Source organism: Brassica napus, chromosome C9 (genome assembly GCF_020379485.1).
Source record: "Brassica napus cultivar Da-Ae chromosome C9, Da-Ae, whole genome shotgun sequence".
NCBI classification, from domain to species: domain Eukaryota; kingdom Viridiplantae; phylum Streptophyta; class Magnoliopsida; order Brassicales; family Brassicaceae; genus Brassica; species Brassica napus.
Genome location: NC_063452.1, coordinates 18,069,398 through 18,139,124, shown reverse-complemented (window position 1 = coordinate 18,139,124; position 69,727 = coordinate 18,069,398). Strand labels below are relative to the sequence as shown.

The 69,727-nt window shown below is 34.9% G+C and overlaps 7 protein-coding genes, 1 long non-coding RNA gene, 1 other non-coding gene and 1 pseudogene across 17 annotated transcripts; 3 read left to right on the top strand and 7 right to left on the bottom strand.

Moving 5' to 3' along the window:
* Positions 1–5,981: 5,981 nt before the first annotated feature.
* Positions 5,982–6,659, bottom strand: LOC125592507. The gene is made up of 2 exons (XM_048767714.1): positions 6,257–6,659; positions 5,982–6,145 (listed from the first exon to the last, which is right to left on the bottom strand). The coding sequence occupies exons 1-2, from the start codon at positions 6,657–6,659 to the stop codon at positions 5,982–5,984; spliced, it is 567 nt and encodes a 188-aa protein (XP_048623671.1).
* Positions 6,660–8,993: 2,334 nt separating this feature from the next.
* On the bottom strand, positions 8,994–11,822 carry LOC125592387 (pectin acetylesterase 2-like). The gene is made up of 12 exons (XM_048767459.1): positions 11,299–11,822; positions 11,107–11,189; positions 10,907–11,036; positions 10,760–10,833; positions 10,589–10,675; positions 10,392–10,516; positions 10,247–10,307; positions 10,116–10,169; positions 9,952–10,029; positions 9,764–9,869; positions 9,527–9,672; positions 8,994–9,215 (listed from the first exon to the last, which is right to left on the bottom strand). Exons 1-12 carry the CDS (start codon positions 11,504–11,506, stop codon positions 9,105–9,107), a joined length of 1,263 nt encoding a protein of 420 aa, XP_048623416.1. The 5' UTR covers positions 11,507–11,822; the 3' UTR covers positions 8,994–9,104.
* A 7,689-nt stretch (positions 11,823–19,511) lies between these two features.
* Positions 19,512–24,764, bottom strand: LOC125574850 (membrane-bound O-acyltransferase gup1-like). 7 transcript variants are annotated; one of them, XM_048767455.1, is made up of 21 exons: positions 24,627–24,764; positions 24,403–24,448; positions 23,167–23,437; positions 23,038–23,082; positions 22,785–22,966; positions 22,648–22,696; positions 22,472–22,575; positions 22,320–22,384; positions 22,168–22,238; positions 21,866–21,925; positions 21,660–21,776; positions 21,448–21,572; positions 21,301–21,352; positions 21,083–21,145; positions 20,696–20,805; positions 20,510–20,602; positions 20,336–20,417; positions 20,112–20,189; positions 19,940–20,015; positions 19,815–19,864; positions 19,512–19,713 (listed from the first exon to the last, which is right to left on the bottom strand). In XM_048767455.1, exons 3-21 carry the CDS (start codon positions 23,296–23,298, stop codon positions 19,663–19,665), a joined length of 1,605 nt encoding a protein of 534 aa, XP_048623412.1. In that variant the 5' UTR covers positions 23,299–23,437; positions 24,403–24,448; positions 24,627–24,764; the 3' UTR covers positions 19,512–19,662. The 7 variants fall into 7 exon arrangements, with proteins under 7 accessions (XP_048623412.1, XP_048623411.1, XP_048623415.1 ...); XM_048767454.1 differs by lacking the exons at positions 24,403–24,448; positions 24,627–24,764 and adding an exon at positions 23,648–23,791; XM_048767458.1 differs by lacking the exons at positions 24,403–24,448; positions 24,627–24,764 and adding an exon at positions 23,648–23,790 and having other exon boundaries at positions 23,038–23,096.
* Positions 24,765–42,466: 17,702 nt separating this feature from the next.
* On the top strand, positions 42,467–44,241 carry LOC106390782 (transmembrane emp24 domain-containing protein p24delta4). The gene is made up of 4 exons (XM_013831318.3): positions 42,467–42,780; positions 43,468–43,680; positions 43,746–43,822; positions 43,914–44,241. Exons 1-4 carry the CDS (start codon positions 42,565–42,567, stop codon positions 44,056–44,058), a joined length of 651 nt encoding a protein of 216 aa, XP_013686772.1. The 5' UTR covers positions 42,467–42,564; the 3' UTR covers positions 44,059–44,241.
* A 1,245-nt stretch (positions 44,242–45,486) lies between these two features.
* On the top strand, positions 45,487–46,480 carry LOC106390300 (60S ribosomal protein L21-2). The gene is made up of 2 exons (XM_013830732.3): positions 45,487–45,930; positions 46,100–46,480. The coding sequence occupies exons 1-2, from the start codon at positions 45,694–45,696 to the stop codon at positions 46,355–46,357; spliced, it is 495 nt and encodes a 164-aa protein (XP_013686186.1). The 5' UTR covers positions 45,487–45,693; the 3' UTR covers positions 46,358–46,480.
* A 2,466-nt stretch (positions 46,481–48,946) lies between these two features.
* On the bottom strand, positions 48,947–50,643 carry LOC125592386. The gene is made up of 6 exons (XR_007328327.1): positions 50,437–50,643; positions 50,238–50,342; positions 50,010–50,161; positions 49,746–49,921; positions 49,230–49,288; positions 48,947–49,141 (listed from the first exon to the last, which is right to left on the bottom strand). It is a non-coding gene; the product is annotated as an uncharacterized LOC125592386 (long non-coding RNA).
* A 2,408-nt stretch (positions 50,644–53,051) lies between these two features.
* On the bottom strand, positions 53,052–53,155 carry LOC125593787. The gene has a single exon (XR_007329678.1). It is a non-coding gene; the product is annotated as a U6 spliceosomal RNA (small nuclear RNA).
* A 210-nt stretch (positions 53,156–53,365) lies between these two features.
* LOC106395647 lies at positions 53,366–55,858 on the bottom strand (annotated as a pseudogene).
* Positions 55,859–56,635: 777 nt separating this feature from the next.
* On the top strand, positions 56,636–59,600 carry LOC106396156 (GDP-mannose transporter GONST1). Of its 3 annotated transcripts, none has more exons than XM_013836478.3 (11): positions 56,636–56,780; positions 56,864–57,002; positions 57,323–57,446; positions 57,603–57,816; positions 57,901–58,040; positions 58,137–58,266; positions 58,375–58,473; positions 58,682–58,836; positions 58,910–59,026; positions 59,103–59,200; positions 59,279–59,600. In XM_013836478.3, the coding sequence occupies exons 4-11, from the start codon at positions 57,619–57,621 to the stop codon at positions 59,329–59,331; spliced, it is 990 nt and encodes a 329-aa protein (XP_013691932.1). In that variant the 5' UTR covers positions 56,636–56,780; positions 56,864–57,002; positions 57,323–57,446; positions 57,603–57,618; the 3' UTR covers positions 59,332–59,600. The 3 variants fall into 3 exon arrangements, with proteins under 3 accessions (XP_013691932.1, XP_048623408.1, XP_013691931.1); XM_048767451.1 differs by having other exon boundaries at positions 57,323–57,447; positions 57,607–57,816; XM_013836477.3 differs by having other exon boundaries at positions 56,644–56,780; positions 56,853–57,002.
* Positions 59,601–59,684: 84 nt separating this feature from the next.
* On the bottom strand, positions 59,685–62,977 carry LOC106396155 (prolycopene isomerase, chloroplastic-like). The gene is made up of 10 exons (XM_013836476.3): positions 62,674–62,977; positions 62,062–62,285; positions 61,883–61,993; positions 61,762–61,815; positions 61,593–61,684; positions 61,324–61,519; positions 61,066–61,257; positions 60,821–60,979; positions 60,498–60,740; positions 59,685–60,100 (listed from the first exon to the last, which is right to left on the bottom strand). Exons 1-10 carry the CDS (start codon positions 62,843–62,845, stop codon positions 59,786–59,788), a joined length of 1,758 nt encoding a protein of 585 aa, XP_013691930.1. The 5' UTR covers positions 62,846–62,977; the 3' UTR covers positions 59,685–59,785.
* Between the last annotated feature and the right edge of the window lie 6,750 nt (positions 62,978–69,727).

Genomic DNA, 69,727 nt, shown 5'->3' with positions numbered 1-69,727 from the left:
GTTATATCTGCGCAAATATTTTTTTTTATCATTGGAGACGATTTCAAAAGTTCGAGTACACTAGTTAGTAGGGGTGGAACGGATCCGAATATCCAGAAAATTTAGTGTCTGGATCCGGATCCGTGCCTTTTGGATGTTCAGGTTTCAGATATCCTCTAAATATTCTATTACCCGCAAATATCCGGATCTAGATTCGGATCCGTTAAAAAAAATATTTTTAAAAATATTCAAATTCTAAAATAATACTTAAATTAAATATTTATAAATATATATATATATATGATTATAAAAATTAAAATATAATTTAGTTTGCAATCAAGTTTTATGAAAATCTGATGATATCCTACATCTGCAAAACCAACTATGCCAAACTCGGGGTTTCTAAGATAAATCAATGTAAGAGTCAAAACTCGCACAACCAAAATTTATAAGTGAAAAAGCTTAACTTTTTCGGGAAATCGAATTTTCTTTGATAGCCAACAATAAGTAATCAGAAAAGATGTGGGATAAAAAATATATTAAAATAAATAAAAAACCTATATACTTTATTCTGAATTTATGCAAGAGCGTTCTAGAGACAAAACAAATTACAGGACGTTTGGTATCTTTGGTTTGGTTAGATAAACTATATATTGATATAAGTATACATCAAGTAAATAAAAATATAACACTAAGTTATACGCGATGTGATAATCATTGTCTTAGATATAGTGCTTTAGATGATTCTATAAGCCATGCTATTTTTAATGTCCACCAGTTCTACAAACATAGGCCTTGTTAACAACTCCATCTTACCCTTCGATTTTCCCAGTTTCAAGTGTTTGTACCAATATGAATTATTTTATTTTGGCGGAAAAGCGACACGGAAAAGCGACACTGAAGATTTAGACATGGATGGAGATCCTTTTCAGGGGCGGATGTACGATGAAGGTGGAGGGGACAGCTGTCCCCCATGAAATAACTACACCTAATGTAAATTGTTAAGGCAATTTAATATTGCTCACATTCATTATAACTATTTTGCCCCAGTCACTTTTATTCCGTTCACTGATTTAGTTAATTTAATTATTTTTATGTACAATTGGATTTGTCCGTTAAATACGATGGCTAATAAAATTATTTTTTCATTGTTTACTAAAATCACTCAATAGACATTTTATAATACTAAAAAGAAGATATCAAGCCCTCTAAACTATGCAACATCTGGTGGAAAAATCAATGCTGCCATGTCGTAACATCTTTGTTGACTGAAAAGGATACTGGGCCTTCCGTGTGGTCTTCATAAAATAAATCATGGCCCAGGTCAAGCCCAACTTCCCAGATCCTCATCTCATTCCGTCTCTTCCAGTTCGTCTTCAACAGTCTCTGTTATAGACCTGGGCATTTTACCCGGACCCGAAGACCTGAACCGGAATCGACCCGAAAATACAGATTCGGGTCCGGTCTGGGTCCATGCTAAGTACCTATTGGGTCTTTTTTTTTGGACCTGCGGATCTCGGTTCGGGTCCGGGTCCTACCCGAGACCCGTTCAGGTACCCGAGGTACCCGCAAATAATTGTATATACTAGGTATATTTGGGTGATTGAGTATATTTTTGGTATTTCGGATTTTTTTTTAAAGTTTCGGGTTTGGATTTTCGGGTATAATTGTAGGTTTTTGGTGAAATTTTAGATTTTTAGAAAATATAATTTGGGTATTCGGGTATGTTTTGGGTTTTCGGGTCTGATTTTGGATAAATTTTTGGGTATTTTTGCGGTTCTTCGGGTATTTTTAGAATTTTCGGGTCCAGTTCGGGTACTTCGGGTCTATTTCGGGTCCTAAATACTCGAACCGATCCGGATCCGAAATATATCCAAAAATTTTGGGTATTTTACGGGTATTGAAATTATAGACCTGAACCGACCCAGACCCGACAAGACCCGACCCGGAACCGACCCGAAAAGTTATAGGTACCTATATGGGTCTAAATTGCTAGGACCCGAAGGACCCGGACCCGACAATACCCGACCCGAAGATCCGGATGCCCAGGCCTACTCTGTTACCTTCACCCACTCCGCTTTTTTACTCTATAAAACGTATTTTCAATAAATCTCTTCTTTTTCTTGGCCAAGCAATGATTATATTAATCAGAACTTATTCCTTTCTGTGAATAATTTTCGTAGCAATCAAATTGAAAAAGACATTATATGTCTTTCTCTAGGTCAGTTTAATGTCTATTTTGTTTGTTTTGCAGAGACGAACTGCCTTCCAAACAAACGTAATAATTCAGCTTCTCCTTTCTACCCAACCTAGCTATATGAACCGATGGTGAGTCTGTTTTCATTTTTTAGTCGTGCATCTAAGCTACTTTGAACTATAAATTTTATTGGATCATGATTGGTGAAGAGCAAGAGAAGTTAGATCCTGGTCATCGTCATTTTCAGGATGATTATCCAGCCAGTGCTCAAACCTGGCCTCAAGCGTCTATTTGATCACCGGCCGTTTACTAATGTAGTTGTTCAATTTCCGAGAAACCTTTCCTCGATGCGATGGAGTTGGAGCCAATTTTCGTTTGTTTAGCGAAGATTGTTCAGAACTTCGTAGAGGAGAACACCCGGATAGGCAAACCAAATATGGCCGCTACCGCTGCAGTTGGTTCATCTCAAATATGATTTTCGACACTGGTACTCCCTGTGACGCATCCGATCATACCTTTTACTCTAGCCTCTTGCTCTCTCTCTCTCTTGGGCCTATCATGTGTGAATTAAAATCTATGTTTGTATTTTAAGTTTTCTGCTCCATCTATATTATTAAAAGAGAAGTACTCATTTGAAAATGTTTTTACTTCATTAATTAAACTCCTTTTTTTTCTTGTCTTTTTCAGTTGCATTTATAAAATATCCTAAAACGAATAAAACTGTCTAATTTATTACTTTTCTTTTCAGTTACATTAATGAAATATGTTTAAATGAATTTAAACTTTTTATTTTATTGTTTGTCTTTTTAAGTTACATTAATGAAATATCCTTAAATAAATTTGGACATAATGTCATTTTATCAACCAAAAAAACTCATGAGTTATCCTTACGTACATAATTTTAATAATGGAGATTTTTAAAAACGTGCATCATTAAAATGTTACCTAAAACATGCAGCACTAATATATAATATGCATCAATAAAACTAGAATTTGACTCACACAATTGTATGAATATTATTTTCAGTTGATTAAATTTAAAAATAATTATTTACTCAAAAATATTTAAGAATGGCTATGTTTTTAAAAATTATATGGTATTATTTGCTCATAACTCATTTGTCATTTGATAAATTGTTAGAAATAAAATTTTAGCATAATATAACTCAGTTGTCATTTAGCATAATATTTTTTATTATTTAATTATAATATTTTCATTTTATATTTGAAAGATAAATGAATTTTCTTTGAAACAATATTTTTGTAATATGTATTTTTAAAAAAATAATCAATTAAAATTGTTATTATCATTGAATATCATTATTTTTGACATAATTTGAGTTTTCGTTTACATCAAAACTTATCATATTTTAGGATAATTTTAATTTAAAATGTAATTTTCATATTTTTCAAACAAATTCTAAAAATATTTTTTAAATATTTTGTTATAATTGTTAAAAAAAATATTGAATTGCATTTCAAATAAAAAGGTAAAGATATTAAAAATATTCTAATTAAAATATGTAAAATTTAATATAGTTTTAAGGAAATGGTCAAAATAAAAAAAATTACACATAAAATAATCATGATTTTTGTTAACTGGGCGGATCATTATTTATATGATATCGCACACAAATTTTTTTTTCTGTTTTTACAATTATCTAATTGAATCTATATACTCATTTTTTTATATTTTTTATATGATATCACACATTCGTAAAAAAATAGATAGTTTAAGATGCAAAAAAAATATTTACTTAATGAATATAATATGAACGAATATTACAAATACATCATTTAATAAAATAAATAATTAAAAACTGAAAATTCATATCCGCGCGGGTCAGGGTCTAGTAAGTTTTTAATAGGTTTGTATCCTAAATAATTTTCACTGTGTCCAAAAGCTTCCAGAACATGTTGTTGTTTCTCTCATTTGCAGGGATCAATTCCTTATATCATGTTTTTGAACATTACTGTGAACGATTAGTTTTAGTTCGCTAAGAAGTTAATGGGGCTAGAAGTTAGTTTGACCTACGTCCATTAACTTCTTAGCAATCATGAATATGTCAGTATCCCCTGTTGTAGATATGGGCTTCCACTGAAGGTGGAAACTTGGGAGTGACATACACTTAAATGTTATCCTCTCATTGGGTTTTATATATATGCATAATGTAACTAACGAGTTTTCACCGGGTAATTGGATATAGGGTGCTAGCTCTCTGTTGCGTGCATGATGCAGAAGCCAAGCTGGTCCTGCTATGTTCCTGCTACGAAAACTGATAAACCATTCAGTACCTCACCTGGTTGGGAGGCAAAGAATCTGCGAAGCTGATAGAAAAGGAATTAACAAGAGTGTAAAACCAAGCTAATAAACTTAATTTACAGTTGACAAAAAAAAAAAAAAACTTAATTTACACAGTCATGACATCATTGTTTACAGTTATGTTTGTGTACTCATTGTTTTTTCTTTTATATTCATTTCTTTTAAGTTATTAAAACAATTAAGATAGATCCAGACCAGATCTTAACTAAAAGTATTGTTATACTGGTTTTAGATGACTCTAGCTTTCTACCTTTCCATTTGGTTGAGTGTTTTGTTCTGAGAACAACGACATTTGTTCAGAAGTTTTAATCATCACTTATTAAACCATTTACTGGATATTGTGTGAAAAGCAGGGAACATGTTTACAGTTTACTACTTCAAAGGCTCACGTTAATAGTTTATAGGATTGGCCTAGATAGTAAAGTTTTTATTTCTTTGGGCTATCATGATGACTGCTTTAAGCATCATGGCCAACATATGTAAAATCATAACTAATTTAGTGGAACATATCCTTCAATATACAGTAAATCCATTCGGTTATCAATCAACATGAGAAAGAAAAACCCATAAGTAGCTCAAAATATTTATGTTTGTTTTTGTTGCACCGTTCAGACTCGTCTTAATTTCCTAATAAATATTTCTTTTTATATTGACGAATAAGTTGAAATAAAAGTTATTTTTACCAGAATATGATTCATAAGAAAAAAAATTTAATAGGAGGATTTGTCAACGCAAATAAAATAATAAAAATTCATTAAAACAAATTCCAGTTGAACTTAGATTTGATGATGTCGTAGCAAATCTTAATACAATAATAAGTAAACAAACATTGTTCATTAAGTGATATTAATTAGAAAAAAATCATTTTAGAAGAATAACTTTGTGTACTATATAGTAAAACTTGAGACAATCTACAATAGTTTTTGATTAATGTTAGTGTTTCAGGATATTATTTTGGCACATTAGTTTTATGTACTTCATATCTAATTGTTATTATCATGTTATTAAAAATATGTTAGTTTCTCAGGACTTTTTATGAAAAGATATGTGGATGTGGATTATTAACTATACAATAAACAAACAAAATAACTTAATTAGCAATTAAATAATCTATATTATTTTTAATTTATACATTAAATATATTAATTTAATAACTACATAAATTTATTTGGTAAAACATAACTTTAATTTTAGTAAGGTAGGTTTTTAAAATACATGCTAAAAAAATTAATCTAAAACATATGTAAGAAAAGAACACAATAAGAAAAAAATACATAATATAAAAATAATCATAAATACATTACAATTCAGAACCGTATTAAAATAAAATATAAATATAATTCGCATGTAGCAAAAACGATGCCAAGGTTTCAAGTAGTGTATTCAACATCTATTTCGTTTTCCATGGTCTCATTTATAAATAAAACATTTTGGTATATCAAATAACTATATGCAATGTTATTTTACCAAAAAAATACAGACTCATACTGACTCTGTGAACCACTCCGGTAGATTTTGATCCATGTGAACGACAAACGACGGTTGTTTCCTGGCACTGCTTGCTAGGCTATCCGCTCTTGAATTTTGCGTCCTTGGTACATAGATAATCTCCGAACGTGTGAAAACCTCTTTCAGGGACTTAATATCTTCCAAATAACTTGCAAATGCGGGTCATTCTTCTGGTTCCGGAACCATTTTCACCAACTGAGAACAATCCGTTGCAAATGTAACCTGAAACTGGCGTAAATTTTTCATACATTCCATTGCCCAAAGTAGTGCTTCTATCTCCGCATGTAGAGGGGATAGACAAGCTCGGACATTCCTTGCTCCTAACAACCCATCAAAGCCTTCTAAAGTACTTAGCCAACCTTGCCCAGAGAAAACTTCATTCTCCTTCCAAGAACCATCTGTAAAACACCATCTCCCCGGAATTGATGGGATAGTCGTAACCTCAGCATGGGACCCTATCCTGGTCTCGGTCAATACATGTGCATCAGCCCAAAGTGTTGATTCTGTTTCTGCCAATTTGAGCGTGTCTTTTGGATCCATGTCCATATTACTGAACACTTTATTGTTCCTTCCTTTCCAAATATACCAAAGTATCCATGCAAATTGATGGTCCTCCATCGGTGGAGAGACTCTCCGGAAGAGATGATCCATATTTGTAAAAGGGAGCTCGTTGGGAACATAGTTGGATTTGATGGTATCTTGGAGAGAGCCCAAACCTGAAGTGCAGGAGGACCTTCAAAAAACACATGATTGATCGATTCCTCTTCCGTTCCGCAACGTGCACAGCAGGTGTCACCTTGTATTCCTTTCGCTTTCAGATTCTTCTTGACTGCTATACAACCTGTAACCAATTACCATAAGAAATGACCAAAAAAAAATTATATAACTATTAAGCGATGTTGGTGCCTTTTTACAAAAAAAAAACTATTTAGCGATGTCAAAAACAAAAAAAAAATAACTATTTTACAGAAAGGTTAGTTATCACCTTAAAATCAATCAATATTTTATTTCGGGTAAGTTAATAAAAGTTATTTGAAGCTTCAAGAATAATAGTATGAAACAACTTTATACGTATATGTTTGCCAACAAAAAAAAATATTTATAATAGATTTTGATTTGCCATTTCAGCAAGTTTATTTTTAGAATTTAAAAAATTATTATATGAATCTATATATAAAATATTGTGTAAATGTGGATACATTTGTTTAACTAAACGAAACAAAACCGAACCAAATTCATAAATAGTCAAATAAATCATATATTTCTAGAACCAAAAAATAAAAACTGAGCCGAAACCAAAACCAAAACTAAAATACAAACCAAATATTTATATACTTACAAATAATAAATATATTTAATTTATAAAACCATATATTAAAAATACTATTTACTAACCGAATTACCCGAATAATTTTATCCTAAAATTTTAAAATTATACGAAATTGAACGAGAACCAAATCGTGAATCGATTTTTAATAATCAATTTATTTATTAATAACCAAATAAAATAAACATACTATTTATTTAAAAAATTATCCAATTATTTGTCCAATCAAAACTTCAAAATGGTAACTAATCTAAATAAGAAATTTGAGACAAAAATTGTTTTAAATCAATAAAAAAAGCAAAAAAAAATATATACAAACACAAACTGCGCGTAGCGCGGTTCAAAAATCTAGTGCATATAGTAATCTAATATGGAGGTAAATCAGAACTAAACATAGTTAGGCTATTGCAAAGAGTGAGATTCTAAAACTATTGAAACTCATTTTTGCTTGATTTCCTATAAAGCTTAAATTATAAACAGTTTAATAATAATTGTTTCAATTTTATTTTATATGATATTATGAATATTGACTACAAATTAAAATTTTTTTGAACATAAGCTATAGTTTCATTTTCACTGGTCATGTCTGTATAAATATTTTACAGTTTTACAGTAAATATTTTCGATAAACTTTCAACAAATTTCCAATAAAATGTATATAACATGTTATATTTTTTGGGAAAATATTTTTTGGATAATATGAATAAAATTATGGTTTATATTTTGCCCCCCTTAAAATTTTTTTGAACATAAGCTATAGTTTCATTTTCACTGGTCATGTCTGTATAAATATTTTACAGTTTTACAGTAAATATTTTCGATAAACTTTCAACAAATTTCCAATAAAATGTATATAACATGTTATATTTTTTGGGAAAATATTTTTTGGATAATATGAATAAAATTATGGTTTATATTTTGCCCCCCTTAAAAATTTTTTCTGGCTCCGCCATTGATTTTTCTCATGGATAATCTGGTACATTCAGAAAACTTGTAATGATAAGCTTTTTAAGAACAAAGATCCTTTGGGGACTGTTAGGTTTTCGGATAGTGAGTGCCACACTTAGTAGGAGGTGAATGCCAAGCAAGATAAGAGACGAAGCATAAACACACTAAGATTCACAACCTACACAAGTTGTATTCTTTCAAACTATATGTATGGTGGTGGATCATGAATTTATACCTCATTCTCCGGTGGTTATGGCTGGATTTGGAAAGGCTTTATGGATAGAATTAAAATTATGGGTATAACGAACCAGAGAAGGAGAGTGGCATCATTACATTCTAAGATAGAAGCACTACTATAGACAATGGAGAGTATATTTGAATACTCAACATGTCAGCCATTTGGAACATATTGCAAGGAGCTCATAAAGATGATTGATGACCTAGCACTCTAGCAGTGTGGCAAAGATTTTTTTAACAAAACTGAGGAGATATCAATTTTAAAGAGAAGGTTGCAAGACTTCAAAATTGTTTACTAGCCCCGATCAGTAAACAAGTCGGTTGATTCATTAATTAAGATAGCAAGAATTTTTCATAAGGATATATATTTCATTGGTTGTTTTATTCCAGTCTGGTTATTCCAACCACGTTTGAGTTATAGATAGTCGTTTGATGTTAAAAACACACACACATGACTATTGATAGTTACAGCATTGTAGGGAAAATATATCAAATGAATTTATTTTCTTTCATTGTTTGCATAAATAAGGAATGCTCTTTAAAGAAGGAAAAATGATTTGAATGCCAAAAAAAGAGAGAGTAAGTTATCCTCTAAAGACTAAATTGTGGCAAGTTTTGTCACAAGGATAAGCACAGTCTATGAGCTTTGCTCCTCCTCTTTCGAAATACCAATCTCCCACAGCTACTGCAATCCCCTGTTTTCGTATGTACAACAAACAGCATTACTATTTGAAATTAAACCATAAATAACAAATTGTCACAACTAGCATAATGTAAGTAACGTGAATAAATCTAGCATGTGGCCAAAATATCATTATCTCCAAAATATTCATGTCAACCAATGAACAACTGCTAAATTGGACCAATACAAAATTCAAACAACAATTCTAGCTAAAATGTTAATTTGAAAATTTGCATAATGTTTGTAGCTTTTTAATGGGTTATAGTCGAAAGACCAAAGATATTTGAATCATGATTAATAGTAAAGACCAAAAATCTTCCTTGCCTTTTTGTTAACCGCAGGAGAGTTTTGGGAATACCATGTGTCATGCCTCTCTGTTTGGCAATGAGCAAAGCACGAGTTAAGAAACACTCCGTTCTTACTCGGCTTCGCGAAACCTTTGATTAAATTTACCATACGAGTCCTGAAACCTGTCACACATATGTCAAAAGTACGAGCAAAAAAACAAAATTGGCTTAGTTGATTATTCAAAATCAAAAACATTAATAGCTCATGTTCCACCTTGCAAGAACTGGATCTGAGTTGAATTGCACTTGGTGTAGTCAAGTCTACAATCATGCCAACTTCCACTTGGATCTGCAGATTTGGGAGCTAAACTCTCTTGGATCTGCACAAACAATATATCAAACTACACATTTTGCCTTTTTTGTAGATCAAACTGAGGATTAAAGAAGAGAATATAAACTAACCTGCCACGAATCGTATGCAGCATTTAGAATAAACAATGGAGTCTTGATTTGGTTGATTAGGTTTTGTGGGAAAAAACACTGCAATTTTGAATCATTAAGTATATTTATAAATATATCTACCATACCTAGTTTTGTTACAAAGATAGGAAGAAGATAAGACATACCGAAGTTGGATTAAGACGGTTTAGACAGTCCTTAGAGAGCTTTGTTTCCAGATTCTGTAGAAACATTACGCAGTTTTCAGTTACTATTCTCGAGACAAAGTGCAACACATTGCATATGTCAGTGTTCTTACCTGTAACTTCACCACACCAGCATATAAACGCCTAAGAGATCGACCTCCAGAGACATCGATGCTTCAGTTACATAACTTACAAACCAAGTCAATATATGTGCATATATATATATATCAAAGTAATGAATGAAACTAAATCACTCACGCGTCAAGGAAAAAGCCAGCATCACTCAAACATTTCACTCTAGTGGAAGGAGAAAACATATCCCCAAAATCATCACAGCGCAAAATCGCGGCAAGACCTCCAGCAGAACATCCAGAGAGCAGAGCCTAATGTGATAACCTAAAGGTCAAAACATAGCAACATATACCAAAATACACAAAAAGAAAAAGATGATATACCTGTTTACTTTGACGCATTCCCTTTGCCATCAAATCTTCCATAGCTGCTAACCATATTCTTTTTCCTCTAAACTGAAGTTGTGCAGCCTAAATGTACAGATAAGAATCAATGTTACACAAACAGTTATTAAATTTCTATTCATGTCTTAAGCTAAGCTAAGCTAAGCTAACCTTATTTTCGCTGTCTCCACTAAAGGATCCACCGTCACAGTACCTAACTTTTACTCTATTCCAGTTATAAAAGTCTGCAGACGAACATTTGTATTAGCAGCTTAAACAGAAATAAACATTACACAGAGTGATTTATTAGATACTAACCTGGATTCTCCGCGGCTTTGTCACTTAGGATTCCTGTAAAAGGCATATTTTTCTCCATATACTTAGACGATCCACGACGACTTGTTTTGCGGTATACGCAATTTCTAATGGTATCACACCATCCACCTCCCTATGAAAACATAAAACACGATCATGTTCATATCTATGTACATAGACACTATTTTTATGATGCAGCAAACCTCCAATTGAACTAGCCAATTTTTTGCTCCTGAACCAAACCCGCGATGCAAGTGGTATCCAGGAAGACTTCCATCTAGACACACTGCAAGACAAACAAAATGATGTTATGAATAATATTTGAAGAAGTGTGTAGCAAGTAACATATATTATCCAAATGAGATGGATAAGATCATATTATAGAAGATATTTACCTGCTCCTTTAGCAGCAGCAGATTGAATAAGAGTGAGTCCTACCATTGGAAACTTCGCTTCAGAATAAACATCACTTTCTGTCTTAAACACCTTTGTTCCATTGAAACTTGTAAACCATTCCATTTCATCAAACTCCATAATCCCATTTACGGGAAGGATTAGGAGAGTGAGACCAAACAGAGTCAAACTCAATAGAAGCTTCTTCATTTCACTGGAGACACAAGGCGTTTCGGAACTTGATCATAAACCTTGGTTTATAAGAGAATGAAAAGTTACTTTGATGAGAGAGAGAACTAGAGCATTTATTAAAAAACGTTTTATTTTATTTTAATTAAATTGAAAATAACATTAAATTACCGGACTGGTGACACTTAACAAGATAGTTAGTTGCATTTGACAAAAGATTCCAGATCAAGATCTAGCAAAAGTTAAATATAAATTTGGTTATGCAGAGATCGGATCGCAGAATGTTACAGACAGATTGCGATTGTTTCCGAGCTGACCTAAAGTCTTTTCCTTTCACATTCATATATAATTGCTGAACCTTTAAATTAAACCATTGTTTACAGAAAATTTAGGTTCAGATTCGTAGGAAGCTGCCACTTTTTTGTCCTTATTGGTAATTAATATGATTTGGTAACTTATGAAAATTACTCGTCATCCTGTGACAATCATATTCTATGTTTAGCATTGTCACTATCCTTGATGCAATTCCCTTACGTCTAAACAGAGAATTATGTTTGGAGCCACATAATCAAAAGGCAGAGGTGTCTCAACCTGTTATTGTTTGGTTGGGTAGGGACAAATGGTTTTCCTCAATGTCTTAATCAGTTTCTCTATTGGAAATCGGTAATTTAATCAATCATTAACGCTCTGTTCCCTAAACCATTTATTACCTTACATTTACACTGGACATGGGAGTTTGATGTTCCCCTTTGGATTGTGTTCGATTGATTCAGATTTTTGGTATTAAGTTCATAAGTTTCATTCGGATTTTACTAATTCTAGGTCGGATTCGAATCGGTTATAACCAGTGCCAAAAACCGCCCAAAAATCTAATGAAATCAACCAAAAAATATTCAAAACTATATAAATTATTTAAAAATCTAATTAAAATCTAGTTAAACTAGTCTGATAAAAAATTACGAAATAATAAAAAGAAAAACTACAAAAACCTCTAAAATAATCTAAATAAATTATCATAACATATGCTGACAAAAAAAAAAAAAAATTCCATACGATAGGCATTTTTAAGTTTTTGTCACAAAAATAGTTTTCAATAAGAAAAATAACCAAAATGTTATAAATCAAGTGATGAATGTCCATAACCGGTCCGGTCCATAACCGGCCCAAACCCTAGAAGAAAGAGACATAGCTGAAACCCTAGAGAGAGGAGAGAGAGGCGGCCGCATGCCTTAGAGGAGAGAGCGAGAGGCAGCCACAAGCTTTAGAGAAAAAGAAACCCTATTTCCTTTTTCCTTGTATATGTAATCTTTCCATTTATGTATTTAGTAGTTATCCTAAATCTAGTTGGATTAGGATTAGTACTCTTTCCTTTTATCTCAATCTTGTAACCCTTATATAAGGGATGTCTTATTCATTAATGAAATACACAGAACTATTCAGTTTTCAATCTTCTAATTACAACACGTTATCAGCACGATTGTTCTCTACAATCTAAGCTAAAATCGTCAATCCCTTAAACCTAACCTAGCCAGCAACTTTAACCTAATCCCGACGAACCCTAATTCGTCCTAGCTCGCGTTCCAGCTCGTCAGCAACCGATCAGCTCCATCCCTAAGGTGTTCCTGATCCTAGACGACCTCAGCTTCCGTTCGCAGCCAGCTCATGTTCCCGATCAACCAGCTCGCAATCCCGATCAGCCGCTTGCAAATCCGATAGGAAGCAGCTCGCGAACCCGATAGGAAGCAGGCGCGTCCCGTCCCGTTCAGCTCGCATCCGAGGACAGCCAGCTCGCGTCCGTCCGTGTGCAGCTCGAGGTTCATCCGTTGTCTTTGGTGGTCCGGTTTCAACCCTACAAACAAAGGTATACCGATTAATCTAAGAACATAATGATCAAACCCTAAAACCTAATCCATTATTATGGAAATCCAATGTTCTTGATAAACCCTAAAAATTGGTATAACCTAAAATTGAGCATCTTATAATCACTAGATTGAAATCGATTCCATTAGAACATGTTGATTGATTGTTCTGATCTGAATTATGAAAACTTTAAATCTTGGAATCGAAAACCCTAAAACCCTAAAGCTTGAAATCGATTTTAAATTGTTCTTGCTTGATTGAATGATTGATGATCTGAGTTTTAAGATTAATAGATTGATTGAATCTCGAAACTAAAATCTTAAGGCCTTGAAACCCTTAACCTCATGTTGATAAAATCGGCCACTTAAATGTTTAAAACCCTAAATCTCGTTTTAAATTCCTAAAGGCCTTGAAACCTTAAATCTCATATTGCTTAAAATTTGAATGATTGATTTGAGGTTTAGGATTGATTACATATTGCATGAGAGTTAGGTTGCTAGATTACTCTGATTCTGAAACCCTAAAATCTAGCAGCATATTACCAACCTTGAAATTTGTAAACCCTAATTGATATGCAACTGAATGATAAGATTGAATGCATCTAAATTGATTATCCTTGTTTGCATTATATTATGTTGTGACCGTGTGATTTTGCTATGAACCATACCGAACGGCCGTGTGGCCTAACCATTCCGATGCATTGTTCATACTCGCGGCCTTGTGCCCTTGATAGATCACATTGTTTGCATCATGTGATTGAAAGCCGTGTGGCTTAATGCATCATAGCTTGGCCGTGTGGCCTAGAGAGACACCATATCTGAATGGTCGTGTGACCTTGCTTGCATATCACATGAACCAATCTCTAGGATCGTTGTATCACATTACATGGCCGTGTGGCCTAAGCATCACATATAGACCTAGCATTCTCGACTTGTTTCGCACCATGATCGAGTAGTAAAGTGTTTTGGTCTAGAGACTTATGAAATCATATGCACTGATTATTTTGAATTGGTTGCATCCTAAATCATGAATTGATTGATAATATGGTTTCAGATGCCGAGATTTGAGCATTTGGATTATGCCATTCTAAATCCCTCTGGAGAAAATTATCTAGAATGGGCAATGAACACTTCAGTTGTGCTGAAATCAAGAGGACTCGGAAGGAGTATCATTCAGGGTGATTATGCAACTAGAAGTGAAAAGTTAAGAGCCATAACAATTATGCGCCATCATCTCACTGAGGATCTGAGAAATCAGTATCTATATATATTGAGAATCCTCGTGACCTTTGGATAAAATTAAAGTCCAGATACGCAATGGTATTATTACCAAAGGTCAGACATGAATGGATGAGTCTCAGATTCCAAGACTTTGAGTTTGTGGCCGAGTATCACTTCGCTTTGTCCGGAGTCGTTTACAAACTGAAACTATGTGGTGAAGTGGTAACAGATGAGGATTTACTCTTCAAGACATACTCCACATTCCATCCAGGAAATCTGTTGTCAAAACATATCTGTATAGAAAGAGGTTTCACCACCTATAATGACCTGATCTCTTGCCTAACGGTAATTGAGATGATAAGTTGCTAAAGAGAAGTAGTGAGATGAGATATCCGGAAGCAAATAAGATTGATATGGATCAGGATGAATCCAAGGCAGTCGTGTCCAATGTAACTGATGGTGTGGCCGGCATGTCTATTGACTAAAGAAAGATCTCGACATGCTAATTGTGTTTTAAGTCTTTGATTTGTGTTTTGCTTTAAACATAATTGTCATTCACGATTTTATATATAATAATAGAATTGATTTGAGTTCATTACTATTATATCTTGTCTGATCTTACTTGATAATGTGAATGATTGATAAAGAAATCGCCTAAAAGGCATTATGGTACGGTATAGTAGCCTAGTAAGAAATCTATGGCTAAGGCATTGCCTAAAGGGCATTATATACACCCAAGAATGTATGACCCATTGAGTTAATATGGTTTCCAAATAGAAACAATGGGCAAAAGGAAACAAGTTCCTTCAGATTTAAGAAAGAAAGAAAACGCCTAAGACCCTTTTAAGAAAGTGGTCAAGACTATACCTATGTAATCTACTGATCAAAACTATGCTACAGATCAGTATGATAAGAGACAAGAGCCGTGGTGATCATACTGATATATCCCACAAAAATTATACACTTTATGGCAAGACCGGATTAGCCATCCTAGTCTAAACTTGATGCAAAGATTGATATTGAGAAGGCACAAAGAGTTATCCCATAAGATCTCACGTTGTGAAACATGTACACAAAGGGAAACTCATTAGGCTTTATTGTCCTAAGCATCACGAAATTATAGTATGTTCATGAGGGGGAGAGAGGATAAACCCGTGATACATGATCAATACTACAAATTCGTGAACAAATTCGTGAACCATGGTCTATGACCATGATATAAACGGCTTGGCCGTGCAGTCCATTACCTATAAGGATTGGACATCCATCCTAAAGCTTAGGGACATCATGGATTTACATGTATATAAAGTAAAAATATATCAAGCCATATAAGTGAGCATAGATATTCCCATCTCAGATTGAATACGGGTCATAAATCAGACATACACCATCTTAAGAGACTTTGAATAAACCACCACAGACATATGTGCCGTCTAAGATGGAACCTCAGAAGAGGATTGGGAATATATGTTGGATAAGAGTATGACTTTCTCCAACGACTTCTAAGAGACCTTGAGCCAAATATGGGTGATCGGAAAGTGGCCAGGTACACGGATTGCATGATCAATGAATCCGACTATCCAACATTAAAAGGAGAAAGCTATAAGCTGGTAAAGAGTAAAGAATGATAAGAAACAGAATGGTATCAACCATCATTGTCTTGGCAAAGATCCTCGGATTAGAATTATAGACGTCCAAAGAAAGAAAAGATTATACATAGCTTGATAATCGAGATGCCATACACTGACCCGAAAAGAAAAGAAAAGAATGACTAAGTCATAACCAGCTTAGCACCAAACGAAATCTGATGTCCTAGAAAGAGACACAGTCAAGTTGCTACAGAGTCTATACAAGATAGACCAAAGTGTTCCATAAGATAAGGAACCTCGGAAAGAAAAAGAGAAAGGTGCATAGAATACAAATCCGAGGTCATAAGGAAACCAGACCAGACATTGAGAAAAGGCTGTGCAGCTAAACATCTAAGGTACCACACCATGTAGTTTGGGATGCCAAGCTACTAGGTAACAAAGGTCCTGGATAATGAAATCTCAAATCGATTAGATCATGTTTGGAACACAATGGAACCATATATAAGTGTCGACACATAAAGATATATTTGTACATAAGAGAGTTGCACTTGAACATAAAGATATAAACGAGGATCAGAACCCATGAAAGAGTACTCATAAGGAATAAAGATTAGATTGAAAAGATAAACTTGGGGTTTAAAGTATCTATAGAGAAAGATAGGCGTATTGGCCACATACATATATACAGAAACGCCATCTGATATAAACCAGTGAAATAGATGGGTCTTGTGAGGGAAAAGAAACCGTGAGATATGGTACATGATCACGAGGTCTAAAGGTGCTCATGTTTCCTACTAACAGCATTCTATCATAGCTTGTTACACAAGGATACTCACAGAGACCATGAAACAGATTATAAGGAGATAAACTCCTATGTGGTGGATGCTGCTACACAATTTCGAAATTGACAAAGGTCAGGTCATAAGAAAGAAATTAGATTGACATATAAAGATGTAGTAAGCAGCATATGGATCACTGGATAAAGGACAGCATTGTTCCTAAGCTGTTCATGGACTGAAACAAAGCAGCTGCATATAGTATGTAATACTAGTAAATGAGTTCTATAAGAACGATCAAATTCAGTCCATATGTAAACTAATAAAGAAATTCGAATTCCTTGTGTTTATACTAAACCAACCTAAAGAGAGGTTAAGAGGTTTATACAGATCTGTGACACTAGCATGGACCGACTAGATTGTAGTACGGGCTAATGGAAAAGAAAGATCAACCCAAAGAAAGGTAATTCGGATTGCCTCAGCTTGCTACCTCGGATAGCATGTTCTCCGGATAGGCCAATCCAACATCAAATCCCTTAGATAAGGATCCGGCATAGCAGAACAGTCTGCTGCTGTTGTGAGGCTGAGAGGAGACATTTAATCTATCCTTCTCGATCGGATACCAATAGGTTGCAGTCCAGAAGAATGTGTGATCGAAGTCCATGACCTAATGTATATTCAGTGTGTGATATGATCCACGGCAGAGAGGTCATGGGACGCCAACAAGATATGGATAAAGGACTGCAATGTCTGATATATATGGCATTACCGAATGCAAGAGAGATTGATAACCGAGGTCCACGAATGTATTTGGCCGCAGAGCCATAGTTTGATAAGACTGTAAAATCCTTGCAGCAATGATCTTGGACGCTCATGGAACGAGTTGCGGACATATATAGACAATGTCTATAATTCAAAACATGAATCGATCAGAATATAGTATGGTCGATGGTAGTCCGCACTTTATCATCATAACCAATCATAATAGCCAAGGTATTCGAGAGCTTATGTGGCTGAGATCTATGACTCAACATGATAATAGAGAAAGATCAATGGACAAGATATTGGTACACATCCGTGTAGAAGATACACCGGATCATAGGTTTACAACCCGAGATTATTAATTCATGGAACCATGCTCGGTATATTGTCCATATACACACGATTTGCAAAGACTCATGCACACATGAGTTTGCAAAGAACCGACAATGATCTTCGAGTACAATGCAATCCACATTGCTCAGCACATCTACTTTACTAAGACACACGATGTCAAAGGACATGAGAAAAGGCCAAAGAGGTCGAAGTGGTCCAATTACGGTTCAGTAATAACTTGACCGATTTGTTTACTTCCCACATGCACGTTCAGGAAGATCACGCATCAGATGCGTAGACTAAAGAACTTCCACTGAGGTTCACATCAGGGGGAGTAGTACGTGTTGTACTCTTTTTCCTTCATCATGGTTTTGTCCAACTGGGTTTTCCTGATAAGGTTTTAATGAGGCAACGTGAAGCGTATTACAATCATGTATGGTTATGTCATCCAAGGGGGAGTGTTATAAATCAAGTGATGAATGTCCATAACCGGCCTGGTCCATAACCGGCCCAAACCCTAGAAGAAAGAGACATAGCCGAAACCCTAGAGAGAGGAGAGAGAGGCGGCCGCATGTCTTAGAGGAGAGAGAGAGGCGGCCACAAGCTTTAGAGAAAAGGAAACTCTATTTCATTTTTCCTTTAATATGTAATCTTTCCATTTATGTATTTAGTAGTTATCATAAATCTAGTTGGATTATGATTTGTACTCTTTTCTTTTATCTCTATCTTGTAACCCTTATATAAGGGATGTCTTATTCATTAATGAAATACACAGAACTATTCAGTCTTCAATCTTCTAATTACAACACAAAAGAAATTTTATTAAATGGTAAAAGTACATTTTTACCCTAAACTTAACTAATGTAGACTTACGATTTATAGTTAAAGGGTGGGTTCTGTGGATAGGGTTTCAAATTAAAAAAAAAATATTAAAAATCTCAAAATAAAAATGTTATTTTGGTCATTTTCTTTTTTTAAGATTATTTTTGTGACAAAAACTTGTAAAAATACTATTTGAGAAAATTGCCAAAAAAAAAATTTATCATAACATATGTAAAAATTAATAGATTTAACTAATTTTGAATATTCGGATCCTAAACCTGAAAATATCTAGCTCTTTGACCCGATTGAATATTTTTTTTAATAATAGATAGCGTCCGATCATGAATTTTCGGTGATTTTGAATTTTCGATTTGGAATTGGTTCGGATTTCAGGTATGTTAAAAATGCCAATGCCTAATTTACGCCACCTCTCCTTCGAATTCAAAGGTTTCTCGAAACTACTTGTTATGGCGCCTAAGAAAATGTTTCAAAGAGACTTGGTGTCTTTCAATTGTCGTTTTGAGATCATGTGGGTGCCTTGGAGACAAAATTTCAGCTGCACAGAACTCCACCTACGTACACCCAATATGGCAAGTCTTGATGATTGTTTGTGATTGATGAATGTGGAGTTAGACGTGACAGCAAAAGAAAGAAAAAAGCCCTATGCAAAAGTTGATTTTGTTTTGCATCTTTCAGCAAGGAAAAACACAGTTTCTTACTCCAACCAAATTTTATTTTGTGCAACTTACTCCAACCAAAACTTGACACAAATTATACCTAACAATCAACAATGAAACTACAACTCCTTGCTTTGGCTACCTCGGGCGATGTACCCCACTTCTCAAGTCCTTGATGTGAAACATCAGCTGCAAAAAGAAACAAAAGTAACGTTGGCGCTTGGCAACTTTCAAACTATAATATCAAGCTCTATGAAACGAAGAAACAATCATTTATATGCATTAGTTACCTTTGTACCCACGTAAAAGCTAAAGAACACCCCGCCTAGAACAGGTAATCCTACGATATCAAGTGGATATACATTAACGCAAAGAACGTAAACAAGGAATGAAAACCGCTGGCCTTCATTCATACCTTCTTTACTAAGAAAGCTGGAGACAAACAAGCTTAGACCTGATGGTCCGATGACATAGCCAGCAAGATTTGCCATCTGCAAAATTGAGAAACTCAAATCTTATTTGTCAGCATCAATATAGAGCCAAACTACAACCAAATGGACTAAGAGTATTCAGAAAATGATATTTACCATGAGGCATGTGATTGTCACAGCGCCAGACAACGCCTTGAGTTCACGAAGGAGAAACTCTCCAAAAGCACTCTGAACCTGCAACAGCGCTTATCGAGTTTAACTACACTTTCCATGGAAAGGAACTCTAAACTTCAAAGGAATTAAGGAGGTTTTTATTCGCCTTTGGACACATAATGATAGGCTCCCAAGAGAGTGAATAAAACACTCGTTGTTTAACTGACCTTAATTGCATTGGATGCTGATTTCAGCAACATTTCTGGCATGAAGAATAAACATGTTAACCATGCCCATGAAAGAAGCTTCCTGGTTGCAAACGAAACAATCAACCACATGAGAAGTTAAATAGAATAGTTCATTCAACCCAAAGGAACCATACGAAGGCCACAGATAATTACCATTCTAAATCATGCCACACGGCAACAAATGTGAATACAACCCACACATTCAGAAACTTTCTTCGTGATCCACCCAGAGGAATATACATATACCTAAATGGAAGTTGTTAACGTACTCTTCACAAGATGACATTAAAAGAAAATGATGTAGCGATGCTCTGAGTTGAAAGGGTTAACTATTCTCACCTGATAAGCCACCTATTAAACGATGCATGCCAGGTTTTCCAGAATGTTTCCAGGCTATAGCAATTATTAATGCAATTCGGCATGTTCTCAACAGTTTCAATGCCATTCACCTAAAAGAAAATGGTTTACAGTTGTCACATATCAGAACCTTTTCAATCCTCTTTTATGTTCTTTGAGTTCCTTTTGATATATGATAATTTTGTATTCTGTGATGCCCGGAATTTCTAGCTTATAGTGGACAATTTGGCTATTGAAAATTCATTGAGCAGAACGTATACGTGATTTTTAACTAACCTACGACTACAGAACTATTGTTACCAACAACGATCTTAGAATAATAAAATGATATCTAGACTGGGTGTGCCTTTGAAATTTAGAGGAGCATACCAAAGACCAGAAGCGGAAATATCTCCATAAAAGAAGGAACTTGAGCCACATGAAGTTTAGCACCTATAGAAGCACAAAGAGCTATACAGATCAGTATTGTATTGAACATTGTTTTTCTCCACAAAACAAAGTTATCGCCTCTTGAGACGATATTAAATTGTCTAGTAAAAAGTAGTTTTGCTTTGCTAAACAAAAACATATTATCAATAATCTCTTACTCCGTATCCGATGATAAATATTTCCACAGGAGATAATTCTCTCCACAGACCACTGTCATAAGATGCAAAGATATTATCAGCTTGTAAAGCTAAGATATAAAAAAAAAAATATGTCTAATTTTGACGCTAATTCTGAAAGGGTTTCACCTGATCACAAAGGCATTGTAATAGAAGAATTGCGTCATAAGTTCCATCAGCAAAAAGCTGAATAACCAACGCAATCCATATCGTGCAACATCTTTCACTGAATGAGTATTCTGTGGCACATCTAGCTGTACAAAACACCGACTTGTAGTGAGAGCTCATGAAGACAATACTTATGAAAAAAAATACAGTGAAGGCATAACAAAGCCACATACCTGAGAGGCAAAGGCATTGAAGCTTATGATTGGCCCCGCAAGGTACAAGGGGGCATAGACCAAATAACAAAGGTATAAAGAAAAACTGCAGCTGCTGTCACTTGCTATATCTTTCTCCTATCAAATTTTACCACGTAAGAGATTAGTAGTGCAATAGCAAAAGAACATAAATGATAGAACTGAAAGGCTGGTGCCATGTAGCCAACCTGTCGAACTACGTAGCAAGTCTTCCCCAACTTACATAACGAGCAGCGCGTTACGTGTTTCTGCAGTAATAAAATTGAGAAATAAGAGATAGCTACACTATACGCTGTAGACAGTTGCTCAGGGAAATACTATAGACGCGCAAATTAACAGATAGAACAAGAGAAAACAATTAGCAAATGAGAATACACCGGCTCTTGTCTATAGGCTTGGAGACCAAAACTAATGAGAGACGACTATGTCTTCCTATCTAACATTCTCCATTCTCTCTTACAAAAGAGCCGAGTCATGAAAGGGAACTCACCTCCAGATCAAAATGAGAATCCAGTTGACCCCAGTGATAATCATATCCAAAACTTATCATGCGCAGAACGACTGCATCAAAATTATATAGGAGTGAAACTGTGTTTTTTCAACATAACAAGCTAGAGATATTTTCTAGGATAAAACAAATACCAAAGTTAAAGCATATATGCCATCTGAACGTGCCCCTAAAGTTGTCCAGGTACTCAAACTGTGGCCTTGGATAAAGAGAAAAAAAAAACAAAGTGTTTGCAATTAGCGCAACCAGAATGAACAAGAAACCAACGTTACTGTACAAGACTCACCCGAAAATGGAGAAGGAATAGCCTTCATAAATACGATTGCACAAGAGGAAGAATAAGTTGAAAGCCCAAAGCATGAAAGGAAAGAACTTTTTCCGCGCAAAAACCTGCACTTATGTTAATAGACAGTTAAAACTATTGACATGCCCAAGCATAAGATTTCAAGGCTAGGAACATACCTTAACAAGGAGGAAATTAGCTGTTGCGATGGAGAGAATGAAAATGACGCTGAAAGGAAAATACAGAAGCAACTTAGCTTAGATTAATATAGAATGTGATGCTTGGAGGCAAAAGAAAGAGATGGAATCAGTATTACCAAGCTCCATGTAAGTAAGTCAAGTATACAAGTGACAAGAAAAGCCACAAGATGGTCATTCCTTTGGCTTTCAATTTGAAAAGAGACCTAGATCCATTTGCAATCACGGTGAAAACAGCGAAAACGAAACTGAGAATTGGCAAGTTTCCGCGGAAGTTCCTCCATTGAGCATCGGATACATCCTACAATCAAAACAGGAAATGAAGCTTATAGATTCACAAAAAAAACGGAAAACAAGGAATAAGATGATTACATTGCGTCGACTAGGGATGAGCCAGCCAGGAGCTAAACCGCGGAGCTTCAAGTAATGATCTAAAATTGCATCACCAAATCACATGAATGGGACCCTAAAATTGATCGCTGTGGGAAAATGGAGGTTTACCGTGAGAGAGACGAAGGGATATCCGTAGAGCATAGGCGTAGAAAGCGACGGCGTAGAAGAGTATAACAAGAAGCTCTCTCTGTTTCCATTTTGCGTACCGATCCATGACTGATCTAGCTGGGTTTTTGACATACAGATTTGGAAATGAGTGATTAACCTCGCCGGAGACTATTGGCGCAGATCATCCGGTGCCGCCGGAGACTCAAACTCTCCAAGTCGCCAACACTTGTTGCTCTCCAAGTCTCTTGACTATCTTCCAACACTCGTTGCTCTGCAACAAGCCAACAACAGAATCAGCTTATCACAGCCAACAACAAGATGCTTGATTCATGAGCTAAAAGCCTAAAACAGTCAAAGAAGACACCAGTCCGTGAATGCTATACGATTTGTGATGTATGGGTTTGAGGCAGAATCAATCAAAAGTATTCAAAGTAAGCTCAAACACAAGAGCTAAGACACAATCACAAATTGCAGAACACACCTAAGTGAACATAAAGAAGTACAAGTTCCGAGAGAACATAAACAAGCTGAAATAAAACTGACAAAGACAAAGGCACAAAGAGCCAAACATAATAGACGTTTCAGACACACAGAAAGAAAAGTTTCAGAGATCCAACTAAGTCGACCTTTCAAGACAACCAAACTAAGTCGACCTTTCAAGACAACCAAAAGATACTCTGTTTTGAAACAAAGCTATCAAGAAAACCACAACATTCATACACAACTAACGAGATTCAAATTTTGTAAAGCCTTGAGACCATAAACACCAAAGTTCACAAACAACTAAAGCAGTTTACAATCTGCTTAGATAAAGAGAACACACGCAAGCTGTTAAAACACACCAAGTGAACAACATGCGTCTGCAACAACATAATAAGAGACCAGTCTGAGACTACACAATACACCAGGTACAAAAAAAGTCATAAGTAATCAGCTTAAAAATTCCATAACACACGCAAGAAACCCTCAACGTAACGAGTATATTATTAAGCAAACATGTGAACTAACATTCAAATGGGTTCTTTAAAGCAAAACAAGAAAGGGACTAAACACAATCATTACATGGATGATCCCAAACAAAAAGTATATGTCTTAGCTAAGTGAAAGTGGGAGTAAAAGAAGTTTCTTCACCTCAAGAGATTCAGCATTGTAAAAGAAATGCACAGAGAGCTAAAGCAGTTTACAGGTTACACACCAAAGTGTAAGCTATTATAAGAGAGGTGGAAAAGGACTAACCTTGAAGAACTAATACCCAGCTCTTAGACTCAGTTCCACTGGTAATCTGTTCAAAATCAAATCCAAAATCATAAAATTCACAGCTGACCCAATACAAAATCAAGTCCAGAGTTCATTGATAACACCATTACATTGTCAAAACTCAAAAGCGGACATCTACTGATCTAAGCAAGGACTCATCTACAACATCTAAGAGAAGATAACCCAGAAGATCGACAGATCACCTTCGATTTCGTTTTCGTTTTCAGAAGATCCGATGTGAGAGGCCTTCGATTTCGGTTCAGAACAAACCCCTAGCCTTCGATTTCGTTTTCGTCTTCATAAAAACATATGGCCTTTGATTTCGATTTAGAACAAACCCGGCAACCTTCGATTTTGATTCAGAATGGCCCTTACTCTCTGTAGGGAAACCAGATTTTTAACCCTTTTACCATTTTACACACACAAACCAAAATCCATATTTTGCGGGTACTTTTTTTTTCTTTTTTTTTTGCTGTTAACAAGTTAGTTATTTTCATATATAAAATCACTTCAACAATTTTATTAAACAAATATGAGTCTGTAATGCTGTGGACAAAAAAAAATAATAATAATAAAAACTCACAAAAACTAATTATTTTCTAAAATCAAGTTATTGGAGTTTTGTTAGTTAAATTATTTCCATAATGCTTTAAATCAATATTTTGTATCATAAAGTATAGCAAAGTTTATGAAATTTGTTAGTAATAAGTATTATCTATTTATTACACTAGAATTTAATTTTGTATTATGAAAATACAGGTTTATTTTATACTAATTAAATTACATAAATTTTATACAGCATGCGAAACATATAAAAATATATTTAAATTTTATTTAGTATGTTTAAATAATAAACTAACTATCAATTGTGCACTGTTTAATATGTGTATAATTAAATAGAACTTTAAAATATAACTATTAATATATTTTCTATAATAATTGAATTATAGAACATTTTCAAAATAAAAATAACTTTTTTTTTTAAACTTTAATTATTAATTATGTGTTGTCTTTTTTTGAACCGCATGGATTATGTATTTTCATATATATATATACGACAATACAAAAGTATATATATTGAATTATATTTTTATTTTAAAATAATTTTATTAAATTAATAAATATATTTTAATTTGTAATCTTTTGTATTATTTGTTGTTTTCATAGTAAGTAATAAGGGAAATTTGCCAAATATGACTCACAACTTGATTTTAACCACAAACCTATACCCAAACTTGAATCAAATGCAAAACTAACCTAAAATACTTGTGAAATTACAGCCAGCCCCTTGCGACCAAATAAAAAAACAGAAGTCATTTTTACGAATATAACCCCAGTAAGTCGTCTGAGTCATCAAAGATGCCAGAAGTCTTATAGACGACTTCTATTAAATGAATCAAGTAAGTCGTCTGGTGTAGTTGATCTGGTGTAGTTGATCTTAAAAATAATTTTTAAATTTTTAAAAAAATATTTTGACAAATGAAAAATTAAAATCATATAATTATAAACAGTTTTAAGTAATGTAAATTAAGATATAATAAAAATGAATAGTTTTCAGCATAGATGAGTGAAAGTAGTTTTTTTTTTTTTTTTTTTTGAACAACATAAGACTTTCATTTAGATAAAGGGTTTAGGTGGAGTGCAGGCCCATAGCAAGATGGGTTGAAAGACATGCCTTAGCAAGCCCATCCGCTGGCCCATTTGTGATTCTAGGAATGTAAACAAAACGACAAGAAGAAAAGGGAGAAAGAGACGAAAAGGATAGGTCGTCGATGTCGGCGAGAACTCCGTAAAGCTCTGTCGTCTTCCGGCGAGAGTTGATCGCTGTTGCGAGCACTTGAGAGTCTGTACGGATACATATATGAGTGATGTTGTGAGACGCTGCTTGAAGCAAACCTTCTCTGATTGCGAGAGCCTCCCCCATGCATGGTGAGGAGACGTGTGTCTGAGCTTTTGATCCTCGGTTTAGTTCCTGCACTGATTGATCCGTGAAAATCCAGGCAAGGCCAGCTGATCTTGTGCGATGCCCACGACGCGTCGGTGAAGCAAAAGGATTCCCTAGGATTGGTGATCTCGATCTGACGATTTAGCGGTCCTTGAGATGGCGCTGCTATTTTGCGGGGTTGGGCTGATTCCCATTCTTTCACTCCCACTAGCGCAAGACGAGCTGTGTCTTCTGGTGATTGTGTTCTATTCTCGAAGAGGAGCTTATTTCTTGCTACCCAGATTGACCAACAGAACCATGGAAAAGCGTTTCCAGTGAAGCCATACGGTGGGAGAGGGTTCCATTTCCACGAGTCTCTGAGATTGGCAATAAAACTGGAGTTTTGGGTGGTGTCCAGACGGTGGCTCCAGGGGCTAAAAGCCCAGACCTCTGTTGCAAATTGGCAGTGAAACAGGATGTGGTCAACACTCTCCGGCGCTCCACATCTAGAGCAGGTCGTATTTACCAGAAGGCCTCTTTTTTGGAGATTCTCTCCTGATGGAAGTGCATTTGAGGCGATTTTCTAGAGGAAGAATTTAAGTTTGGGGGAGAGCTGGTTCGACCAGATGAGCTTTTTCCAATCCCGGGAGTCCTCAGAGTTCCCATTTGCGCAGGTTGGTAGTAAGGCTTCATGTTTTGTTAACACTGTTGAGTAGTATCCTGACTTGACAGTGTAGCTTCCCGATTTATGCAGGGGCCAGATGTAGGAATCGTTGGCTCCCAGGATACTTGGACGTAATGCCAGTATGTGGGAGGCTAGTTCCGGGAGCAGATTATTGATGCGTGCCACATTCCACTCTTTCGATTCTCTGGTAAGGATATCTGAAACCATTAGATCACTGTCTTTTAATAACACTGGACCTATTGGTTTTAATTTTATTTCTGGTTTTATCCAGGAGTCATTCCACAGGGATGTTGCTTCCCCATTCCCCACTGCTTTCCCCAGGTGCTTTATCAGGAGGTCGCGGCCCAAAAGGACCCCTCTCCAGCCATGAGAGATTGCTGATGTTGCCTTTGTCTTCAGAAAGGAGGACTTGTGGCAGTACTTCCCCAAGAGTACCTTAGCGAGGAGGCTATCTGGGTTAGTAATGATTCTCCATCCAACTTTAGCTAAGAGGGCTTGGTTAAAGACTTGCACATCACGGAAACCTAACCCTCCCATGTTTTTTGGCAGGGTCATCTTGTCCCAAGAGACCCAACAGATTTTGCGAGCACCGTCCGAAGAGTCCCACCAGAAGCGCGTTAATACAGATTGTATCTTCTTGCAAAGGCTAGCCGGTAGCTCAAAGCAGGTCATCGCGAAGGATGGGATCAGTGAGAGGACCGACATGATCATGGTGGCTTTCCCTGCCGTGGAGAGAAATTGGGTGGACCAGTTGAGAGACTTCTGTTTCATTCTATCTACTATGGAGTCAAAAAGGTCTTTCTTCCTCCGTCCAAAGTGCTCTGGTAAGCCCAAGTACTTCCCTACTCCCCCCTCCCTCTCTATACCTAATTGTGCCTTAACTCTGGAACGGATGTCTGTAGGAGTTTTGCTAGAGAAAGAGATAGAGGACTTGAGAGTATTTATCTTCTGTCCCGATGCTGCTTCATACTTCCTGAGAATGTCTACAGGAGTAGTGCAGGCGTGAGTGTCTGTCTTAGTGAAGAACATGGTATCATCAGCAAATAAGAGGTGATTGAGTTTTGGACTGTTTCTTGCAACTCTCACGCCTGGTAGTGACCCCATATCTTGTGCTTTTTTGCAGAGTCCCGACAGGACTTCCCCACAGATGATGAAGATGTAGGGAGACAACGGATCTCCTTGACGGATTCCACGCTGAGGAGTTACACTTCCTTTCGCCTCATTGCCAATGAGGAAGGAGTAAGACACTGTCGTCACACACTCCATCACCCAGTGTACTCAGGTATCACAGAACCCCATCCTTTCGAATACGGCTTTGATAAACGACCACTCGAGTCTATCATAAGCCTTACTAATATCAGTTTTTACAGCCATGGAGCAGTGTTTGACAGCCCCTGACGTCTTAAGGAAGTGAAGCACTTCATGCGTGATGAGGACGTTGTCAGAGATTGCTCTACCAGGTATGAAAGCTGACTGGTTTTCCGAAATCACCTCTTGAAGAACAGGTTTTAGACGTATAGAGAGCAGTTTGGAAATGATTTTGTAGTATACATTGCACAGGGCAATAGGCCTATAGTCAGAGACTGCCTTGGGGCTCTGGATTTTTGGGATTAGTCTGATGTGAGTAGAGTTGATGGAATTAGGTAGAACTCCTTCTCTGAAGAAATATTGAATCTCTTTTATGATCGCAGGTCCCACAACCTCCCAGTTGGACTGGAAGAAACTTGCTGAAAAGCAGTCAGGCCCCGGCGCCTTATCTGGGTGAATCGCAAAGGCAGCATCTTTAATTTTCAGGGGTGTGGGTATCACAGTCAACCTGTTGTTTGTGTCCGTGGAGATAGATGGTGTAAGAGCAGAGTTCACAATTTCTATAGCTGAGGCTCCGGAGGATGTGAAAATGTCAGAGAAGTATGTTGAGATTGTATCTATAATTTTTTCATCTTCAAAGACAGGTACCCCTTCTGCATCTTCTATGACCTTCTGCATCTTCTATGACCGAGATTCTGTTTCTGGCTCTCCTCCCTTTGGTTGCAGCATGAAAAAAATTTGTGTTCTTATCTCCCAGGGAGAGCCAGAGTAGTCTGCTACGCTGTCTCCAAAAGTCTTCCTCTTCTTTGTACGCCTTAAGAAGTTTTTGATTGATGAGGGAGATCAGATTGTCATCAGAGGTAGACGCCGTGAGTGCCTTGTCCAGATATCCCTTTAGTTCCATAATTAATTTCTTGCTATTAACGTGGAAAACCCTGCTCCATGCAGAAATGGCATGTCTACATTTGCAGATTCTAGCAGCAACAGGGAGGAGTGTATTATCATTCCAGATTTTTGCAACCAAATCGCTAACTTCTGCATTGTCTCTTAACCTACGGTCATATCTGAAGATTCGTGTGGAGTTTTTCTTCTTGGAGTCGAAAGTTGACAGGAGAGGTCTATGATCTGAAGCTTCAAATTGCAAGTAATGGGATCTTCCATTGGGGAACATGTCAGACCAGGAGCTGTTCGCCATGGCTCGATCAAGACGACAGTGGACCAGATGAGTGTGACGTTTACCTCTCCACGACAAGAAGTTCCCTGTGTGCTTTAGGTCGAAGAGATCACAGGCAGAAAGGAACGAGCGGAAGTTGGTGAAAGAGCTCTCTGCTCTCACTATGCCTCCCGATTTTTCAGAATTATTAGAAATCTCATTGAAATCTCCGGTAAGGAACCATGGTCCATCTCGAGTTTCTGCTACTAAGGTAAGCTTAGACCACACTTCAGCTCTATCTGGAATATCTGGGGCTCCATAGACAAAGGTACCAAAGAAAGTTTTCCCTTTGTAGGAAATAGTGGTGTCAATGAAGTTGGGAGTAGCAGATAGGATGGTGATTTCAATATCTTTTCTCCAGAAGAGCGCCAGACCTCCTGTAGCCGGAGAGACAGGAGTAACCAGGTATCTCTCTTCAAAGTTTAGATCCTCTAGTTCTTTTATTACAAACTCATTTTGATTCTTCGTTTCCGACAGGAAGAGAATATCTGGAGAACATTGCTTATTGAGGTCCTTGAGCCTTTGGACTGTTGCGGGGTTCCCTAAACCGCAGCAGTTCCAGCTCAGTGTCACTAAGGAAGAGGATGAGGGTGGGTGTGAAAATCCGAGGATGTATTCCCAACCCTGTTCGGTGCAGCTTGTGACCTCGAGGTGGACCGAGATACTCTACGAGGAGGTTGTATCGGGGATGCAAAGGGAAAACCCGAATGGTTTGAAGCTTGCGCAATGTTGTGCTTTCTCAGGTTTGTACCAGCAAAAATGCGAGGGCTTGCTTGCGATCTTCTAGTCGTACTTGTTCTATGTCGCGCTTTTCTAGCTGAAGTAGGTGTAAGTGGTACTGGGTGGAGTGGTGGACAATCACGAATCTGTTGTGCTGGGGAAACGTTAGAGCCTTCTCCATTCTCCAGAGAGCGGGAACTGAGGCTCCTAGCAGCATTGGCCACTAATCTAGCCGTTGTTTCCTCCATCAACCCCTCTTGCTCGCTATGCAACACACGCTGCCTTCTAGCCTCTGCTTCAGTAGGATCAGAGACATTGGTGTATTGATATGTGAGTTCTCGCAGTTCATCCATCACCTCTTCGGTGCTTGGGATATTTGGATTCGGTGGAAAGTCAGTGATCTCCAGATTACGTTCCAGGGGGAGACGTGTTTCATTTCCTATCTCTGGTTGCGTGGGCAAGACTGGAGTAGTAGGACTTGGGGCCCTTATCCCTTGAGTGGCCGCGCGGGCTGTTGGGACTTCTCTCCATTCTCTGCGTGGTGATCTACTGCGGAGAGAGCTCCTTGGTCTTTCATTTCTCCTCGTGGTGAGCGGTCTCTCGTAGTAGGATGATGAAGGTCTCCTCTGTAGTTTGTCTTCTGTAGCCCTGCGAGGTTCTCGTGAATCTCTTATTTCTGCCTCCATAGCAGGAACAATTTTATTTTGTAGATGTCTGCCTCTAAACTCTGGTAAGGGGACTCTCTCCCCGAAGGGGTTTCCATGTCGATATATTCTAGTTGTGAAAGAGTCTACAGGTGGTGGAGAGGTTCCTTTTCGTGTCCTTTCTGTGACAGTAGTTCGAGCTTTGGGTGATTCTAACTGTTGTGTCGTCTGAGAGGGGGGAAGAAACTTTGTAGCTGAAGGGCAAGATCTTGCTAGATGTGACAAGCAGTTACATATGGAGCAATGGTAACCTAGCTCTTCGTAGTCAAGGGTGACGACAAGCTCTTCTCCTGTATCGAACTCCACCAGAGCTGACTTTGTAAGTGGTTTCATCCCGTCGATCGAAACTCTGATTCTAGCTGAAGTTTTCGTGATTTTATAGTCATCTAGGGTCCCCAAGTCTTGCCCAATGTTGTAAATCATTTGTTCATGCCAGAAATGGAGGGGGAGACCGTGGAGTTTGATCCAAAACGGAATTTGCGATGGGGAATGCGGGGAGATAACCGGTTCCCAACGTTGCAAGAGCAGCATCCAGTTGTTGTAGTTGAACGGCCTGTTGTGTAGAACCTGACAAAGGTCTTCCTCCAGTTCAAAGCGGAACTGAAAGCAGTTCTGTCCAAGATCAGATCCAGAGACATGGCCTCTTAGGGACCACTTTCGAGGTAGCGCTGATATGAGGGCCCCAATAGGTTGTTCTTTGGGGTTGGTGACTCTTCCTATCAGCGTGAGTTGGTTATCTTTGATGAGAGCGGAGGTATCGAAGCTTGGGGCTCTGATACGCTTGCGAGGAACTTCTTCATGGTGGTACGCTAGCCCCTTACCTTTTTCTTCTGCAGTATATATCTGCGGAGCCATCTTCTTTGGAAAGGTCTTAGAGGACAGAGAGATGCGCCACAGACAGAAGCAAGATGGTGTTCTCAAGTAGATGGAGAAAAGGAGCGAGATGAGATCTGAATGTAAGTAGAGAGGATGGACGGTAAACTGGAGGAGGCCACGGACTGGTAAGTAGACAAGGAGAGACTTTTAGTTAAGTGACTTGAGAGAGTCCGTCGAGTAAAGGAGGAGGTCCAAAAGAGAGCAGCGTAGCAGCACAAACAGTCCAGCGAGCACAAGAGGAGTATACTGTCGACTCTTTGCAGATCCTAGGAGGTCATTCTCCCTTGACAACACAACCGGTGAGCATCGAGTAGACCAATGTACCGCCGAGAGTGGTCATCTCCGGGAGGGCCTCGCCGGAAGAGAGGAAAAACCCTCGGTGAAGAAACCCTAGGACCAGCGTGCAAGAGTAGGAAGCTCGGAAGAGACCGACAGTTATTACCATAAAAGGAGATAATTTGAATCTAGGGCGCCAAGCGGCAGGGAACAGAGGCCAAAACGGGAAAGTCCACTCTAAAGAAGACTCAAGTAACCAAGGGGTAAAGACTTCTCTAGAGAAGAGGGACAGAGAGCTGCTAAAAGTCTATATAGTGAAAGTAGTTAATCATGATATTCTTTGGTTTTAGGGTTTGACAACATATGTTGTAGTATTATATGTATTCTTAGGGTTAGATTTTGGAAACCTTGAATGTTTTTTTTGAAAAATTAAAATTTTACCTATAAGTGTTTATTTTTGTGTATAGTAAACATTTTTGAAGTTTAATTTGAATTTATGAAGTTTTTAGTTAGTTAATTAAGTTTAGGGGTTATGTTTAGGGTCTAGACGACTAACTTGCAAGTCGTCTGGTGAATAATTTAAAACAGACGACTTACATGTAAGTCGTCCAAATATTCCCGCCTAAAATTTTTAAAAAATTATTTTCCCGCTTAAATAATTTAAACCAGACGACTGTGAAGTCTTCTGTTTTAGTTTCCCGCTAAAAATATTTTAATTTCCCGCTAAAAATATTAAAGTCTTGTGAGCGACTTACAAGTAAGTCGTCTAGAAAGTCGTCTGAATCAAAAATATTTAGCCTAATTGGGTTTTTTGTCTCCCTATATAAAGAAAAATTTACACATTCTCTCTCCTCCTCTCAAATGGTTGCAACAAAAATGTAATGTTCATCATTCTAAAACGCTTCAACCTCTCTCTAATCTCTTAGAACTTATAAACACTAAGCTTTATATCAATTTATTGTTCTTGTTTCATGTCTTTCTCACTAATTTATCTTGTTTTTGCAGGTTTGTCATCACATGATTCTCATCTTCCACTCATTTAAAGGTAGACCAATCAATTTTAGATATGTATTTTTATGTGTTCTATAAAGGTAGATTTATCTAATCTTCCACTCATTTTCTTTGTTTTTAAGCCATTTGAACGTTTTTGGATATGCAGGTTTTTCAGATCTGGATTTCGGATATGCAGGTTTTTCATATCTGGAAGACTTCTGTGACGACTTACCTGTTAGTCGTCTAAAATATAATATGTTAGACGACTTCCAGGAAGTCGTCTTCTGACGAAGTCTCCCTTTCATAACAGATCTGAGCGATTTGGTAAGTTTATATGTCTGATTTTTCTTCATTTGGTAACTTCCTGTTGTATAAAGTTCTTACTTTTTTTCTCAAACTAAAACTCTCCAAACCCACTCTAATCTCTTTGACTTGAAAACACCAAACTTTATATGAATTTTTCAGTTTTGTATCATGTATTTCTCGCTAATTTATCTTGTTTTTGCAGGTTTTTCATCACATGATTCTCATCTTCCACTCATTTAAAGGTAGATCTATCAATTTTAGATATGTATTTTTGTGTGTTCTATAAAGGTAGATTTATCTAATCTTCCACTCATTTTCTCTGTTTTTAAGCCATTTGAACGTTTTTGGATATGCAGGTTTTTCAGATCTGGATTTCGGATATGCAGGTTTTTCAGATCTGGAAGACTTCTGGGACGACTTACATGTTAGTCGTCTAAAATATAATGCGCTAGACGACTTCCAGGAAGTCATCCAGACGACTTCCTGGAAGTCTTCTGACGAAGTCTCCCTTTCATAACAGATCTGAGCGTTTTGGTAAGTTCTTGTGTATGATTTTTCTTCATTTGGTAACTTCATGTTGTATAAAGTTCTTACTTTTTTCCCAAACTAAAACTCTCCAAACCCACTTTAATCTCTTTGACTTGAAAACACCAAATTTTATATGAATTTTTCAGTTTTGTCTCATGTCTTTCTCAATAATCTATCTTTTTTTACAGGTTTTTAATCAGATGGTTCTCATCTTTGACTCATTTAACGGTAGATCTATTAATTTTAGATATGATATTTTTTGTGTGTTTTATAAAGGTAGATTTACCTAATATTCCACCCATTTTCTCTGTTTTTTAACCATTTGAACGTTTTTGATATGCAGGTTTTTCAGATCTGGATTTGATATGCAGATTTTTCAGATCTGGAAGACTTCTGGGACGACTTATCTGTTAGTCGTCTAAAATATAATGCGCTAGACGACTTCCAGGAAGTCTTCCAGATGACTTTAACGACTTCCTGGAAGTATTCTGACGAAGTCTTCTTTCATATCAAGCGGAGTCCAAGCTTGTCTTTGTAGAGGAATGATCTATAATATATTTTGTTTGTGGTCTGTTTTGTGATTTGCATGTCTACTCTTTTAGTTGTGAATTTTTTGTAAAATCAGTAATAATGTTTCCCAAGATGTAATACATGTGCTAACAATGTGTTTACACATTTACAAATCAATGAAATAATAGACTTCAATAGTCTTTTTCTTATCTTTGGATCTCCTATATTCAATAATAAACTCCAATGGCTTTCTTCTCATCTTAATAAACAAGAATGTTGGTAGCTTCATATTGATACAACATTTTAAGAAGCATTTTAACCCTTCTTCCAACTCATAACAATAATCATCATTAGTGTTTATAACAATAATACTTAAGAGATGGAAACAAACAATAGTAACTAGTCAAAGCATATCACATTTTTTATAAGTTTGTGTTGAAAAACTTAGTCAAATTTAGTAAAACTAAGGGAGAAAATATATTTTGAAAATATGAGTTTTACATATCTTGAAGTTACTTAATACTCTTAAAAATACAAGTTACTCAAAAACTAGCGTAGAAGACTTCCACGGAAGTCTTCTCGGATCAGCTAGAAACTTTAATAAACATGAATATTGGTAACCTCATAAAATCACGAATTAAGTTATAAATTTTCATTCAGTAGCTAAAATATTGATTAATAGACATGAATTAACAAGAAAATGTTAAAAATTCTTTATAGTTTTAGAGAAAATGAAAGTTTATTAAACATTGACATAGACGACTTCCACGGAGGTCGTCTGGCAGACTTCTAGGAAGTCATCCATTTAGGTTAGTTTTGCAATTGATTTTTAACCTAGACGACTTACATGGAAGTCGTCCATCTTTGTTTGTTAAAAAAAATTCGAGACGACTTCCATGTAAGTCGTCTAGAGAAAACGGATTAGTTTTGCATTTGACCGGATTGTGTCAGAAATTTGACTTTTCCGTCCAATAGAAAATTAAAAAATCAATATTTTGTTTAGTTTTGCAATTGAAAAATAAAACAAAAAAAAATATTTTTTTCTAGACGACTTACACGGAAGTCGTCCGTCCGACGACTTACATGGAAGTCGTCCAAGATAGGCAAGATTTGACCAGAATCTCGGAATAAAATCATGGACGACTTCAATGTAAGTCGTCTACAAAAAAATACTTTTTTTTGTTTTATTTTTCAATCGCAAAACTAACCTGAGACGACTTCCATGTAACTCATCTAGGTATAACAAAATATTGATTTTTTAATTTTCTAATAGTTTTAGAGAAAATGAAAGTTTATTAAACATTGACACAGACGACTTCCACGGAGGTCGTCTGGCAGACTTCTAGGAAGTCATCCATTTAGGTTAGTTTTGCAATTGATTTTTAACCTAGACGACTTACATGGAAGTCGTCCATCTTTGTTTGTTAAAAAAAATTCGAGACGACTTCCATGTAAGTCGTCTAGAGAAAACGGATTAGTTTTGTTTTTGACCGGATTGTGTCAGAAATTTGACTTTTCCGTCCAATAGAAAATTAAGAAATCAATATTTTGTTTAGTTTTGCAATTGAAAAATAAAACAAAAAAAAATATTTTTTGTAGACGACTTACACGGAAGTCGTCCGTCCGACGACTTACATGGAAGTCGTCCAAGATAGGCAAGATTTGACCAGAATCTCGGAATAAAATCATGGACGACTTCAATGTAAGTCGTCGGACGGACGACTTCCGTGTAAGTCGTCTAGAAAAAATACTTTTTTTTGTTTTACTTTTCAATCGCAAAACTAACCTGAGACGACTTCCATGTAACTCATCTGGGTATAACAAAATATTGATTTTTTAATTTTCTACTGGACGACTTACGTGTAAGTCTTCCAGGAAAAGTCAAATTTCTGACACAATCCGGTCAAATGCAAAACTAATCCGTTTTCTCTAGATGACTTACATGGAAGTCGTCTCGAATTTTTTTTTTTTACCAAACAAAGATGACGACTTCCATGTAAGTCATCTATAAAAACACATTTAAAAGTCAATTGCAAAACTAACCTCTGCATTGACCAGAAGACTTCCATGTAAGTCGTCTACAGCCAGACGACTTCCATTGTAAGTCGTCTACAGCCAGACGACTTACTTGTAAGTCATCTGGACAAACAGATCTGGGAAAAAACTGATTTCATAGTTTCAACCAGTGAGATAACTTGTTTATCACACATAAGTCTTCTCCAAGCACCCAGAATCTCAAACAAAAGTGATCCACCAAAGAATCGTAAGCTTCAATGGCTCTATGAACCATAAAAATTTTAGAATCAAAATCTTAGGTTTTTTTGGATGAATATGGAGAGAAAGTGAAAGAGATGTTGTTTAGTTCATAAGAATTGAAAATGAAAGAGTGTAAATCGATTTTTAGGTGCATTAAGAGCTTCAAATTGGTTGTTCATGGTGGTTGGTGTATTGATGGCAATGGCAATATTGTGAATACTTGAGGAAGATGAGGGTAATAGAGTGAAATATGCATTTTCGAAAAAAAAAGAAAAAAAAGTGATGGCATTTTCGTAAATAGTTTAAACTTTGGGTGTGAAAGAGGCAATTCAAAGTTTCAAAAAAAACATGGGTTAATTTTGTGTTTGACTTTAAGTTTTGAGTCATATTTGCAAAAACCACAAGTAATAATTAATATTTCAATTTCTTAAAAAAATATAGTGAAATTAAAACTAAAAGATCACTAGTCATGTTTTTTTCTAAAACTAAACTACAACAAAATCAAAAACAATAAATTTAAAATAAATATTTTATTAATTTTTAAAACGAAAACCAAAAACTGAAAACTAAAATCATCATTCGTGTTTTCTAAAAACTAAAAACTAAAATCATCATTCGTGTTTTCTAAAAACTAAAAACTAAAATCATCATTCGTGTTTTTCTAAAAACTAAAATCTACTGCAGAAATCAAAAATCAAAAACTAAAATCCAGAAACTAAAAACCAAAAACCAAAAACCAAAATCTAAAATCTAAAAATCATCCAAACAATCATAACCTAAAAAATATGTATTTAGGATTATAAAATCATGTGCAGGCCGGGTTAACCCTTTAGATAGGAGCCCACGACAACATCCCTATCCGGTGGTCGTTTTCTTCAACTTGACAATTACTACTAAACTTTTCATAGTAGTTTTGTGAAGGCTTCCCAATCACTGATGTGGGCCTATTTACGTATGGATTTGAATTCCTTTTTATTGCTTTTTTTTTTTTAAATTGATTTACTCTGTTTGAATCCAAAAAAAAATCGGTATTTGATGCTCCTCTTTTTTCTATATAGTCGAATTTATCGGATTCAATTTGTTATCGCTTTGGGATTTATCAGATATAATATGTTTGCACATATATAGTTTTGAATTTTGTTTTCTAATTTTTTTTTGTGTTATTTACTAATTTCATTTGTCAAAATTACACTATAACCAAAAATAGTTGTGACTAAAGCATTTTTCACTTCAAATTTTTAAAAATTTTGGCCATTGTTTCACTCGATCTTTATTTTGTTTTCAGGTTTGACTAAGTACAAAAAAATATGTTAAAACCGAAACCCGAAATTATATTGGCTCAGCTGATTTTTGAAAATGTTATTAAACTAGAACTGAGCATGACAAAACCCGAACTGAGTCTATGTGGCTACCAGAGAGAGAACATGCCAGTACTCTACTAAATCAGGTTCGCCATAGCCAAAATCCACAAGATAGCTTTATTTCCTTTGGCATTTGACTAGAACCGATGTATTTGCAACATTAAGTGTTCACCATAGTTTAAGCTCTTCCTCTAGAAGGTAGTCAATGAACCTCTTTTGGTAGGTTCTTCGATGATCAAAAGAGGCATTATTGCAGAGAATAAATGTAAGAAATGTGGAGGGAAGTAAAATGAGATTCATGAATTTTTATGAATTTTGTGTCACTGAGATGTAAATAATGGATATCGATCCGTAGGAGTCATTTAAATAAAGGGAAATTGGAGCCTATAGCAACGAAAAAAGGGTAATTGGCAGAGTAGCTATTTTACCTAATACACCAATACACCATATATATTTTATATAATAATGCTACTATGCCCTCTTACACAACCGGTAAAACCTGTAAACAAAAAAAAACTAAAGTAATAATACTTACCTAACACACATACATCGTGGCCTTTGGAGAATCACATACTGAGTTGTTTTTCCCCATTTTTGATCCACAGTAACTACCAAAACCATTTATGGAGTAGATTTGCGTAGGAGATGCCCATCTGCAACGGCTCGCTTGGCTACTGACGGAAAAGCATTGCGCATCTGAAATCTATGGAGTCGCCGCGAGGTTCGTCAACTCTTCCTTCAATTGCTTTATTCTCTTCGGTTTACGTGGCGGTTACATGTACTATTCCCATGGATGTCGTCAATTACACATATCTTTCTTGCTGTGAATGTTCTTGAATTGATCGGAGAAGATGAACAGTTTTTGTAACATTGTATTCTATACTATTTTATGCGTATGGAATAGAAATGTAAAACAATATGTATTATGAATGTTTTATTCATGTTATGTAATGTGAAATAGTATGTTACTATACTAATTTATCATGTAACGTTTCATTTGATGATTAATAAAGAAAGTGTTATTTTGTTCACCAATATGTACTATACTATGTATTTTGTTCCATTCTATTTGAGTTTAGGGTTTATACTTGGGTTTAGAGTTTAGGAATTAAGATTTAGGGTTTAGTATTTGGAAGGTATGGTTGAGGTTTGATTGTGCCCCTATCGTGTATCGTTCCATTTGATGATTAATAAAGAAAGTGGTATTTTGTTCACCAATATGTACTATACTATGTATTTTGTTCTATTCTATTTGGGTTTAGGGTTTATATTTGGATTTAGGGTTTATATTTGGATTTAGGGTTTATATTTAGGTAAGAGTTTAGTGATTAGAGTTTAGTATTTATAAGGTAAGGGAGTATGGTTAGTGTCAACATTAACTTTTTCTTTACAATCATAGACATTCAATAAATTCACTAATATGTGCTATGTTATTTTCTTTGTTCCATTCTATATGGATTTTTGGTTTATATTTGAGTTTATGGTTTATATTTGGATTTATGGTTTACTGATTAAAATTTAGGGCTTAATATTTAAGGGTCGTGGTGGTAAGATTGTGATTTGGATACGTTTAGTATTAATGAGTTGTAGGTGGAGTTATAATCCTATACTACTTCGTTGATATGGAATAAAACACTCATGCATATGTATGTGGTCAACAAAAGTATACGTGGATGGTTCCTCCTTCTTTTATTTGAAACTAGGGGGTGTCCGCGCTTCGCGCGGAATATTATTTTATTGTTGTTAAGTATGATGTTTTTGAATGATGTAATTATATGGTCATTATTTATTTGTGAAGAGCATGATTTAGTATTTTATTGTGTGATGTAGTATTAGGTTATAGGTTAATATATTATGTGTTTGTATTTTCAATATTATGTGTATGTTAGTGGTGAAATGAGCTTCTGATGTAAAGCATCTTGAATTTCAATAAATTTTCATTTAAGCATTTATTGATTCTAACATTAACGGTTTAAGTGTCAACATTGTATTTAATATTTTCACATTTTTGAACACTATTCTTTTTGTTAACAACGTCGAACATTATTCTCCTAAGATGTTTTTTCCTTCTCCGCATATTTTGACTTGAGCCATCACCATCTATGTATTTCGTTTACATTTCCAGTGTGCGATGTTTCTTACCATCACCGGAAAAAGACTCACCTTCGTTTCTCTTGTTTTTCCTCTTCTTTTTCTCTTGTGAGATTATCTAATATTTGTTGTAGATCAGGTTTATGAGTTCCCAGTTGTGCGGTTGTTTCTCGTGATGTTGTACGCTGTTCTGGTCAATATTTGTCCTCTTCTTCCTTAAATTTGGCAAATGTTAGGAACTACATCTCCTTGGATTGGTCAGAGTTTAGTTGTCTTTAATGTTGTCTTCCTCGTAGTTGGCTTGTCGTTGATAGTCACTTCTCGTCTTGGTTTTCAAGATCTAGTTTTTGCTGATTTGACTTTTATGTTCTCTTCATAGATCGAGGATGGCTCCACAGTTTATTGATTTTTTGTACTCTCCTTTTCCCTCTTTGTTCTCTCATCTCGTTACACTTTTCATCGCTGGCTGCGTCTCCGGTGGCTCTCTATTCCGCCATGTTTGCCACTCCAGGTTTGGATAGTGTTTTCCTTTGTGTATGTTACGTGGGCTTGGAAGATTATTTCTTGTCTCAAACTTGAGATTTGGTTTCTTTGTGGTTACCTTCCATTCTCCCTCATTTATGTTGTTTTTCTTCTTTTCATGCTTCCCTTGGTATAGGTGTGTGAAGTTAGTCTCTTGGAGCTTTGGTCTCTTCTATTCAGAGCTTTGTGATTCTTCGTTGGCAATGAGCGCCTTGTATGTGGTTGTTTGTTTGTGAGGTGCTTCTTAACTCTTAGCTGGTGGTTGTGCTTTAGGCATGTGTTTTCGTGCTTCATGGTGACTGTTATCTTCCATTGATTATTCTCCTTCTGATCCGTTTTTATTTTATTTTTTGGGTTGGTGCTTGATCGCGTTCATTTGTGTTCCAGACTTTTACTGAGTTAGTGTTACTATAGTATTTTGCATTTTCTTTGTGATTTTGGAAATTTAGGTTTAGATTATGTATTGTACTCTAGTTTTTTTAGTTTAGTTATTTTATAGTTTTTAATAGTCAAATAAATTTATAATTTGTAAATAAAATAGTAGAAAATATCAAAAAAAAAGTTTATGTTATTTTTTATTTATGAATAAATAAAATATTTAAAATATATTTTTATTATATTTTTTTATTCATCTTCAATTTAACTGACCAATAAAATAGATTATAAAATTTCATATAATAATGGTTAGTGTGAGAAAGATTTTATGGCACAATTAGAAAGTATTAAGCCAAATTGTAAAAATGTAAAAGAAGAATGACCTAAAATGTAAAAACAAAAAATATATGGGAACACATGTCATCAAACCCCCTACCACTTGTCATAAGAAGAGAAAAAATGAAAAAATTATAGATAGTTTTAAAGTGCTATTGAACTTATATATATTCTATTGGTCACGTTATTCACTCCAACACAATTAGCTGATACCTACAAAAAAAAAAAGACATAACCGGACACTTTATGACATAAATATCTGAAATTATATTATGTCAAAATCAATGACATTCACCTAATTTGTATTCAAAACATGGCTAGTTCACAAATAAGCCTTTAAATAAACCCTTTTAAAATTCCAAATCCAAAAGTACTATATAATCAAGGTTGCAAATGAACATATATATACACAGGTTAAATAGAGTTTAGCCTTGTAACTTGTAAAAAAAACACACAAAAAATTGGGTAATAGGCTGAACTTTCTCTTAAATGATTAAAAATTAAGAAGATTTTAGCAACAAAAAAAAAAGTGATCAAAAAAGGAAGATTTCAGAAAATTAATAAAAATTATATATATTCAGAGCTTAGTGGATTTATGAAATGGCAAATCTCCAAAATAGCACATTTCTAAGTTTATATCACAAAAATAGCACTCAAAAACTAAAATGACCAAAATAACACCTTTCTAAATTTATCGTTTGAAAATTTAAATTTTTTTATTTTTCAAAATTTGAAATCTTATCCCCAAAACCTCATTTCTCAACTCTAAACCCTAAACCCTAAACTCTAAACCCTAAACCCTAAACCATAAACCATAAACCCTAAACTCTAAACCCTAAACTCTAAACTCTAAACCCTAAACCCTAAATTCTAAAATCTAAACCCTAAACCCTAAACTCTAAACCCTAAACCCTAAATCCTAAACCCCACCCTTTAACTCTAAACCCTAAATTTGTGATTTTTGATAAAATATTAAGTGCTATTTTTGTGATTTTTGACCTTAAGTGCTAGTTTGGAAACATAAACTTGATTTAGTGCTATTTTTGTCTTTTTCTCTTAATGAAATGAGAAAGAAAATAAATCTCGTTGGTAGAATAAAAGAAAACAAGATCTGACTACTTACATCCAATCTCAATCGGGGAAAAAGTTTGAAGAAGATGCAGCCTGAGTTTGCGACGACGTTCTCACTCCTTTCAGCTCTCTTTTTCCTTCTGACGCCGGAGCTAATTCCAGTCAGTGAAGCCGTGTGGCTCAACATACCTAAGACGGGAACAAAGTGCGTCTCGGAGGAAATCCAGAGTAAGGTCGTCGTCTTGGCAGATTACCTCGTCATCTCCGACGAGCATTCCATCTTCCCCACTGTCTCCGTTAAGGTAAAATTGGTTTCTAGATTCGAATCTGGACTCTCTCTCTGCTTCGATCTCTTACTATTATAGGAAATTTATTGTCTATGGTAATGTGAATTCGACCTAACTTTCTATAAATTGTGCATTGATTGTTCGGATTATAGCTTCCTTATTTTGAAAAATAATGTGAATACAGGCGTTTCTTTGTTCGTTCTAGATGTGCATTTACTTTCACCTTCATGGAGTGAAACTAATAAACCATGTATCTGCTTCATGGAAGATTATTAGAGATTTTTGCGAATATGATCACTTGATCAGAGAAACATATTGGGCACAAGGGTTGTGAAAATAGATGTATTTGAATGTAGTCTGTTCTTGAGCTTAAGCATTATTATGTGATTAAATGGGAAGAGAAGACGAGATTTTCTAGTAATGTCTCTATGTTTGTGAGCTTGATCAACAAAGTGTGTGATTGAAGATGAATGGTGTAATTATGTATCTTGTTAAGTTTTCCACTACCAATTGACTCTTCATGCTACCACATAGCTTGATGGATTATAGTAGAAACTGTAATCACATGTGTTAGGAAGACGTGCTCAACATAGATGCATACATGCTTTAGATGAATGTAGGTTTATGAGGCATCTCAACCCTTTGAAGAGGACATTGACAAGAAAGAAATTATATATTGTATTGTATTGTATTGTATTGTAGGTTACATCACCATATGGAAACGTTTTGCACCACAGCGACAACACAACGCATGGTCAATTTGCGTTTACAACCCAAGAATCAGGAACCTACTTGGCTTGTTTCGAGCCCGTAGGAAACAGTCATGGTAACAAAGACATTAGCATCAACCTTGACTGGAAAACTGGAATCGCAGCCAAGGATTGGGACTCCATTGCTAGAAAAGAGAAGATTGAGGTAAGAAGAGCTACTAGCTCTCTGTTTCCCAATAGTTTTTAACGCCACTATGCCTTAAATCTTAGGGTGTGGAGTTGGAGCTTAGGAAACTTGAAGGTGCAGTTGAGGGCATTCACGAGAATCTACTTTACCTAAAAGACAGGTAAAAACTTAATGAACGAACATCTACATTGTTTAAAAATCTCGAGAAGAGATCAAAATTGCTTTTTCTCTCCCTTTTCACTACATTGCAGAGAAGCGGAGATGAGGATTGTGAGTGAAAAAACAAACTCGCGAGTTGCATGGTACAGTATAATGTCGCTAGGCATCTGCATTGTCGTCTCTGGTTTACAGATTTTGTACTTGAAGCAATACTTTGAAAGGAAGAAGCTTATTTAGATAAGATGATGGATGATCCATGGATACTAGAAACCAACACTTTCCTTTGCTTTCTTCTTATACCACTCTTTTGAACTCAATAGTGTAAAAATTTTTTGTTTCACTCATTTAACTTGTAATCTGTCCCTCGGTTAGATAATTATATATCTACATTCTAATAATCAGAATTTGAATTACATTTTACTGGGAGAAATGCAATGTTACTTTCTTTCTTGATCAAGATCTGGGGTAGGAAGATAGAGTGAGGTTTGAAGGACAGAACTTAGATTCACCCCCGGCTGAACTTTTAAATTCATTTCACCCTTTAGAACCAATCAAAGTCACACCGATTATTAATTTAAATATATTAAATTAAATAAAAAAAATTACAAAAAATAAAAACGTTAATTTTAGCGACGCTAACGTTTTCAGCTAAACCCTAAACCTAAAATCTTAAATTCTAAACTCTATACCTTAAATTTTAAATCCAAATCCAAACCCCTAAACCCAAACCCTATACCCTAAACCCCAATCTTAGACCATAACCCCAAATTATATACCCTAAACACAAAAACTAGACTATAAACCTAAACTATATACTCTAAACCCAAGTCCTAGACCCTAAACCCAAACCGTAAACCTTAAACCCAAATTATATACCCTAAACCCAAAACCTTAACCATAAATCCAAACGGTAAATCTTAAACCCAAACCGTAAATCCTAAACCCAAAACCTATACCCTATACCCTAAACTCAAATCCTAGACCCAAAACCCAAACGGTAAACCCTAAACCCAAACCCCAAACTTAGATGCTATAGGGTTTGGGTTAAGGTTTACGGTTTGGGTTTAAGGTCTAAGACTTGAGTTTAGGGTATAGGATTTAGGTTTATAGTCTATTTTTTGGGTTTAAGGTATATAATTTGGGTTTAGGATCTAGGATTAGGGTTTAGGATATAGGGTTTGGATTTAGAAGTTTGGATTTGGGTTTAAAATTTAGGGTATAGGGTTTGGATTTAGAGGTTTGGATTTAGGTTTAAAATTTAGGGTATAGGGTTTAGATTTTAAGATTTAGGGTTTAGGTTTTCGCTAGCGGTGTTAGCATCGTTAAAATTAGCATTTTTATTTTTATATCTATTTTTTATTTAATTTAATATTTTTTAATTGGATTTTAAGAGTGTGGTGAATTTAAAGGTTCACCGTAGTGGGTGAACCTAAGTTTTGTTAACTATAAACCAAATTTGTGTCCAAATCTCATAATTTCAAAGGATGTAAGGGTTCTTTTTATTTTTTATATGCCAAATCTCATCAGTTGAGCCGCATTGAATTTTATCATATTTTATCGAATTTTTAAATAGTAAGTTTTTAACTAAATCTAAACCGGATGATACAGGGAATGACAGAGTCACCGGTTTCGACTGCACATCAGTCAGGTATGAAAACGCATATGTTTAGGCGTTTTTAATTGGCAAAACAAAACAACGCTTCCTTCAAAGTTCTCATAACCAAATGGACTTATACAAATTAGGCTTACATAGACGGCCCACTAGGCCTATATAAACAAACCCTAGTATGTTTATAAGTTTCCTTCTCTTTGCTTCGCCGTCTTCTCCGAGGGTTTCAGCCACCACCACACAGAGAAAGAGAAACAGCGAAAATGCCGGCGGGTCACGGAGTGAGGGCGAGAACCAGGGATCTGTTCGCGAGAGGGTTCAGGAAGAAGGGTGTTATCCCACTCTCTACCTACCTCAGGACCTTCAAAGTCGGAGATTACGTGGATGTGAAGGTTAATGGAGCTATCCACAAAGGTATGCCTCACAAGTTCTACCATGGTCGTACTGGTCGCGTCTGGAACGTTACTAAGCGAGCCGTTGGTGTCGAAGTCAACAAGCAGGTATGATCTGTTTGTGTTCGTTTTCGTGAGTGTTGAATGAATGTTAGAACTGATTGTGATTATTTGCTGTGTACGTTTGTTTTAGCTGTCGATTTAGAATATTAAAATAGATAGTTTTGTGTTGGATCATGAGTGATAACTTATCTCTTGTGGCTGTGTCGTGGTTTAGATTGGTAACAGAATCATAAGGAAGAGGTTGCATGTGCGTGTGGAGCACGTGCAGCAGTCAAGGTGTGCTGAGGAGTTTAAACTAAGGAAGAAGAATAACGATGTGCTCAAGGCTGCAGCCAAAGCCAGAGGGGAGACAATCAGCACTAAGAGACAGCCTAAAGGTCCCAAGCCTGGTTTCATGGTCGAGGGTATGACATTAGAGACTGTCACTCCTATCCCTTACGATGTTGTCAACGATCTCAAGGGTGGCTACTAAATTTTCCATTTTTGCTCTTTATCTGCTCAAGAGTTTTTTGCATTTTGTCTTTTGAACCAAGACTGATTTTTATATGGTATGGAGATGTAGTTCAGATGGTTATTAAGTGATCATTTTGCATAATCATGTGTTCATTTATTTGTAATATCACCTTCTGCATACATAACAGAGAGCATAGGTCGTTGCCCAAAAAAAACAGAGAGCATAGCTCTACGTGACATAAGACAGACATAACAAATTACTCACTAGGGAAATCAACGATCTTCTGAGAACATTTGGATCTAGGCTCCTGAGAAAGAGATTTAATTTAACATAAAAGAGCTGTTTCCGTTGGTTTTTTTTTAATTTCGAGCCGTACTATGAGATCCATGTTTGATGATACGCCATACACCTCTTGTAATCTTTATTTCCCATAAGAGAAATTCTTGGGTTCATCCCCTAGGTGAACCTCTAGATTCACCAACCAATAGTGTTTGAGTATTTGATATTTGATATATTTTAAAAAAGGAAACAAAATTGAATTTCCAAATAAGATTATATTTTTGAAATAAAACAATAAAAATACATAAAAATAGTTACAAAAAATAAATAAATAAATATTGATAAACTTTTAGCAAAATACTAAATCCTATACCCTAAATCCTAAACTCCAAACTCTAAATTATAAACCTTAAATCTTGGATAAACCGTAAACCATTAGAAAATTTTAAATCCTAAATCATACATTAAAAACTAAATCTTAATAACACTAAACCCTAAACCCTAATCACTAAACCCTAAACCCTTGGATAAACCCTGAACCCTTGGATAAATCATAAACTCTAAATCAAAAATATTTAAAATTAAACCCTAGAGTTTATGATTTATCCAAGGGTTCAGAGTTTACCCAAGGGTTTAGGGTTTACCCAAGGGTTTAGGGTTTACCCAAGGGTTTAGGATTTAGTGATTAGGATTTAGGGTTTAGTGTTAGTAAAATTTAGTTTTTAATGTATGATTTAGGGTTTAAGATTTTCCAACGGTTTAGAGTTTATCCAAAGTTTAAGGTTTAACGTTTAGGGTTTAGGGTTTAGGATTTAGGGTATAGGGTTTAGTATTTTGCTGAAGATTTAACAATATTAATTAATTTATTTTTTTGTAACTATTTTTATGTATTTTTATTATTTTATTTTAAAAATATAATCTAATTTGGATATTCAATTTTATTTACTTTTTTAAAAGATATCAAATATCAAATACTCAAACACTATTGGTTGGTAGGTTCACCATAATATACATAATTTGCGTTTTCTGAACTTTGAACCCCAGACTTCTGGGCGTATAAGTATTAATGAACCCTTAGTCAAATCGCTGAACTAAGGGCTTCCACCGTGTTTCCTATAGTTAATGGTGACTTTCTCATTAGTGTTTTGGCTTAAGTGGGATCATTGTGATACATCCATTTCATTCTTAAGATATTTTCTTGAAAAGTAAGAGAATAAACGTTTCAAATCACATGAAAACATATAAAACAGACAATAAACATATGTATTAATCTTGGGTATGGTTAATAACTAATAGTCAAAGTTAGATAATAACAAGAGATCATAATAATAATGAGCTTTTAAAATAACTAGAGACTTTTCCGGGCTACGCCCGGATTTCTTTCCTTTATTTTAATTTAATTAGTTTATTATAGAATATAATTAGTTTATTATAGAATATGTATTTGACTACATATTTTACACTTAGACTGAAAATGCTATATAAATTATTAGAAAATTTTGCTATTTTGTATTGGTTTTGGTGACTAAGATTTTAAATTATTAAAGTTCAAATTTTTTTCTTTCATTGTCAAAATACATATAACTTGGCAAACAAACTGAATAAGAAAATAAATTAAACTTTAGTTGAAATTCAATTATTCTTTTATCTCATATATTTGAATTTTATAAATATATGGTTAGATTAACATATAATTCAAACATTGTTTTTACGTTAAAATTAACCAATGATATTGATCATTTATTATTTGGACGTTAAAATTAACCAATGTATATTTTAAAATTTTAATATTTATTATTTATTATTTGGTGATAAGAAAATGTATATGAATTCGTTCTTAAGGCAGTGGTGAAATGACGAACAATTGAAATCTAAAAGTGATGTATATTTAAAAAATCTTGAATTTATGTCAAATACTTTGTTTTCATGCAACAAAACAAAATATTAAAAATATAATAATATTCTCTAATAGCTGTCTGTATGTTTTTCCTAAGAAAATCCAAAGAATGTAGTTGATTTTCTTAAGTTGATTTTCTTAAAAAAGATTAACAACTTATGAATTTTAGTTGATATTCAATGATTGCCTTCGCTCACTAATGGAAATTATGGTTATAATTAGGGATGTCAAAATGGATCAAATGGGTCAACCCAACCCATGGATTGACCCATGACCCATTAAATTAAATGGGACAGATGGGTTAATGGTTGACCCATCAACCCAACATCTTTATAATAAATTTTAAGAAACAAAGAAGCAACGTTAACACTCGCTGTGATCAAAACATAAACACTTAAACATGAGAAAAAAAATGATGAATCCAAAGCTTATAACGATAAAAAGGTTTCATTATTCATCAATATCAAGCTTCAGTTTTGAAAAACAAAGGTATTGAGTCATATAAAGCATTGTTATGAAGCACTCTGCGATAGCAAGGGAATACAGAAACGTTATGCAGGAGAGGGATACTCTAATCAGCAATAAAATTTATATAAGGTCCCTTTAACTTGTGATGATCAAGACTCCTGCGCACAAGAAACATTAGGGATCAACAAAAGATGCAGCATATACTAACGGAAAAGTAGTTTAAATCAAACAAGTTTCAAAACTTACAAGGCATATACTCAGCTTCTGGGTGCACTGTCTTTCTTCAAGAAACAACAAAGAGGCTCCTGAAGATAAAGAAACTTCGATCGTTAGATTGTATAACAAGAACAACTAACTACACTGAACTATAAAACCTTTCAGATTCTTCTATTGAGATGACCATTTCTCTACAAGTTTCAACATTAGCCAAAACCATACTACTAAATCTCAATTACACATCAAGCTTCCCACAGTATCAATTCACAACCATTGCATGGCTCTCATCTACATCTACAGCACTCAGAACAACAGTGAGGCAGTCCCAATCCTATAAACCTAAACTCTCTCTCTAACGAGGACCTCGGGGCAGCTAAAAAAAATGGTGAATCCACAGTATTTATCAAACTTCTCCCTCATGTTAGAAATCATTGTCTGGATGACTACAAAAGGAACAAAACAAATGATCGATTTGATCAAAAGGTGGAGGAAGCGAGGAGAATAGCCTTCAAGTAACAGAGTCAAGAGAAGAGTAAATGCCTTCACCTTCAAAGAAACAAAGTCACGAGAAGATTCCCGGAAACGAGGAGGAAGCGAGGAGATGATGATGAAAAGCTTCAGAGCTTCAAAGACCCAACAGAAGCTCAAACTATATAATAGTGATGATGTTCTTCTACTTAAGACTTGCACCAAAATATAATGTACTTGAATTGTTATGCCCCCTGAGAAAAAAAATAGTAACACAAACATAAACAAGAAAGCAAATTTTAGCATCAACAAGAAAGCATCTTTAGGACCAAGAAAGCTAACCTGATAAGAAGAGAACAAAACAAGGGCCAAGCAACTCAGAACAAAACAAGGGCCAAGCAACTCAGCACTGTCTCTATGATCGAAGAAAGCCTTAGCGAGCTCGGACCCTGATGCGTACCCTCCCAAGTGGCCAGAGAGATTGCACTCAACTCCTGAAAGGATCTCTGATGTTTAAACGCGACAATAGCAAATGGAAAACGAGGGCTAAGCATTATAAGAAGCTGTTACCAGCTGTTGGCTCTGATAAGATCCGGAATGTGATGGATATGACACTGCTTATGGAGGTTTAGCTGCTGCTCTGGTCGATGATCCTTTGTGGGTGATGCCGCTGCTCTGGTATATCAGAAACCCAAAAAAAAAACCAATCAGAGATTGGAGAACGGATCTATTGAATTGAATCAAGAGCAAAGGTGATGCCACTGCAAACCTTTAGAAATTGACGCTGTAGCTTCAGAGCTTCAGAGTTGAATCGAGATCGAACAACCCAACAGCCTAATCACCGAACAAAGGATTGAACACAATCAGATCTTTACTGAAATTGAAATCGTGGGTCTGGAAGAGACGATGACGTCTTTTGTTTTCATTTTTTTTTTTTTTTTTTGTAACACAAGTTTTCTGTTTTCATTAAAATAGGTTTTCTTAATTAAAAACTAAATAGGTCAGATTTGACCCAACCCAATAGACCTATTTAACTTGTTAACCCATTAACTTGTTTACCCATTAACCCATTAATCCATTAACTTGTTAACACACTAACCCATTGGATCAAAAATAAACAGTTCATTTGGGTTAATGAGTCAATTTGGGTTGGGTCAACCCATGGGTCATGACCCATTTTGACACCCCTTATAATATTTTAGTCTTGGGGCTGATAAGAGGGGGTTCACAGCGTTACTATGTAAATACCTCAATATTACTCATATAATTTCCATGGTTCATCATATGAAATATCATATTATTATCTATTTTACCTTGGAATAAAAAATCAGCGTTTGTGTACGTAGAGAGTGAACCATAAGTATTAAGTTGGATAAAATAACCGAAATTAATCATCATATGTAGCTTTTACTTGCAATAGTAAAAAAACGTACAAAACAAAAGTAATTGTTGATAACTTAAGCAAAATTCTATAATTCTAAATTATTGAACAAACTTACACTGTTTAACTTTCATGACTCCTAGTCTCCAACCAATTGCATACATGAAAAAATAAATCTTAAGAAAAACGCTTTACAAAGTTCTGAAAATTTCTTATTTGTTTTTTTCTTTCTGTAAACATCAAAATGTCTCCTCCCTGAGCCTGTACAACATCATTTCTTGCTGCTTGATGTAACAACGATCCTCTTCGTCCACCAGGAAAAGATTCAGATAATACTTGACACTGAATTTGTTGTTGATGTTCTGAGAATCTATTGTGTCTTTTCTGGCAAAAAGAATAACAAACTCGTGAACTTTGTAATCTACCTCCATCGAACTGCACGTACTTCCTTCTTCACTTGTGTTTCTTTCATGAAAACCCTCTGTTCAACTGCCTCTTCGGAAAACACATAAATAGCAAGCATTAGATATGTGCACATCTGGATCCAGCTTCAGCAAACACTTTACTACTCTTTCAGCCATCTCAATGTTACCCTTTTTCCTGCAATTAGGAAAAAAGAGAGCTCCATATAATAGTGGCTTCTTCCACTGTTATGTTCTTTATCATTGCTTCGGCTTCCTCCAATAGCTCTGCTTCACCCAACACGTTAAGAGTAGTGTTTTATTGATGGCTCAACAAAATACATTTATCTCATCGTTATCAAATAACCAGCTGTCTTCTCTAATTCACGAAAAATTCAAATTTACAGTTATCAAATCTCTGACCACCTTCCTAGCAAGAGACAATTGTTCTGCATGACGCACACCTATAACCAGGCCACAAAAATTAAATAATGACAGAACCAATACAAAATATGTGTGCAAACTATATGAAAATAGGAACATCTAGTAATACGCAAGAAGGAATTTCTTACTTAAGCTTCACAAGCGTACCCAATAACAAACAAACTCACTAATATGAGTATTATGAAGGTTTTGGTTCTAACAAAATGATACAAAGACACTAATAAGTTACCAAAACCCATCAACTTATATATACGATACAAAAGCTTAAAAAAACTAAGCACACCATAAAAAGCAAAAACTAAGCACACCATCATCACTGACTCTCAAAGTCACGAGCTTTACACATGGCATTGATAACTGAATCGAATAGTAATGGAGATGTGTAAACCAAGGTTTCATCTCGGCCCATTTGAACACTGAGTGGAGCAGCATAGGAGATGAGCTTAACCGATCAAAAAGCTTTTACCCAGTTGTATACTTGTGTTCTTTAATTGTAAATAGAGATGAAAGAGGTGGAAGAAGAGAGAGAAAAAGCTAGAAGATAGAGAAGAGTGATTTTACCATGGAAGAAGAGAAAAAGTTCGATGACGATGAAGAAAAGAATTGGGGATTTTTCTAGGGTTGAAGGAAATTAGTATTTGTCCTATTTTTAATATTAAAAATGTATTAAATTAAATTAAATAACAAATATTATATATTTAAATTTGATTTAATTTAGATTAATTTAAAGGTATAATGCTATTAACAATAATTAAAATCTTAATGTGACAAAAAATTTAGATAAAATCTTAGGAGGACAAACCCAATTCCTATGTGGGGTTGTTGAGTTTGATTATTTTCGTGACCGTGTGTTGCGAAGGATTTGCTGCAGTTGATGGGGTATTTGTTTAAACTACGCAGTAGATGTGGGTATAATTGTGGCTATAAGTGGTTACTATGTGGTGAGTTTATGAGTTTCTATTGTTGTAGTGTTCAGAGGGCATATCCCGATTTTACGATTAGATGTTTGCAAGTTTTTCTGAACTTGTCATATATTTTTTGGTCTTCTGTTTTACCCGCTGTACCGTAATTTTTTTTAATTTTTTTTGTATATTTGGTTATATTTTTTCACCATTTGCATGTTTTGATTTTTTGATTTTTTTTAAATCGAGAATTGGTCTATTTTTGAACCATTTTTCAAATAGTTTGTATCATCCTTGCGCATGGGCCATTCTAATCTACTATGTCTCGTTCCAATTTACATTTGTGGATACAATACATTCTCATCCCAGAATATTTTGAATTTATGAATTTATGAACCAAGGTTTCATCTCGGCCCCAAAAGTCACGAGCTCCAAAATATACAAAATATTGTGAATTTATGAACCAACCAGTCAGTGTACACATGGTTATAAAGTAACTGGAATAAATTACAGAACACATAAGTTTCAAGAAACATGAAAAACTCATTCATTATGGACTTTATGGTACATAATAAATCTCAGTACATAAAAAAACACAAACCCAAACATGCAGAATACATAAGGAGCTTTATAGATAAAAGCTCAAATGTCAAATCTCAAATTTCAGAACATTGTTGTCTATGATGATTATTTTCATAAATCATCGTAGGAAGCTGTTGCGAGGGAAGTGTCTTAAAGGGTTCTGTCGCAGCAGCTCTGTTTCTCTACAGTTTTTATAAAGGAAACATTGTTAGATACTCAAGTCATGTGATAATTGTTTGGGTGAATCAAGAAGGAGTTTTATGCTTACTTCTTTATCTCACGGCCATCAGTAAGTGGCAAAACGTTTGATGATGATGGTGAGATGGTTTCAATCTTCTTCCTTTTCTCTACTCCCTCACTGTTGTTTCATAATCAAAAGTTAATAACAAAACATCTATGTCTTGTTATGGAAACAGAAACAAATTGAGTAACTTACTCTGTACATTCTTCTTCGTCGAAAAAAGCCTCAAAAGAGGAAGCAGCAGTTCTCACAATGGGTTTCTTAGGAACCTGTGAAAATACATATATGCAGGTAAGTGAACAGTTTACAGAGATAAGTTTAGTTTAGTTTTCGCAGTTGGAGCAGAAGCAAGACCTTGAATGCTACCCATTTTCCAGGTAAGGCATTGTTATCTTTGTTCCTCTCTGCTCTGCCTCCAAGCATAAGCCAAGAACCAAACTCTGGTTTTAACTTGTCCGACTCTGTTTGATCCCTCGTTGTAGTATCCTTGTACACAGCCAAAGGTACCTTGGATGAGCTACAAAAATTACAGAGAGAGAGTTGCTCAATAATTTAGAGTTTTGATGAAGTTTATATATATGTTTAAAGCAAGAAATACATAATGATGAAACTGCTTACTGATTCAGCTTTGTTCTCTTTGCTTGTGGTCCTAAAGCTTGCCTTCCTGTATCTATACAACACATTGTCATGTAAGAGAACTTAACAGAATATATTAATAAAACTTCCAAAGTAATTAATTACTGTGTCTCACTATTATTATCTCCCCTAGACAATACAGTCCCAAAGCTTATTGACGGTAAGTCATTCTCCTTTAGCTCCTGCTAGTCGGTAAAAAAACATTAACTCATCATGTGGAAAAAAAAACTTAAGCATAGATAAACATACAGAAGAAACTTCTTACATCATCAACTGTTTTGGTCCTTCTCATAGTTCTCACCATAAACTTCTTGTAAGCATCATTCAACTTCTCCACAGGCTTTGCATTCCTGCACAGAGTTTCACACTTTATTAATCAAATCACGTGACAAAAGCCAAGGACCCAAAACGAAGAAAACTCACCTAGAGATTCCGAGATTGAAGATCTCATTAGCAGTCTTCACCTTACCCTTAAACTCCATGTGCAACCCATAATCTCTATAGTACAAACCATGCGTCCTCCCAATATCATTAACCTCCAAAAACTTATAAATCACTTACGCATCAGCGCAATGCTCCGCCTTCAAAAGGATAAACCACTTCCCTTTAGTAAACTACACTTCCAATACAAAAGAAGATCATTCAAGGAAGAGCTAAAAAAAAGAGAAAGAAACATTACATATTCCAACCAGACTTTGAGGTAACGAAGATCATCCTTGTACCGGTCCGAGTGCCAGAACTTTCTCACGCACTGCTCGTATATCACCAACAGACGCGAGCACTCTCCACCCAGAGGAAACGCCTCCTGCACCCATTTAACACACCTGGAGAGAAACCTCAAATCTCAGGATCAAGAAGACTTTTTATAATCAAGAATAGATAAAAAATGAACTCACTTTATCCATGGGAAGAGAGGGTCGTCACCGTCGTACTCATCTATATCCTCAATCAGCTTCCTAATGAATCATAGATCAATGAGTGTGATTCGATTGAAACCCAAGAGATAAAAAAGTTGAAGTGATTCGATTAAAACCCTCAGCAAAAGCTCTTGAAGAAAAATTTACCTTCACTCTCAGATTCTTTCCACGCTTCACCATGTCTTTCAACTGATTCTCCAAACTCTAATCAGTTGTAGTGAGGAACATTTGACTGAAATACAATGGACCGAGGAAAATGTTACAAAAATACTAATTCAAAGATGCATATGTAACGTTTTCTAATAAAAATGGAATCAGAAATCAGATCTTTGAAGCCAATGTAACATAAACTTAACTCGTATATAACCAAAAAAGGATTTGATTAATCTTCTGAGGCCAACCGGGTGAGATGATGCAAATAAATCTACCAACCTCTTCAAACTCTGCTGCCGATTCAAGATTAGCGAACGCTCGGATGACTAATTCTGCGTTCAAAGCTAGAAGAGTTAGATCATCGGCCTTTTAAAAAACAAAATTAAGATCGAATATAAGATGCTTGTGGATACAATACCTTCTCATCAAGGAAAATTAGAGTGATTTCCCATGAATTCACCATGCTTCTTGATGTTTTTCGAGTTCCAAAAACGGATCATCGGCCAGTGCTGTTTCGTCATCCCAGAAATGCATTAAGACGAATCGGAGCTCGGACTCTCCCAATGCAAGACATAGATCGTTGAAGAACTGAGCATTTACTGGTGAATATGCTGAAGTAGGTGAAAGTGGGGGATTTATAAACTTTTGAGCTTGGAGAAAATAGGGTCGACTGATGAAGTAATTAATGAGATATTATGAGTAGTAGCTGTGGAGGGCGTGGGCGTTGAGGATGAGAATCGGAGAAGACAATAGTTGCTTCTATTTTCAGATGAAATGAAGCTTAAAAGACAGAGCCGCGTAGGTTTAAGGAGATGATGACGTGACTACATAAAGTTCTCTAAATGGACGATTTTCCTATCATATGTGATGGCCTAACTGAGACTCATATCCCCTTTTGTTACTTGTTTGATTATCCAAAGTAGTGGATTGTGGCCGGTAGTGGTGGTATGTGAGGTGAGTGTTATAAGATATAACAATAGAGGCAAATGGGTTAGTGAGAGTTGGGCCACAAAATGCGTAATATAAAAAGTAGACAACAATATTGAATAATGTGGTTTATTCCCACTGAAGTCGTATGTATTTTGTTTTAATTAAAGATCTATTCAATTATTGGAACATGAGAGGAAATTTAGAGATTGCAATTTTACTCCCAGTTTTAATTGGTCAAATTAAACCAGCCACAACACAACCAGTATGAATAACAAAGAAAGTAAACATTTTAGCAAAGAATGAAACTTAAATAAAAACGAAAGGAAAATTAAATTGAAAAACGCACAAGAAAATAAATAGAAAAAAAAGTCTTTTTCTAAAATGTAGGACCGATATATAAGTTTGGTAATAAAACATTGTCACTGGATGTGATTTTATAAAATCCCATTTTGTCTGTCTCCATCCTTTTGAAATGTAACTGCAAGAAAGAAGAAAGAAGAAAGAAGAAGACAATACAAACGAAATCGTGAGTTTTTATTTTGCAATTTTTTATTTTTTGGATAATTGCATTCATAAGTCTGAACATGTGATTTTGAAGAGTTTGCGCAGGTTAGCATCGACTTCGGTTTGACGGAAAGACCAGATCGAGACTCTTAAAAGACGAAGACTGTCTGATCTGGGTTTTAATCTCTCTTCCATCTCCCTGCTGAGAATCCGAAGGTGAATCTCCATGTTCGTGTCTTCAAAGGTACTTTCTTTATTTTGCTATTTTTTTTTAACAATCTAATGAGGTTTGAAAGCTAATTTGGACTTTGTAGCTTATCCCAAGTCTTAAAAACGTTGACTTGCTTGAATCTAATTATAGTATGTTGGTTTGTGTGTTCTTTCTCTTACCATACTTGGCCAATTTTCTTACGATCTAATTGGCGTGTTAACTTGCTCAATACTCTGTGCTTGCTTGATATTTTTAAAGAACGTAGAAGCTTTAAACGGATATCTCTATCTACTTACTTTGCCTTCGGTATATCCTTTTTTATCTGAAACTGACACTTAACATCTTCTCTGAAGGACTTGACCATTTGGGGCACTTGAGTTCATTAGTAGAGTAGTTTCATATCCCACTGGAGACTGGCACACCAAATTTCATGTGAACGGAGTTCTTAATACAAGCATTTAGGAGAGAAGTGATCAGGTTCACTCTCAATACTCCTTTACTTTCTTTTTCATGATTAGGGATGGAAAAGAGATTCAGAAAAAAAATGAGTTACTGTTTTCATTTTCGATATCTTTCAAAGGTGCCACCTTTATTAAATGGATGTCTAATATTGATTCTGTATTGATCTGGTAGGTCCTCCTCATTGGCAATGAAATCTTACGAACACGATGGAGTGGACTTGGAAGATGGGAAGACACGAGATAAGCCAACGCTGAGAAAGATACCTAATCAGGCTTTGTTATCCGGTTTAGCTTACTGCGTTTCATCATGCAGCATGATACTAGTTAACAAGTTTGTTCTTTCCAGCTACAACTTCAATGCTGGGATCTTCTTAATGTTATACCAGGTATGTATTGTTCATGCAATTTCCTTAGCAGACTCTGTATTGGTTAACTTTTTAATAATCTTACGTGTCTCTGTGATGTTGCAGAACTTTGTCTCAGTGATTATTGTTATGGCTTTGAGCTTAATGGGTCTGATAACAACTGAACCGTTGACCTTGAGATTGATTAAGGTCTGGTTCCCCGTGAACGTGATATTTGTTGGGATGCTTATCACAAGCATGTTTAGGTAGGAATATGTTTAAATCATGTCATGTTTAAACAACATATGAAGTGTGGATTTGATTTAATTTGATTGTTTCGTTTATACTTTTGCTTTTGACAGTTTGAAATACATCAACGTAGCAATGGTCACGGTCCTGAAGAATGTCACTAATGTAATAACAGCAGTTGGGGAGATGTATCTTTTCAACAAGCATCATGACAACAAAGTGTGGCTTGCTCTCTTCTTAATGGTACGCTTGTCCATTTTTTTATAGTGTTCCAAACAAGCATCATTGTTATAATGATAATCATTTGTTTGATTTAGTCCTAATGGTAGATTCTTCCCTTCTTTGATGCAGATCATTTCTGCAGTATCTGGAGGGATAACAGATCTATCTTTCAATGCTGTTGGCTATGCCTGGCAAATTGCTAATTGCTTCTTAACTGCATCTTACTCTGTAAGTAAACATTTGGTTTTGTGCATGCTCTTATAACAACACCTACTAGAATTATTTGAAACCATAAACAAACAAATATGAAAAGCAGAGCCCATTAAACATGTTTTTTTTTTGTGTAAAGCCTAAACCATGAACCTCATTTTGAAGATGCTCATGAGATGCAATACTATATGTTATTTTCTCATATTATGTTTAATTTTCTTTTCAGCTGACACTGAGAAAGACAATGGATACGGCCAAGCAAGTTACTCAATCTGGAAACTTGAACGAGTTCTCCATGGTCTTGCTTAATAACACGCTTTCATTACCGCTTGGCCTTATTCTCTCCTTTGCTTTCAACGAGATTGATTATCTTTACAACACGTGAGTTCACTTCCTGACATCTTTTCCTGTCAAATAGAAACCAAAGTTGATTGGCGTATAATGTTATGTGCAGGCCACTTCTTCGATTGCCAAGTTTCTGGATTGTCATGACACTCAGTGGACTTCTAGGTCTTGCTATTAGCTTCACTTCAATGTGGTTTCTTCATCAAACCGGAGCGACAACATACAGGTAAGATAGTAGACACTAAAATGCATTTTCAAACTCTGTACTTGCTTTTCATCTTGTGTTTTATGTAATTTCACAGCTTGGTGGGATCACTAAACAAGATACCTTTGTCTATTGCTGGGATCGTTCTTTTCCATGTACCGACCAGTTTGCAGAACTCAGCAAGCATACTCTTTGGTAAGCAGTCCCTCTGTTCGTCTGACTAATATCTCTCGTGATGTGGATTAACCTGAGAGAGGCTTGTTTGGTCTACAGGTCTTGTGGCTGGAGTTGTGTTTGCTAGAGCCAAAATGAGGGAGAAGTCCTAGAAACAGTTTATTGTTTCCAACACTGTTTCTTACAGCAATTAGTATTGGACATGCTCAAATAGATTAAGCTTCCCCAATTCAATTGTTTGTGGAGTAGAATTGGTTTACAACCTCGCAATTATAGTGAGAATATTTGTTTTTTTTTTTGTGTTAGTAGCAATGAAGTTAAGGTACTTGCAACACTATGGACTAGTGACAAGACTTGTGGTAAAGTACTAACTGAATGTATTTGATTCTTGGGTGGTAAAAGAAGAGCTGGGTTATATGTTTCTGGTTTAGACCTTATCTGCTACGTATTAATTAGATAGTATTAATTTTTGAAATATTGTTCTAATACTTTTTAAATTGTGGGCTAAAGTAAAATTTTCTGTATTGAAGTATGATGTAAAAGTAAAACCAAGAAAAGTAAGTGAATAGAAAAAGCATACATACAAAATAGTTATAGCACATATATCTACAAGCCTATAGCATCAAGAAGCTCTGAATGCTTAGAAACTGTGACAAGCGAATTGGCCACAATGGCACCACTAGCAGCCACGGCAGGGACACCAATCCCAGGAAAGGTCGAGTCACCACAACACATAAGCTGCGGAATGGGAGTAGAATGGCCAGGAAACGTACCTTTCCCTGCCTCTATAGCAGGCCCATATGTTCCTCTGTTCCTCCTCAGAAATCTCTGATGCGTCAATGGCGTTCCCACCAAACTCACCTCGCACTTCTCCCTCTTAAACCCTGGCCCTAACGCTCGCTCCACCGCTTTCCACATCACCTGATCACCAACCGCACCATCACGTATTGATTAACACTAATGTTGATTTGGCTTTTCTCAAGTTTGGCTACACTATATTTTATACTGTTATCGTTTGCTCTAAGAGCATCCCCGATGTATTATTATATTTTTTCTTCAAAATGGAGTAATTCTATAATGAAGTTAATTTTACTCTAACCTTAGTTTATTTTGAAGTGAAAAATAAAGTAACTAACAAAATTGAGTAAACTCATTTTTACTCCAATTTTTACTCTATTAATATTGGAGTTTTTTTTTATTATAAACTTCATTTTGAAGTAAAAAAATAGAACGAGGTTGGAAATGCTTATAACGTTTGGTATGGTTTCGGTTTACAGACTTGCACACAAGTTTCAAAGAACAAAAATGAATGTGTTACCTCCGACCGTTGTGATTTGAGATCCTTATACTCGGCACTTTTCCTGTCAAGACCTTCCCAGAGACTAAAAGGTTCGGTTCCAGGCACGTAAGCGTGCAGAACATGTTTCCCCGGTGGTGCAAGGTTCGGGCTAAGAACGCTAGGGACTGATATCAGAACCACATTCTGGTCAGCATCCACACCACGGTCCCAATCATTCACAACAATATGATGAATCTCAAGGTCATCTGCTATTCCTTGTTCCTGTTCCATTAAGAAAAAAAAAACTCAGGAAAAAAAAAACAAGAAAAGGACCAAACACACCAAGATGAAACGTTTCTTACCTTTGCATCGAATCCCAAGTGAAGATGCATGAATGATTCACATTGAGGCGTTGTGTTCACACCTGAAACGTATGAATCTGGGAGAGCTCCTGGAGGTAAAAGCTTTAACGTGTCCCACATCGATGCGTTGCTTACTACAGCCTTTCTAGCTCGAACAAACTGTGATCATTTTACATAATAAACTGAGTAAAATGATGAAAGAAAAATTGAATTTGTTAAAGTAAAATTCATGAAACTCTTCATACTTGACCGTTTCTTAGCTTGACTCCAACGGCTTTACCATTCTCAATGACAATGTTTTCAACATGGCTTTTGAGAGACAAACGTCCACCAAACTTCTCCAAGCCACGGACAAGCGCTTCAACCACTGCTCCACTGCCATCAATAGGATACTCCAGTGTGCAGCCTGGTTTGTACCACTCCGCAAACATGTAGATCTGCACACAGAAGTAATAATTAGAACCTTATCTTGTCCACCAAAGAAAAATTGACATTCTTGTTACCATTTCTGCTGAAAGAATGCCATCAGATTTGACTCCAGCGAGAAGGAAAGCAAGAAGATCAATCCAGTTTCGTATAAAAGGGTCCTTCAACCCCAAGGAATCAACGATCTCCAAGAATGGACGGAGAAGCTTTGTGGCTCCTAAGGCCCCTTGAGGACCCATTTTGATGAAAGATTTCAAGAGGGAAGGAGCATATCTAGCAAGAAACAAACAAACATATTAAGAAAACACTAAAAAATGATTCTATTGTGATACACCACTAGTACTACCTAGCAGCAGCTGTGGAGAGAACACCAAGATCACCGCGAATAGACAATGGTGGTAATGCCATAGCAGCAGAAGACAGAGGGAGTATTGCTCCCTGCAGGTTTCATATCAATGTGATTATTAGCAGATGAAAGTAAATGTCAAATTCATATTTGACAAATAAGCACCCACAAGAAGCTTCTCCCACTCTTGGACTGCGTTAGGTCCTGCATATTTCTCTAGATCCTGAAGTAAAAATAACAACAACATCAGAGATACAGTATCATATCATCTCATATAAACATTTGTTTACCTTGAAGAAATCAGTAGGGCCTATGCGTGACAAGAAATTTCCTTCTGGTAAGTAAACCATCCAAGAATCATATTTGGCGCATGGAAGTGATTCACCTAAAGCATCTAGAACCTGAAACCAACCCACAATGAATAAGAACAAACTCCACAAACAAAAACAAAAGAGAAAAATGTTTTTACTTGAGCAAGTGGGTTTGCTTGAGGGCCTCGCGATTGTAAGCCAGAGAACAGAGACGGTCCTGAGTCGAATTTGTAACCTTTGATCTCAAAGGAGTGAGCAGCGCCACCGGGAAGGTCATGACTCTCGAGGACGAGCACATCTTGATTGTATCTCGCTAACAATGCACCACAACATAATCCTCCTATGCCACTTCCAATTACCACAACATCTGCTTCATGCTCTCCTTAAAAATACACACAACCATACAGTAAAATTGTTAATACTATGTTTATCATTTTTAAGCGTATATAAAGCATATAGCGAATGACAAAAAAAGAAAAGAAGTACAAATACATAACAGATTAACTCGGGAAGACATAGAAAGACATAAACTTGCTAACTGTTCAATAAGACAACTAGTTCAGGTTTTGCTTTTTTACTCGCACTGCAAGAAACGAAGTTGCAGCTTATAAGAGATTATTACAATAATGGGAACACATAAGCCACTTGTCATTATTCCAGTTCATTTGTGTTTCAAATTCACCTTTATTTTTGTGAATTAAGCAGAAGAAAATAACGAAAAAGAGATATATATATATATATATATATAGAGAGAGAGAGAGAGAGTGAACCGGGGAAAGATTTCTTGGTGGGAAGATTGCCATTGGAAGAGGTTGAAGAAGAAGAAGACGCCCGTATGAAGCGAGATCTGACAGTTGGGCGTCTAAAGTTAGAGAGAAACGGTGGCTGAAGGGTCCAACTGCAGAAGGTAGCGGCCATAGGAGGAGACAGAGAGAGGATCATGAGTCAGTCTCTCTGTGTGTGGATTTGGCGGGCTCATTGTTCTTTCCTTTGTGATGGAGAGAAAGATTATCAACAGAGGCCTTAAACAAGCCACGTACAAGCACCAGCTTTTTTTCTCCCTTATACAGTAGTGGTCAATAACACCATGGGCTAAATTATGATAGGCCTATATACTAGCTCAAAGCCTATAACTGACACCAAGAGCAATTTGTATTCAACCTTTTAAATCGTGTAAATCATACAACTGCATGGTTTTTTTATTGAAAAAGGTTTGTACTTTTGTAGCTTTTGTTCGATAAACATAAAAATGATCAATTCAAAGCTGGATATTTTAATGAAATTTTGTGAATTAAAATTTATGAATTATATTATTTAATGAATAATAGTCTTTATCATATTTTTATTTTAAACAAACAGAAAACTAAAAAGTATTTTATTTTTAATTTATATTCATTTTAGATCAGTTTTTGTTTTTACTTTTAAATTACAAAACAATATTTCCATTGTTTTATTTATTATCAAAGATAGATTGAATTTGCAGTTTTGGAAGAGATCATATTTCATGATTTTGGTGGAAAACTTATTTTTACAGTTTTGATTTTTACAGTTTTGGCAGTAAAACCAGAATTTACATTTTTGATGGAAAAAATCATTATTGCAGTTTTTTGGCTGGAAAACTTATTTTTTGTGGTTTTGGCGAAAAAACTTTAATTTATGGTTTTAACGAAAAAAAATGTTTTCTTTTTAGCTGAAAATATGTTTTTGCAATTTTTGCCTGAAAGAAATTAATTTTTCAGAAAACTTATCTTAGCAATTTTAGAAATAAAACTTATCTTGTGGTTTTCGCGGAAAAATTCATATTGATGGTTTTGGCGAAAAAATGTTTTTGTAATTTTGGGAGGAAAACTCGTTACTAAACGAAAGTTGCAAAAACAGTTTGATCTTTTTATATAACTCTTAATTAAACTATGTTCCCTAGAAAGGGACATGTAAAAAGCCTTTCATAAGGCCAAATCCTAAATCTATAAAAAATTATTCACATCTTTTCATCTTTTTTGTTTATGTGTGTGGTGATTATCACATAAACTCTTGTTACCCTACAAGTTACATTTTCTTTTACAAATTTTGATTGTGCGAGTTTTGTTTCCACAAATGTCTCTCATTTCACCTGATGGAAGATCAAAAATATGTTGAAGGATTTTCATTGTGGCTTTACACAAGGTGATTGTTTCTCTCTTTTCAGTATTGTATTAGATGATATTTACATAAACAAATATTTTCTTACAAACAGATGCACTTGTTGTAAGAAAATATTTTTTGAATAAATTTAATAATATTGAAAAATATGCATAATCATATAGTTTTTATCTGGATGCAATTTTGAAAACATAAATGCATTTTGGTAACATAAATAACTAAATCCTTTTGTAAAACCTTTAAACATACATTATTATATGGGAAATTACCAAAAATACCACATTCATAGTATCACTTTTCATGTTTATAGTAACCATTTTTACACTAACTTTTTTTAATGAAGGATAAAAGACATTTATAACCCTAGGATTAACTAATCGAGACTTAGGATTTAAAATGGAGGGATTGAGTAGAATTTTTGGATGTGAAATTTAGGATTCTAATAAATATATAAATAAATAAATTTAAAAATATAAAAATAGATTTAAAAATAATTTTACAATTTCAAAAAGAAATAAAAAAAATTCAAAGAAAAATTCAAAAGAAGCTTTTATAATAAGTTCGAATTTGAAAAAGTATAATTCGAAAACATAAATATATAAATATATATATTTAATAATTATTTATTATATATATAGAGAACAAGAGTATAAAAGTCTTTTGCCACTAAATAATAAATGTATTTTTGAAAATGTTTTTTTTTAATAGTAATAAACATGAATAATAATACCAAAAAATGGTAAACATGAAAATTCCCCTAAGGGATGTTTCAGATTTGTCTATGAAATTTGAATTATTCCAAAGCGACTTGATGTATATAATTATATACACGTGACTAGATATGTAGGACCGTCCAACCCAACAGGAGATGTGAAAATAGATTGCAACATGCGGGTTATCTCCATGTAGCCCACTAGCGAGGGGGTCTAGATATATATCTATATATATATATATAAAAATATATTTGTCTCTCTCGTAAACTATCCACGTGGAAAGTCATTCTCTGACTGGCCGAAACGTGTCCGTCTTCTGAGTTTTATTTATTTGGTTGAACTTAATTTTAACTTTAGATTTATACTATGAACAATTAACAGAGCTTTTTACTCTTTAATATTATTGAATGTGTTAAATATTTCTTAATACATAATAGATAAAAAAACACACATTACGATATGTACGTTATATTATCATCAAAGCAATCTTTACCCTATGTACCTCATCCTGTGATAATTTATAAAATAGCAACGAATCTATGAGTTTAGCAAATTTGCAATTACTTACGTCAGAATTTTAAGTATACAAACATTCAACAGTAATGTGTTGAATATTATATTCATATGATTTAAAAGTCTTTACAAATTTTTATTGTTAAACATACACCAAAAACTTTATGAAAGTAAATATCCATTCAGATTCTCAACCACTTCAAATACTACCAACGCCAAAAAAATTTAATCAAGTGCACGGAAACTATAATATATTTATAACTACAATAAATACATTAGTTAATGAAAAATATTTTTTAAAAAATATTATGGATGCATACATAAATATTAAGAGAAATGTATAAAATGAAATAAAAGTAACAATAACTCGAAAAACAAAATGTATAAGACTGAGAATATTTATGATTTATGGTCTAAGATATATTCAACTTATTATCCTAATCAAGGCGGAATAAACATTGTATAATATTTTTTTAAAAATTATATATGCATAGAAATATTTTTAGTGGTAGGGTATATTTATAATTTCCTATATTTGGCCAAATAAAGAAAAAGGAAACATGCATGTATATAACCATGAAAAGAAAACTACTTTAAATAACTTAATCAAAACAACAACCACGTACAACTAAACCCGATGAACGTCCCAACCTCAAAAAAAAGATGGTATAAGAGTTTTTTTTACAAAAAAAAATTGTATAAGAACAAAAATCCCAAGACATGACGTATAGTTTTGTACTAACAGCTTATCAACCAATTTAATTTACATAGTTCATTCAACACTAATCAAAGCAAGCAAATATCTCTAATCAAAGTAAATATTGGTAGCTTCATAGTCTATTTAGTATTCAAATACATTAACATATACAATATTTAACTAATATATATATTTTTATATGATACAAATTTATATTAAACATTCATTCTAACTGTTTAAATTGTTTTTAAATTTTCATCCCGCCCGTAGGGCGGGCCGGCCCTAGTATATATATATATATATATATATATACAAACTGCAATCGGCAGTGGGGCAATCGACACAGATAAATGCATTTTGGTAACGTAAATAACTAAGTCCTTTTGTAAAACCTTCAAACATATTACATTATTATATGGGGAATTAAAAAAAAAATACCACATTCATAGTATCACTTTTTATGTTTATACTAACCACTTTTACCCTCACTTTTACTGAAAGATGAAAGATATTTATAACCCTAGGATTAACTAATATAGACTTAGGGTTTAAAATTAAGGGATGGGGTAGAATTTTTGGAATGTGAAATTTAGGATTCTAATAAATATATAAATAAATATATTAAAAAATATAAAAAGTAGATTTTAAAATAATTTTAGATTTTCAAAAAGAAATTTAAAATTAAAAAATTCAAATTTTTTTTTCAAAAAAAGCCTTTATAAAAAAGTTCGAATTTGAAAAAGTATAATTTGAAAACATAAAAAAAAATATATATATATATATTGTTTTTATTTATTTAAATAATTATTTATTATATATATAGAGAACAAAAATATAAAAACCTTTATAAAAAGTTCGAATTTGAAAAAGTATAATTCGAAAATATATAAAAAAATATATTGTTTGTATTTATTTAAATAATTATTTATTATATATATAGAGAACAAAAATATAAAAATCTTTTGCCACTTAATAAAAAGTCTTTTTAGTGGTGGTAAACATGAATAATGATACCAAAAAATAGTAAACATAAAAATTCCCTTTATTATATACCATAAAATGGATGTTTCTGTTACGAAAGTCAAAGAAAAAAAGCAGCAACCACCGCAATTGTTGAAAATATAAAGATGTTGGGTCCGCTGCACTATTTGCACAGTGAATTTCTTCTCTATATAAACGATCGATTTCGATCGTTTAGAAGAACACAACTCAACCTTCTCTTCTCTCTAATACACTCTTTCTATCAGTGTTAAAATATTCTACGGGTATAAAATTTTGCCCTTATTTAAATTCCTGCGATACAATAAAATACCAGTTCTTTTTATAACACATTATCAGCACGATCACTCTGCGATTCGGTAAAAAATTTATTTGTATCATTTATACCCTGTTATAATGGTCGGTATACCGCCTCTTCTATTATTTATATCATGTTATAATGGTCGGAATACCTCTTATATTATTTACTAGTAATTTAATTTATTTATTGGTCGGCCGAGCTGCCTTATATCCTGTTTATTATTTATTGGTCGGCCGAGCCGCCTTATATCCTGTTTATTATTTATTGGTCGGCCGAGCCGCCTTATATTCTGTTTATTATTAATTGGTCGGCCGAGCCGCCATATAATTTATTTATTATTCTGCATTGATCGGTTGAGCCGTCGCATGATTTGTTGTCATATAATATAAATATTTCATTGTCATAATTTTTCACTTTTATGAAATTTTATAGATTTGATTGACCGTTTAATACGATATTTTCAGACTAATTTTTGGTGCACTCGATTTAACCCCAACAGTCACAAAGAAAATTTTTCAAAAATTTCCCATTTCTCCAACGGTCATGAACAATAATTTTCATCTATAAATACAACTCATTTTCACTCCATTTCATCATCCAAAACATTTCATCTTCTCTCAAAAATTTCAAATCGCTCTCCTCTGATTTTTCATTTCAAGAAAGATGATTCGCGCACTTTTGTTTTTATGTGCCATTTTTATTTGTGTTTCTATTTATGGTTTATTCGTTGGAGAATTTACTCTGCGTGAATTTAAGATGAATATCAGTTTAATTTTCTTTACATCGCTTCTCCTTGTAATTGCTTGCATGATTAATGTAAACGGTTCCTTTTAATATTAATAATATTCTAATAATTTTTATTTATGTGTTTTAGAAATGTAAATGGCAAAAATCGAGAAACTTCAGTTTCCGGCATTGGAAGTAACTGGGACAAACTATACGGCATGGGTTACAAATATGGAGCTTCATCTAGATTCCGAGGAAATACTCGGAACAATAAAAGACGGCAATATATCAACCTCTCATGAAAAGGCTAAGGCCGTGATATTTCTGAGAAGGCATCTAGATGAAAATCTTACGCATGATTATGCGAGAACCAAAGATCCCTTAGATCTTTGAAAAGCTCTGAAGGAGAGGTTTGATAACCAAAAGAAAATTACTCTCCCCCATGCACTCGATGAGTGGAAAAATCTACGATTTCAAGATTTTGAAAAAGTGGAAACGTACAATTCCGCTATATTGAGAATAGCGGCGCAATTAGATTATTGCGGTAAGCCTGTCTCGGAAGCAGAAATGCTCGAGAAAACTTACCAAACGTTCCACAAAAATCATTATGTTCTACAAGAACAATATAGAAATTGTGGGTATACGAGGTTCTCTGAACTCGCTGTGGCACTTATAATAGCGGAGAGAAATAATGAACTCCTCATTAAAAACCACAATGCCTGACCCACGGGAACCAAAGCATTTCCTGAGGTAAATGCAACGGATATAAAAAATCTGGAAAAAGGAAATTATTCCTATCGTGGGCGTGGTCGTGGCCGTGGTCACAATCGTGGTTTTGGTCGTGGTCTTGGTTATCGATTTAACCGCAACCATGAAAGGAGTAACAACCCAAGAGGAAAGGGATCCAACACATGGAATCGATCTGATCGGGTAAAAATGAAAGAAACCCAAGAAAACCCTACTCATAAAAATGAGAACGTCTGTTACAGATGTGGATCGAAGGGACACTGGTCTCAAGTATGTCGAACTCCTCGGCATCTATGCCAATTGTACCAAGAATCTATTAAAGGCAAGGCAAAGGAAGTAAATCTCAATGAACACCTTGTGGGTACAACATCGACATACCTCGAATCCTCTGACTTTATGGGAGATTTCGACGAGGTCACTCATCAAAATAATTGATGTGTTTGTACTGATCAAGCTTAATAATGCCTAGTGATGCCATAAAATATTATGTATTTCACTTTCAAAATAATGTTGTATTTCAAAATATCTAATGTATAATTATTGTGTACTTGTTATTGATGAATAATATGTTTACTTATGAAAGTTTATTTTCTTTATTATTATTAACTGTGTGTTACAGAAATGGATAAGAAAGCAAATGGAACAACAACTAAACAAATTGGTAGAGAAGTTTGCATACCAGATAGTGGCACAACGCACACTATACCGAAGGATAAGAGATATTTCTCTACTTTAAAGTCAGTAAAAATGACTATAAACACAATATCAGGACCTACAGACCTGATCGAAGGAATTGGCAAGGCGAACTTTATGTTGCCTAATGGAACAAAGTTTTCCATAGATAATGCCTTATATTCTCCAAATTCTAAGAGAAATTTGTTGAGTTTCAAAGATATATACCGTCAAGGGTATAACACTCAGTCTGCAACTGAGAATGGAAAGAAGTATTTGTATATAACTTCTGAAAAATCAGGCAAAGGCCTTGTACT

What these genes read in the sequence shown, in the direction of transcription:
- LOC125592507 (XM_048767714.1), bottom strand. Translation starts at nt 6,659, where the DNA reads ATGGATCATCTCTTCCGGAGAGTCTCTCCACCGATGGAGGACCATCAA. An exon ending in ACTACTTTGGGCAATGGAAT is followed by an intron (nt 6,146 to 6,256) that starts GTATGAAAAATT and finishes GTTATTTGGAAG; the next exon opens with ATATTAAGTCCCTGAAAGAG.
- LOC125592387 (XM_048767459.1), bottom strand. Translation starts at nt 11,506, where the DNA reads ATGAAGAAGCTTCTATTGAGTTTGACTCTGTTTGGTCTCACTCTCCTA. An exon ending in GTGGAGACAGCGAAAATAAG is followed by an intron (nt 10,676 to 10,759) that starts GTTAGCTTAGCT and finishes CTGTACATTTAG; the next exon opens with GCTGCACAACTTCAGTTTAG. An exon ending in ACCGTCTTAATCCAACTTCG is followed by an intron (nt 10,030 to 10,115) that starts GTATGTCTTATC and finishes TCAAAATTGCAG; the next exon opens with TGTTTTTTCCCACAAAACCT.
- LOC125574850 (XM_048767455.1), bottom strand. Translation starts at nt 23,298, where the DNA reads ATGTCAAAAACCCAGCTAGATCAGTCATGGATCGGTACGCAAAATGGA. An exon ending in TCATCCCTAGTCGACGCAAT is followed by an intron (nt 22,967 to 23,037) that starts GTAATCATCTTA and finishes TTTTGATTGTAG; the next exon opens with GATGTATCCGATGCTCAATG. An exon ending in TATTCCTTCTCCATTTTCGG is followed by an intron (nt 22,385 to 22,471) that starts GTGAGTCTTGTA and finishes TCTTTATCCAAG; the next exon opens with GCCACAGTTTGAGTACCTGG.
- LOC106390782 (XM_013831318.3), top strand. Translation starts at nt 42,565, where the DNA reads ATGCAGCCTGAGTTTGCGACGACGTTCTCACTCCTTTCAGCTCTCTTT. An exon ending in TCCCCACTGTCTCCGTTAAG is followed by an intron (nt 42,781 to 43,467) that starts GTAAAATTGGTT and finishes ATTGTATTGTAG; the next exon opens with GTTACATCACCATATGGAAA. An exon ending in CTACTTTACCTAAAAGACAG is followed by an intron (nt 43,823 to 43,913) that starts GTAAAAACTTAA and finishes ACTACATTGCAG; the next exon opens with AGAAGCGGAGATGAGGATTG.
- LOC106390300 (XM_013830732.3), top strand. Translation starts at nt 45,694, where the DNA reads ATGCCGGCGGGTCACGGAGTGAGGGCGAGAACCAGGGATCTGTTCGCG. An exon ending in GTGTCGAAGTCAACAAGCAG is followed by an intron (nt 45,931 to 46,099) that starts GTATGATCTGTT and finishes GTCGTGGTTTAG; the next exon opens with ATTGGTAACAGAATCATAAG.
- LOC106396156 (XM_013836478.3), top strand. Translation starts at nt 57,619, where the DNA reads ATGAAATCTTACGAACACGATGGAGTGGACTTGGAAGATGGGAAGACA. An exon ending in CTTATCACAAGCATGTTTAG is followed by an intron (nt 58,041 to 58,136) that starts GTAGGAATATGT and finishes TGCTTTTGACAG; the next exon opens with TTTGAAATACATCAACGTAG. An exon ending in CTCAGCAAGCATACTCTTTG is followed by an intron (nt 59,201 to 59,278) that starts GTAAGCAGTCCC and finishes TTTGGTCTACAG; the next exon opens with GTCTTGTGGCTGGAGTTGTG.
- LOC106396155 (XM_013836476.3), bottom strand. Translation starts at nt 62,845, where the DNA reads ATGATCCTCTCTCTGTCTCCTCCTATGGCCGCTACCTTCTGCAGTTGG. An exon ending in AAGCAAACCCACTTGCTCAA is followed by an intron (nt 61,994 to 62,061) that starts GTAAAAACATTT and finishes GGTTGGTTTCAG; the next exon opens with GTTCTAGATGCTTTAGGTGA. An exon ending in TCAAATCACAACGGTCGGAG is followed by an intron (nt 60,101 to 60,497) that starts GTAACACATTCA and finishes GTTGGTGATCAG; the next exon opens with GTGATGTGGAAAGCGGTGGA.